Genomic DNA, 72,089 nt, shown 5'->3' with positions numbered 1-72,089 from the left:
TTAAGCAGGTGTCGATGTTTGCGTTCGACGACACCATTTTGTTGTGGTGTGTTAACGCAACTAGTTTGATGAATGATACCCTTGGGATTGTAAAATTGATCAAGTTTAAACTCGGGACCATTGTCACTACGAACCATTTTGACCTTGATATTAAATTGAGTTTCTACCATGTGAATGAATTGGGTGAGAAATCCCTGCGTTTCAGACTTGTGTTTCATCAAATAGACCCATGTGCACCTAGTATGGTCATCAACGATAGTTAAGAAATATTGTGCACCGGAAATTGACGCCACTTTATAACCACCCCAAATATCAACGTGTATTAATTCAAAACAAGACTTTGTGGTAATAGAACTTAATGGAAATGGTAATCTAGTTTGTTTGGCTAGTGGACAAACTAAGCATGCATCTGAATTGCATGGTTTATTATGAAGAAAAGGAAATAGCATGGAAGCTTTAGGTGATGGGTGTCCGAGGCGTCGGTGCCAAAGGTTATGAGGTGGGGTTGAAATGGCATTGCATGTTCCTTTCTTTGGTGGGTCGAGATAGTAGAGTCCCTCCCGTTCAATTCCCATCCCAATCATCCTCCCCGAGCGTAGGTCCTGTATAACACAAGATTGACTTAGAAAAATGGTGGCATATAATGAATCACAGGCAAGTTTGCTGATGGATATTAAGTTTAACATAAAAAATGGTACACACAAAACATTCTCGAGGATAAGATTGGGAGAAAAAATAACTTGTCCCGTATGGGTAACTTTAGCGAATGAACCATTTGGTAATTGAACGGTATGATTCTCAACTGGTCTCGAAGAAGCTAGTAATTCAGGGTTACAAACGATATGATCAGTGGCTCCGCTGTCCAAAATCCAAACATTTTGCTTCCCATTTCGTATGAATGAAAAAGCTTTACCTGAAAGTTCATGATTTGCAGAGTTGCCCACTTGGTTGATAGAGGATGATTTGTTCTTACTCAACATTTGAAGGATTTGCTTGCAGTCTTCCTGAGAAAAGGGAAAATTCTGCTGCATCTCATTTTTGCCATGCATGGTGGTTTTGTTTCCTCTGGAGAAGAAAGGTTGATCTTGTTGATTCTCACTGATCGCTTTTCGCTTGCGACAAAAATCGATGGAGTGGCCCTTGAATCCACAGAAAGTGCACTTGATATGAGCACGACAATTCTTTGTACTGTGATTCGTTCTGTTACATTTCTTACACCGCAGTCCATTATCATCAAACCCAATTTCTTTGCCTGTATTTACGGCAAATGCTGCGGCTTCTGATTGGATCGTGCTCTTTCCTGTAGAAACTTCAATTTGCCGCTCTTGACGAAGGACCAATGAATAGGCCTTGTTCACCGTGGGCAATGGTTCAAGTAGTAGAGTGTTGCTGCGAACTGTAGCATATGAGTCATTTAAACCCATTAGAAACTTCATGGTTTTCTGAGTTTCCATGTATGAAGCAACCCCGTTCTTTGTCTCGCATTGACAATGAGAGATAGAACATAACATGTCTCGTTCATCCCAAAGGCCCTTTAGCTTGGTAAAATATGTACTTACTGTCAGTGGCGAATCCAGGATTTTTGCCAAGGGTGTTCGAAATTAAAAATATTTAAAAAAATATATAATGGTTGAGTAAAGTTTACGGGGGTTCGGGGGCAGTGCCCCCGATTTTTTTTTAATACTATATACATGAAACAATAAAAATATGTAATAACTTCAAATTGAAAAAGATTATTTGCAAATTTTGGGATAATTTAGGAAATATTTAAACAGAAAATTGATGAAAATATTAAAGGAGCAGGAAATAAATTAAAGTTGTAAAGCAAAACAAGTATTTTATTAACGGATTTTGATTTTTTGAAATAAAAAAATACCCACATAGTTGGAAATTTAGAAAATAGTTAAGATGAAGAATTTTGGAATAATTAAGAAAATGTTTAGAGAGAAAAATTTGCGAAAATGATGAAGGAGGGATAAGAAAAATTAAAGTTGCAAAGAGCAAAATATATATTTCAGTAGAAAATTTTGAAAATGTAAAAAACAACTGAAATATTTATATGTAATAGGATAAAAGTCAATTTCGAAAGTCAAACTCTAGTTAAATCTGATTAATACAATTAAAAAGGCATAGGGAGGCAGCGCAGGGTGTCGAACTCGGCACCTCTACAAAATGGGGGAAGCACTCCACCAGTTCAACTACAGCATTACATTTATCATTTTTACATTTACAGTTATATAATATCTAAATATATAGGAATTTTTTTTTTTTTAAATCAAGGGTGTGCAGCTGCACACCCTTGCACCATACTAGATACGCCACTGCTTACTGTCATGGGACCTTGTATACAGTTATGTATCTCGTTTTCAATATGGAACAACTGTACGATGTTCACATGGGAAAACCTTTCTTGTAGATCGAGCCATATTTGACGAGCTTCTCTGCAATTAATGACGCTCGCTGAAATTTCCTTGGACATCGAGCCCAATAGCCAGGTCTTCACCAGATTGTTGCATCGATTCCACTGCTGCAATTCTTCGATTTTGTCATCGCTCGGCTTTTCGAACGTGCCATCGACAAGTGACAATTTGTTCTTGACTGCTAAGGCCATTGACATGGACTGAACCCATGTGTTGTAATTGTCCTCCCCTAGTGCTTGTGGTACAAGCACAGCACCAGGTTGATCCGAATGATGGAGCTAGAGTGGGTGATTTGGGTTCTCCCACTTTTGATGTGAATTCAGGCTTGTGGTGATTGCCTTATCACTTTCTTTCTCACCCATGGTTGCACAGGCTTTGAACTGTATACCTTTTTTTTTTTTTTTTTTTTTTTTTTAATGTTTATGGCTCTGGTACCAGAAAGAGATTATAGGATCGATGTAAGCATTTCTTATTATTGTATTGGCATAATGAAGCCTCAATATTTATACACAAAGCCACAGAATTACATCCCATAAATGATGCTATTGAGTAAGGGAATATACAGCTTAATAAGAAGGGCAAATTACCAAAACCCCCCTGAGGTAAGCCTAAATAACGAAAATCCCCCCATGTTCTCGTAATTACGAAAACCCCCTGAGGTATGCAGACGTCTTACAAATCGCTCTAACGGTGTTAAACTCGATAGAATCTTTTTGATTCTCCCGAATATTCCTCCGATAATACCAATTTTGCCCTTGTACACGAAATTACCCTTAGGGGGGTAATTGTAAGCATTTTATCCGGTGCAATGTTGATCGGATTAGGGCTCGAATCTCGAACATCTTTGCGCTGATTCTCGAGTTTGTGATTGAAAAGGTCGAAATTGGCCTTCTGCAGCAGCTCGATCTGCCTCTCCTTCAATTGCTTCAGCCTCCTCTTCGAAACCTCCATCTCCGTCAAACCCTCCAATGCTGCGTGCAAAGACGAGGTGGCGGAGACTAATTTCTCCATTTTCCGCAGCTTCTTGTCGGCGGTTCTCGAGCCGTATTCGAGTTTGCCGAAATCAATGACAGCATACCTAGAAATCAACACGCACATAATGAAATGGGCTGATACTCCAAACTTTATTTCGAATCAGATTCGCACCATCTCTTCACCTTTTAAACCCACTAATTATTATACTAAACAAACATATAATTAATTAATTAATTAATTAACTTATATATATATATATATATATATATATATATATATATATATATATATATATATATATATATATATATATATCCATATTGATATTATTAATTAACCTCACTTTTTCTTTTTTTCTTTTTTTTTTTTCTTTTTTCCGACTGATTAATAAAATTGCAGTAGCAGCAAAAACAGTGGCGGCAGAATCATTCATTCCCCCCCTACTGTTAAGTGTTAATGGCCTCCAAGACCGCCGTTATTGATGGTCTCCTCCGTCAACACTCATCTCACTCACTCACACCGCTAATCATACTCTGATTTTATTTTTTTTGAAGTCTGTGGTTTCACTGGTTTTCAGGGGTTCAGGGGAAGATGGGCAACTAGGGATTGGGAACAATGAAGAGAGAGAATGGGTCTGCACAATCACCGCCCTCCGCTCTGAAAACGTCCGTTCCGTCGTCGCCGGCAGCCGCAATTTCCTCTCCGAGAAAATCACATTTTCAGCTTTTTTATTTTATTTTCACATATTTAACAGAAGGATATAATAGACATTTCACGTTTTCGGTTAAAAAAATTCGGTCAACCGTTAGTCAAGGGGGATTTTCGTAATTACGAGAACGTGGGGGGGATTTTCGTTATTTAGGCTTACCTCAGGGGGTTTTGGTAATTTGCCCTAATAAGAAAGTAAATAATTAATTGTCTATCAATAATATTCTCTTAATCAAGGTAGAATATCTTCCTCAATCATCGTGCTTTATGATCAATCAGAGATTTCTTCCTTAACATTTTTTGTCAGGTTCTTGCGATTTCTTTTATAAGTTTTCCGAAATGCTTGAGGAAGGTAACTACAATCTTCCATTCGCAAGATAAGTTCTGGGTATATTTCTCTATTTTTTCTTGTGTATTTGTTCGTGTGTGTGTGTGTGTGTATATATATATATATATATATATATATTATGCAGCAAATCTGGTTATGTATTTTCTGGTTACGTGAATTTAATTTTCTTATGTATTTAGTTGATATGCTGATATGTATTTTAATCCTTTGTAATTGTCTGATGCTTTGTATTATGAAGATTTTTTTTTAAAGATCCCATAAACAATTCGTCCGTAGCAATTTTAATTTTTGGTGACTTCATTAACTTCTCTGTGAAAGTTGAGGAGTTAAATTTTGATACTGCATATTGCTTGTGTGTTTCAATTTTGTTTTTTACTTTTTGTTTTTTTGTATACATGAACGAAACCTGATTTTGTTTGGAGCATACATGAGAAAAACCTGATTTCTTAGGTGTTTCTCATTGCAAGTCTTCCAGTTTAGTTTCACCAATATTCGTCTCAAGGTTGGTAATTTGTTTTTTTTATTTTTCTGCTATGTTTATGCTAATTATTTGGTTCTTTGCTTGTGTGGGTGAAAATTTTGGTGAAATTCCGAAGCTTGTAATAAAAATGGCCAAATACACTATTATGTTTAAGCTTGTAACGAAGCCTTTCAACATTTCACTTGGTGGCTCCCAATGTGCGAATTGAGGTACAATTTGCTGTAATTCTTTGTTTATTCTTTTGGTTCATGGCTGTATACACTATTTCTTTCATAAAGAAATTGTTTTCTTTTGCATAGGTGTTAGTTTCTTCACCGAATTATGGCATTGTTGTTTGTAGATTATGGTTTATTTTTACTCTATTATTGTTAGCTGTTGTGCATGGAAATATATTCGTATGCAAGAATGCTGATTCAAGTAGATGAGGTAAATGTACGATTATGTTGTTCTTTTTTTTTTTTTTTTTGGTTTCTGGTAATTTACTGTATATACATAATTAACATTTGTAATGGATTATGTTGGTGATTATTTCGATTTTATAGTTAGATAGGTTATATGGGAGAACCTCAAGCCAATGAAAGAGATAAAACGCCATATTGTCAACCACTCCAAAGTCTTGCAATATTTGTGATCAAATTGTGTACTAATGAATTTGTCAAAGGGGATTTGCTTTTTTCATGAATGTTAAGTTATATATATATTTTCAACTTCAAACTTCAAAATTCAATCCAACTAGAACGAAAACAAAATTGCAACTGTTATTATTTATAAATTAGTTATTACTATATATGATCTGAGTTAGGTTGGCTACTACTTTATTATTCTACTTGACTATTTAAGTTTCTATGGATTCATAAATTGAGCTATATATTATGTCATGCAAATAATTAAACTAGAAATTTTAAATCTGGGAAAATCTTGTATAGTAATGAACCAAATATGTCACAAAAGCAGGGCATTATGTACCGTGCGTGGCGCGGTGAGCACCCCCTAGTATATATATATATATATATATATATATATATATATATATATATATATATATATATATATATATATATATATATATATATATATATATATATATATATATATATATACTACGCTGTATGTGTTCATGATTGCCATTAATCTCTAGGAAAATCCAACGTAAGTATTTAATTTAGGGTAAATTACAAACACCCCCCTGAGGTATGGTCAAATTACAAAAAAACCCCTCTTGTTTGGATAATTACATCTACCCCCCTCAACTATGATTTTTTCTTACCTTTATGGTGCCAAATTCAACATAGTCATCTAGATTCCGTGAAATGTGCTCTAGTTTGTACTCTTTGTGTAAAAAATACAGTTTCCGATGCACCACAAACTGATGTATACAAGCTAAAAATCACATATTATGGTCATCTTGCTTCATAATGTAGAGTTTGAATGGGATAAAACGGGTACAAAAGTGATAATACTCCATATAATCTCGAAGATTCGACTAAATTTGATGAGTTGAGGGGGTGGTTGTAATTATCCAAACAAGAGGGGTGTTTTTGTAATTTGGTCATACCTCAGGGGGGTGTTTGTAATTTACCCTTTAATTTATCTTCTTGTCCAAATTAGATTAACAAAAATCTGCAATTCTTGATAACACACGCAGTACTGCACACACAATGGCGGGAAACCTTACAATAACAACAACAAGGCCAATCTCCTCCTCGCTTGTGATTGGTAAGTCGTTAATCGCTAATTAATTAAATTAAATTAAACAACGATTAATAATTAATTATTGAAAGGGATTTATGTTGATGGTGCAGATTCAAAAGCTAAAGGGGAGTTAATGAAAGAGAATTGGCATATGCTGTATAACATGCTTTGGGAATTTTTGATCTCAATGCTAGTTATTTCGACTTCGGTGTATGGACTAATACTATTCAACAAACTATATGCTTATGTGCTTGCCCTCGGAACCGTGTTGGCCGCGATTAGTGTTATTCAGGGAGTCGGAAAAGCTTATTTTACGTACTTGCTACATATTGGACGTTTTGATATCTTGAGCGCATGGAGTCGGAACACACTCGTCAGCTTCTTATACGACACTGTCTATCGCGACGATATTCTCCAAACTAGACGACATCGCTCGTCTCACGGTAATTAATTCAATTTAACTATATCTACTAGTTATAACTCATCATGACTAGCTATATACCATTTACCATATTACTTAGGGTAAATTACAAACACCCCCCTGAGGTATGGTCAAATTACAAAAAACCCCCTCTTGTTTGGATAATTACATCTACCCCCCTCAACTATGATTTTTTCTTACCTTTATTATGGTGCCAAATTCAACATAGTCATCTAGATTCCGTGAAATGTGCTCTAGTTTGTACTCTTTGTGTAAAAAATACAGTTTCCGATGCACCACAAACTGATACATACAAGCTAAAAATCACATATTATGGTCATCTTGCTTCATAATGTAGAGTTTGAATGGGATAAAACGGGTACAAAAGTGATAATATTCCATATAATCTCGAAGATTCCACTAAATTTGATGAGTTGAGGGGGTGGTTGTAATTATCCAAACAAGAGGGGTGTTTTTGTAATTTGGTCATACCTCAGGGGGGTGTTTGTAATTTACCATATTACTTAATATATTCTTCATTCGTACACAGAAACCTCAACAGCAAATAGAGCAAACTCAGTGGTGATTAATATTGGTGAGTTAAACATGCATGCATGCATGCATGCACCAAGTACAGTACGTACACTACAATAATATGTATATATAAATTTGATGTTTTATGTGTACGTACTGCAGATTCAGATACAAAAAAAGAGTTGATGAACGAGTATTACATTTATATGGACATCCGGATTGTGGTTTTCATCGGGTCGATATTTCTCACTCGCTCTATGACTTTTCTCGTAAAAAAATTTAAAAAACCGGAGGTTCTTCCTATGGCTGTCGCTGCAATTGTTATGACCACGGTTTGTTTTATTCTCATCGTCGAAAAAGTTATTGTGATGGTTTTACTCCATAGTGGGTGCCAAAGCTGCGTGCGCGCGTGGAGTCGGAACATGTTAGTCAGGCTATTATTCGACCATATCGAAGCCAACGCCATTTTCGAACGTATTCAAGATAACGAAGCATCACTTGCAGTAATTACACCTCATCATGATAATCATCTTGAATTGGTGGTGTCCCAATAGTATTTACATTCACTCTAATTCAATTTAGTATTCTCATGGTCGTTGTGGCTTATATATATAATTAGGTGTTTTTCTTTTTTTTTTTTCTTTTTTTTTTCTTTTTTTTTTTTGCATTCGATCCGTTATCCCTACATGTTAGATTTTCTAATTGTCAAGAAAATATTCATCTTATATATATTATATATTAGCAAAAATTGTCATGTTATTCATTGAGACTACATATTTTTTATATATTAACTATAGATTTTTTGAATGTAGTTTTCGAATAAACCGGTGGAATCGGTCGAAATATAAAATTTGATCATAAATTGAAATCCAATGTTTGATTCAGTTTACAACACAAAAAATTCTGAAACGGAATCAGAATTCCAAAAGTTGGGATGAAAATTTTAATCATAAGAAAAATGAATTTAGTTTAGAGAATCCCGATCTATTCGTAATTATCAAAAATCCTCTGAGGTTTGTTTCCGTCTTACATCAATCCCTTATAGTGTCCTTTCACGGATTTTTTTTAGTTCAGGGAATAGGCATTGACACAATTGGGAAAACGTCCGGTTCTATTAAAAAGGCATATGAAATGAAATCCTAGTAAGGAGAAAACGTCTTTTCACTCTTACGTCGCACGACGATTTGAGATCAAGCAATAAGGTGTTACACTATGACCTCAGCTCGGTGTTCTAGGTGAGCTGACGCTTGTTTAACCTAAAACTCCATTAAATGAGGCACACTTAAATACTAATATTAACACTAACACTAATACTGATGGAAATACGAACCGATTTAATGAATTGAATTTTCTTCGTTTGTAGCGATCAATATTGAATATATATAAATAAACAAATAAATAAATAAATATATATATATATATATATATATATATATATATATATATATATATATATATATATATATATATATATATATATATATATATTTGTTTTTTTAAATAAATATAATAAACTAAATGAATGGGCTTTACAGCCCATAATATTAGCAAGCCCTTCTAGAATAATAATCCAATCAATATGGTCTTGAATTCCGAACAGCTGTGGCCCATATTAATTTTATTTTAAAAAAATAATAAATTAATTAAAAAAAGACACACTAGCTATTTGGGGGGGGAAAGTTTCGGTCTGGTGCACCGTAATGCACTGGAAAAAAACTCACAGCTGGACAATTAGTGTGCACTTATATACAGACATATATAGATACATACATACAGACAGAGAAGAAAAATAGAAGAACAGAGTGAAGAGGCCAAAGACATTATTTCATTATTGAACTCTGCTCCAATATTTTTGTTTATTTTTTTATATCATTATTTCCAAGCAATTCTTGTACTTGTTATTACTAATTTGTATATAGTTTGTTGTATACGTATCCGATTTATTTTGTCACGTCTATATTATTTATTTTATACTACGTATCGATCGATTTATATTGTGTGTAGATGTAATTATAATGGTTGGAAAAAGTTTATTTAATTTCTCATAATAGAAACGCGTAAATAAATTAGATGGAATGTAAGACTAAAACTCAATAAAGAGAAAAATAAGACTAAAATTCAATATAATAAAGAGAAAAATAAGACTAAAATTCAATATAATGAAGAGAAAAATAAAACTAAAATTCAACCAAGAGAAAAAACATAAACGAAATTGAAAAGTGAAAACGAAAAATAACGGTAGCATGCATAACAAAAGATGGTCGATCGTTGAGTTAATCCTAGCCGTCTTCTACCAAACAAGAAATGTTGATAATGACAGAAACCAAGACGCATACGGCGTAAATAAGCGGATAGTTGATAAAAAAATTCTTCAATTTCCAACCGTTGAGCGCCTTCAGCAAGTGGAACGAGCTACTAGCCATGTGCAGCACAGAGAAGCCAACCGTCATAGCATAACCAATCCACGCCATCATCGGGTTATTGTCAACTCGATAACGACACAAAACCAAACACAATGAGATAATTGATGTGAACGGCGACACCCACAACAAACTTGTTCGATGCTTCGGCCCACCTACTCCCATTATCAGTGAGATCTCCACACCCATTGTCACACATGCCACAATCACCTGATTCATATAAATAATAAATAATTTTTTTTTGTACAAAATTATTGAATATAAATATATATTGATGGAATATTTTTTTTTAATTTTTTCTTATATAAGTAATTACCTGCAGCAAACTAAATAAGAAGATGGCTCGTCCTCCAACTTGTGCGTCGGCAACCATATGTGGACGCTCCCAACCAGCTTCTTCATCTCTCTCTCCCGATATCTCTTCGATCTTTTCTTCGATATTCGATCGTTTCTACTTTTTTTCGAGTACGTATTTAATTTTATATTTGATGATAGTAATTCAATGTATATATAGACCAATTTGATTATTTATTTTTAGATATTATTTTGTATCTTAGGCAGCATGACCAATATTTTTGGAATGAGAACCAACATCTTGAGTAGTAGATTGTGCTTTTGATTTTTTGTTTCCTTTTGGGCATAGATTCTATTTCCAACAACCACAATAATTTATATTTAGTACGTAGTTTCTTAATTTTATGCATGCATGCATGCCATGGCAATTAATTTTTTTGGAAAAACCCCCCAAATATTCTTTTGTTATACGGAAAGGTACAACACATATTTCACTATTTGATATAAACGCATACTCGCATTTCCCTTCTTTTATAATTCCAAAATTGTTCTTTCCACTACACCCATCCCCGTTTTTACTTTTTTTTTTTGTATTAAATTGGAATTAACCATCAAACACTTGATTTACTATATATGTTGCTTACAAAAGAAGAGAAGGTTCTCTAAAAAAAAAAAGAGTAGATTACAGTTTTTGGATTGTATAAATTTTGTCTGAGATGAATATTTAAGATTTTCCACTTACTTAGTGATTTATTTAACGACACGGACCGGTGCAAGACACACGACACATTACGACAAATGACATGCAATTAACTTGTCTCAAAATAACAAACAGCTAAACAATTGTAACAAAAAATAAATAAATAATTTTTTTAATTAAACGGCTAAATCCTTTTACCAGTAATATGTATTGTGAATTGTGATTCACATTAACATTAATATTGTAATATATATATATATATATATATATATATATATATATATATATATATATATATATTAAATGTTAGAGATAATTCTCATTGCATTAATTGTAAAATATTATCTCTTGATTGGATTTAATTTGTGTTTACTTATAATAGGGTAAACAACATAAAACCCCCCTATGTTAAAGAAAACCTGCGCCAAAATTCTCTGTATATTTTTCTTTTGCGTGAAATCTCCTTGCGTTTCATTTTACTTTGCACGAAATCCCCTTTTCCGTTAAAAGTTAACACCGTTAACTATAGAGGGGATTTTAAGCAAGTTTTTTATAACATAGGGGTATTTAGTGCATAATTTATACAATACAAGGGGATTTCATGCAACATTAATTTATTCATTTAGAATTTTCACATTATTTTCTTAAATTAAGTCGAACACATTTATTCAGTTACAATGTTAAAAATATAAATTTAATATGTGTGGTAAGTATTTTCAAAAAAATCAATTTTTATATGATATAATTTATTAATATATTTAAGAATTTTGATTTTATAAAATTTATAATTATTTTGCTAGAATTATCATCTATTTTTATATTTTATTATGGATTAATTATATGCCAAAATAACTTATATAATTTGAGAACTCGTTCCATCTTCCATCTCGAATATTACATTTTTTATTTTTCATATTTTAAATTAATATATGTATTTGACTTAATTTAAGAAAATAATTTGAATTTTAAATAATAAATTAATTTTGCGTAGAACCCCCTTGTGTTGCAAAACCATGCACCAAATCCCCCTATGTTATAAAAAACTTGCATAAAATCCTCTATAGTTAACGGTGTTAACTTTTAACGGAGAAGGGGATTTCGTGCAAAGTAAAATGAAACACAAGGGAGTTTCACGCAAGAAAAAAACACAAGGGGATTTGGCACAGATTTTCCTTAACACAGAGGGTTTTAAGCTGTTTACCCCTTATAATAGGATATTGTATACCAGATTTTCTCTAATTAATTGCTATTTAAACCCTGTATAATACACTCCAAAATGTTTATTTTATTTTAGTCACGCCAAAGATATGGCAATAAAATATATATTCTCATTTTATTTTTGTCAAAAAACTATGAGTGTGCTTACGTGCAAATTTCCAAATTATTTAATTACCGTGGGTTTGAAAAATTCTAGTACTAAATTTACTCTCAGGTTAAGTTTAATATTTTATATTTGATTTTAATAAATCGTAGTACCAAATATTGTTTTGTTCACACCATTTTATGATTTAATCCCTCAAATAAGTACTTATCACTTTGATGATTAATGTGCCGTCGAGAAACCCTAATATATTCTTTATGGTGAGAGAGAGATAGTGATGGAGTGGCTTGAAGAGGCGTAGTTATCTTCGGTGAGCAATTGCGATATCAGGATCCGTCAGACGGATGAAGATAGTAAGGGCTCGACGGATCGTCGATGAGTGAACGAGACCGAAATAGAAATGGAAAAAATATGTTTTCTAACGGAAAAAATATCGTCAGACGGATGAAGATAGTAAGGGCTCAGACGGATGTGTATTTTTTTTTCTCATTTTTTTTTGAGTAAATTCAAGTTTATTACAAAGGGAAGTAGGGGGTGAGGGGGACTCGAACCCTATACATTGCCCTAGTGGTAAAATATGTTTTCTAATAAAATGTTACATGTATATGAATAAGTATAAAATGCGTTTTCTAATAAAACGTTATATTTATTAATATAGCTAATAGAATCAATTTATTTTGTCTCTAAATGTAATAATAATGGTCCAAAAGAATTTGTTTAATTTCTCACAATAAGCCTAAATTAATTAATTAATTAGATGGAATGTAACTAAAATTCCATAAAGTAAAAAACATAAACCAAATTGAAGAGTACAAAAACTAGTGTGCCATACGAACAAGGGAAAAAACACAATGCAAGTACCACACCGGCCACCACGGAAAGGAAAACTAAGAACGGATGCGAGTTAATTGGATCCAATCGGGTAGATCATCGACGAAGAGGTTCCAAATGACAGAAAGAAAGAGCCACACAGCAAAACAAAGCGAAAGATCGATAAAAACATTCCCAAATTTCCAACCGATGATCACCTTGATCAAAACAAAGGTGTTGCTTGCTATTTGCATCAAAGAGCAGCAAATCGGTACAAACTCACCCATTACCGTCCACTTGTCATAATTAGCTCTTTCTTCCACCGTCTTCTTCATGATGATGTCACGACGATACGCGTACTTCATGTACACCAAAAAAGCCTAGATAATTGATGTCAGCAGCGCCACCCACAAGAAACTAGTTCGAAGATTTTGCATACAGTAATATCTTACGGATGTTTTAATATTTACAAGACAAGTAAATATATAATTTATTATTTAATATTAATTAGAGGCAGATAAAAAAGTTAAGTACATCGATGGTCAAAATTAAGTTATAGGTTAAAAAGAATTAAATAGTTGGTGAAATTGAGATGAAAATAGCTGGGTGGGTGGGTTGTAAGTTGTGACCATGGTGAGTCTATTTTGTTTGATGAAGTGAGGCAAATGGTTAATGGGGGTAGTGATTTTATTTTAGCAAGTAAAAATATGCACTAATGCTATTTATATTTTGGAATGATCGGAGGTTCAAAACTTTTATTATTAATTCCAATTTAGACATAATTTTTTTGGAAAAAATTGGAAAGCAGAATTTTGGAAGTCGGAACAAAATAATTCACTTCCAAAGTGTTCGGATTGAAATCGTCGGGAATTTGATTGCCACCCCTACTCACATATCCATGAGTAGATAAGTCCCTATCTAAGATGCATAATTTTTAAATACTAGAGTACTTTCAATTTATGCAAGAGGTTTGTTTCAAGATAAATACTTATTTGAAGGATTAAATTAGTGGTGAACAAATGGTCCACCCGGCTCGGCCGCGGCCCATTGAAGATGGTCCGGCCCACCTGACCTTTCACGGGCCCGCCCGTCCCGGCTCAGGGAGCGACACCATGAGCCCAGGCCGGCCCCTTAGCTCATTTCATTCTATGTTGACGGGCCCGACGAGCTCGATCAAGGCATAATAATTAAAAAAAAATCATATAATTAAATAAAATGAGTTTAGAAATTTTAAAATTATTTTCAAACTATTATATAAGAAAGATACATATTTATTAATGTATTTTTTGATATTTTATTAAAAGAAAATTAAAATAAAGAAACTCATAAAAATAGAAAAATTATTTGGGCTAATGTCGGGCCAAGGGCTAGCCCAATTTGGAGTAAAACTGAGCCTCAGCCCGTGAAACCTAATTGACTTATTAATGAACATCTTTAGAATTATTATAAATAAGTATAGATGGTATGGATGAGAAGTAGAAAACTTTTTAATCCTTTGAAGTGTTTGAAAAAAACACAAATAATTAACTTATTCAGGAATTAAAAATACAATTGACCAATAGGGAGGGACCCAGGTGGAATGGATCGCTTTCACGAGGATAAATCAGTAAATATTGATACATGATCGATTCCATAATATTCGAGGCTTGTCAATTTTGATAAGATGACATCATAATTGAGGTTGCAGATGAGGGTGACAACGAAGATGACATCATAACTCATGAGGTTGCAGATGAAAATGGTGATCAGGAATATATATATATATATATATATATATATATATATATATATATATATATATATATATATATAACTTTTTGGTGCACGTGTATTATCTACTTATTTTCCAGAAAAATATACAATAATACTTTTGGATGAAAAATTCAAACTATGGAACAAATATGGCATGCATGGGGAAGGTGTAGTAGACGCAGTCGGTACTAATTAATTAATACGGCATGCATACATAATTAATTACAAACACCTATTTTCTTCATTTTAATTTGTGTATATATTGTAAGACCAAAACTAGTTGACTATAGTCATATTCAACTATAGTCATATTCGGCGTAGATACGTGTGCCCGGTGTTGTTTGCAGATACGTGTGCTTTTCTAATGAGCCCTGAGGTTGTTACCAGCTACTACATTAGGGTATTTAAGTAGGGTATTTAATTAGGGCTCTTATATGTTAGTATTGTTAGGGCTTTCTCATTTCACTCAGCTTTATGTGCAAATGTTAGAGCGACATCCATATTCTCCCACGTCCTCCTTTTTATTCTCCATATCCGCTGGAGAAACCTCCTTAACCACCGCCCCCCACCACCCTTGCTCCACTGTCGCCGCCGCCGCCTTCTCCATCCTGAATGCACTGAACTCCTCCATAACCAAATCTAACTTTCTCAGCAAACCATTCAGATTAAAGTGCATAAATATAAGAGTTTAATAAGCAGACAACCATAAATGAAACAAACGAGGAAAATAGCTTCAATATTTTTTTTCTTTGAATGCAAAAGAAAACGATGAAAAGACCACACAAAGGGCTATAGGAATAAAGCAGATCCTCATTTATGGGTAAATTTATATCTCAATCGGAAAGAATGTGAGATAAATGAAAATGAGATTAGGGATTTGAAATTAAGGGTATTTTTGGAATTATAAAAATAGGATTTTAGTATAATATTAGATAAGGGGGTTTTCTCTAATTATTTTTAGAAGAGGGTGTTTTCTTAACTACATTTTCTAGATAATGGGGTCTTGCTAATGATCCCTAAAAATCATGCATCTTAGATAGGGACTTATCTACTCATGGATATGTGAGTAGGGGTGGCAATCAAATTCCAGACGATTTCAATCCGAACACGTTGGAAGTGAATTATTTTGTTCCTACTTCCAAAATTCTGTTTTCCGATTTTTTACAAAAAAAACTATATCTAAATTGAAATTAATTATAAAAGTTTTGAACCTCCAATCATTCCAAAATATAAATAGCATTAGTGCATATTTTTACTTACTAAAATAAAATCACTACCCCATTAACCAGTTGACTCACTTCATCAAACAAAATAGACTCACCATGGTCACAACTTACAACCCACCCAGCTCCGAGTTGAACCGATAATTTTTTATTTTTTTTATTGACAAAAAAAAAATATTTGAAGGAAAGAAAGGTAAACTGAAAAGGCTTGAGTTTAGATATAATTTTTTTGTTTAATTACAAAAAAGCATCAGAAGTTCAATTTTAGTTATATATTAAATTATAATAAAATTGCAAAATAATAATTTGATTTTATGGAACTTGAAACGTGGGAAAGAGAAGAACAAACTCTAGATATTACATATTATCCTGGATTATTAGTTTTACCAACTCCATTGTTGTTTGATTTAGAGAGAGAAAGAGAGAGAGAGAGAGAGAGAGAGAGAGAGAGAGAGAGAGAGAGAGAGAGAGAGAGAGAGAGAGAGAGAGAGAGAGAGAGCAATGGTTGATGGAGAAGATGAGGCCCAATAGAAGTATTCGATGGGCCCAAAAAATAATTAGAAAAAAGAAGGATAGAAAGGAAAAAGGGGGATGGGTGTAGTGGAGAGAACAACTTTGGAATTATAAAAGACGGGAAAGGTGAGTATGCGTTTATATCAAATAGTAAAATAAGTGTTGTACCTTTCAAAAAAAAAAAATTGCCATGCCATGCATGCATGCATGCGTAAAATTAAGAAACTACGTACTAAATATAATTCACGTAGAATAATTGTGGTTGTTGGAAATAGAATCTATGCCAAAAAGGAACAAAAAATCGAAAACAGAATCTACTACTCAAGTTGATGGTTCTCATTCCAAAAATATTGGTCATGCTGCCTAAGATACAAAATAATACCTAAAAATAGATAATCAAAATTGGTCTATATATATACACTGAGTTACTATCATCAATCAAATTAAATACGTACTCGAAAAAAAATAGAAAATATCAAAAAAAATGAGGAGAAAAGATCGAAGAGATGGCAGGAGAGGGAGATGAAGAAACTGGTTAGGAGCGTCCACAGATGGTTGCGGAAGCACAAGTTGGAGGACGAGCCATCTGCTTACTTAGTTTGCTGCAGGTAATTACGTTTATAAAAAAAATTAAAAAAAATATTCCATCAATATATATATATATATATATATATATATATATATATATATATATATATATATATATATATATATATATATATATATATATATATATTTATATTCATAATTTTGTACAAAAAAAATTATTTATTATTTATATGAATCAGGTGATTGTGGTATGTGTGACAATGAGTTTGGAGATCACACTGATAATGGGAGTAGGTGGGCCGAAGCATCGAACAAGTTTGTTGTGGGTGGCGCCATTCACATCGATTATATCGGTGTGTTTGGTTTTGTGTCGATATCGTGTTGACAATAACCCGATGATGACGTGGTTTGTTTATGCTATGACGGTTGGCTTCTCTGTCCTGCACATAGGAAGCAGCATGTTCCACTTGCTGAAGGCGCTCAACGGTTGGAAATTGAATTTTTTTTTAATCAACTATCCGCTTATTTACGCCGTATGCATCTTGGTGTCTGTCATTATCAGCCTCTCTTATTTGGTAGAAACCGGCTAGGATTAACTCATTAGGCGTGCTACCGCTAGTTTTCGTTTTCAGTACTTTTCAATGTTGTTTATGTTTTTCTCCTGATTGAATTTTAGAATTTTAGTCTTATTTTTTCTCTTGATTGAATTTTAGTCTTATTTTTCTCTTGATTGAATGTTAGTCTTACATTCCATCTAATTAATTTAGGCTTTCTATTATGAGAAATTAAATAAACTTTAGATGGTTGTTGTCGTCCACCCACCTGATTTAATATATATATTTATTTTGCCGGGAGTTAGATGCTACGTCTCGTTATATATATATACACCGGGTGCCTATTTTGCTTGTCGAGAGTTTTCATTATTGCAATATTATTATAAAAATAATTAAAATTATGTGATGTTAAGTGAGGACTAGCTTTGTATAAAAAAAAGGCTGGGAATGAAAGTTTAATTAGCCCACTTGAAGAAATTAAGTGAACATTAATTACAGCCTCACGTTTCTCTTTCTAACAAATTGAATGGAACACAAGGTTGGTTATTAGGTCTTATTTTGAGATTAATTTTTTTCTTTTTTTATAAAAAAATTGTGGAAAAATGTTAACAAAAATCGATGCAAAATCAATTAGCTGCACAAATATAATTGAATACACCTGGAATTGTGGTGGTTGGAAATTAATAAATAATTAAGATGACGGCAAAAAATGAAGTGGTGAGATCAAAGCAAAATCTTCAACATCATCAGTTCATATTCTGATTCCAAATATTAATTGGTCATACTCATACGTATAAGTTTAAAATATAATTAAAAAGTAAAAACAAATAAACAAATTAAATATTGGTCTATATATATTAATTGCATTACTAAAACATCAGACCAGACAAAGAAAAACCCTAAGAGAGAGAGAGAGAGAGTGTAAAAATTAGTCTTTTTTTATAAATTAATTAAGGGTTTTGCTATTTGCAGCGGGACTTTTACTGAAATTGGCTTATTTGCAGCGGTACCTTTTTCATTGAATTTTTTTTTTCAATTTATCTCTCCTATTCCAAACACTCTCTAGAAATTCGAATTTCGTAAAAAAATTTGAATCTCCCGTTTTCTGGAGCACGGAAACTCGAAGAAATTTCAAGTTTCCGTGCTCTGCAGAACGGGAGATTCAAACGGCTTGAATCCTCCGTTCTGCAGAGCACGGGAACTTCGAATTTTCTTCGAGTTTCCGTGCTCCAAAAAACGGGAGATTCAAAATTTCGTGCTCCAGAAAACGGGACCTTCAAACTGATTTTTTGAATTTTTATTTTCGAAAAAAAAAATAAAAAAAAAATATGAATCACCCGTGCTGTAGAACACGGGAACTTGAATAATCTCCATGTTCCCGTGCTCTGCAGAACGGAGGACTCAAAAAATATGAGGTTCCCGTTCTGCAGAACACGGGAACTTGAAGCCGTGTTCTGCAGAACGGGAACTTAAAGTTTTAATATATTTTTTTTTCTTAATATTTTTTTTCTAAAAATCGAATTTTGTAATTATTTGAGAAATATGATAACACATATTCGGAATATTGTAATCGTTTGTACATCATCGTCAATTTTTTTGTCAAAATCACCATCATCACCCTACCAAATTATTAAAATTAATACTACAAAAAAAAAAAAAAAAAAAAAAAAAAAATTTAATGCCCAAGTTCCCGTGCTGTACAGCACGGGTAAGTCCAATTTTATTCTTTTTTTTGGATACTTTTCGTGCTACACAGCACGATTACACCAACTTTTAGTTTTTTTTTTTTTTTTATTCTTTTTACCATATAAAAGTTATCCGGATTACCCATCGAAGAAGCTGTTGTTCGTTTTTTAATTTGTCGAACGAGCTTCAAATTTTAATTTTTCGACTTTTTTTAGTTGAGAGAGTTTCGGTTTTTTTAGAAAGTTAGAAAATTGACAAATGAGAACTACCGCTGCAAATAAGCCAATTTCAGTAAAAGTCCCGCTACAATTAGCATTTCAGTTAATTAATGGGGATTACTAATAAGTAATAACTATTGGATAAAGCTACTTGGCCATAATCTGGCCAGCCAGAAAATGACAAATATGTAATATTGGAAAAACTTACAAAGTTGAATTACTAATCTACCCTGAATTGTAATACCCTGACTTTTATATTTGAATGTGTTCTCACCAAACAATTACAAATGCCCAGCACGCCTTACGAGGATAGTTATTGCAATCCATCATTTCTCTCTCTCATTTTTTTTATTCTCTCTCCACAAATTAGGTAGATAAAATAGACTAGTAATTCATTTGTTGGAGCTAAAAATAATGCGATAAAAACATTTACTTAAGATTGAATTACTGAATTTTAAAAATACGTTAATTATTATTTTTATTTAATTTCACTTAATTTTATGGTCTATGATATCTGTAAGAATGAAATAATTTTTTGAATACATTTTCACAAAATGGATATTTTATGATAATTTATAAATAATTAAAAAATAAAATTATTATGCTATTATGATAAAAATAAATTATACTATTATTGTGTAAAATTTATTTATATGCTCTTTACATTTCTATTTTATTTCTATTCCTATTTATATTTCTATTTCTCATTACATTTCTATTTTATTAGTATAATATAAATAACTCTTCAAAATTAAATCAAATAAATAAATTATAACATAAAATACTATAGTGTGTCACTACAAATCAATAACAGAAATAATTTATAACATTAATTTACACAAAAAAACTATATAATATAAACTCAATTTACTTTTTACTCAATAGTAATCCAATATGGTATGATGTATTTTATTGTATAGTACATAATTTGACATATATATATATATATATATATATATATATATATATATATATATATATATATATAAATATGTAATCAAAATATATTTTTTTAAGTATAATCTATATAGACTCGAATAATTTTACATGTAGATTATATAGATCGATATAAGGGTAACCCCAATACAATTTTAGTAACAAAAACAAATCTTTACTAATCTACTATTTTTTTTCTTTCGCATTATTTGTTATTTCATTTTCTTTGTTAATGGCATGTTTGAAATTATTATTTGTTTTTTTTCTCTACTAATTTTCTTTTCTACTTTTTTTTCGAGTACGTATTTAATATGATTGATGATAGTAATTCAGTGTATATATAGACCAATTTTGATTATCTATTTTTAGGTATTGTTTTGTATCTTAGGCAGCATGACCAATATTTTTGGAATGAAAACCATCAACTTGAGTAGTAGATTCTGCTTTCGATTTTTTTTTTCCTTTTTGGCGTAGATTCTATTTCCAACAACCACAAATATTATTCTACGTGAATTATATTTGAATTATGCTTCGTAAAAGACACTTCTTTGGCTCGTGCGTGATAAACAACTGTCTCTACGTAGCTGGTGGAGAATGTGAAGGCATACAGAGAACAGCTATGGTCCCGTTTATCGGAGTTGTTTATGACGGCAAGTGGTTCTTGAAAGGGGTCGGTGCACATAGGGAGGTTTTGAGCGAAGCTTATACACCGGAGAGTAATTTGTGGAGTCCGATTAACGATGGTATGGTTCCTGGATGGAGAAATCCGAGTATTTCTATGAACGGAAAGCTTTACGCGTTGGATTGTAGGGATGGGTGTAAACTGCGTGTTTATGACGAAAAAACGGATTCTTGGAGTAGGTTCATTGATAGTAAGATTCATATCAGAAATTCGCGGGCTCTTGAGGCAGCTGCGCTTGTGCCGATTAACGGGAAGCTCTGTATTATTCGGAATAATATGAGTATTAGTATGGTGGATGTTTCGGATACGGATAAACGGGCGGAGGGCAGTTCGGGAATTTGGGAAAATATTGCAATCAAGGGGCATTTTAGGATTTTGTTAACGAATTTGTGGTCGAGTATTGCGGGGAGAAGCGGGTTGAAGAGTCACATTGTGCACTGTCAGGTACTTCAAGCATGAAATAGAAGTCGAAATTAATAATAATAATAATAATAATAATAATAATAATAATAATAATAATAATAATAATAATAATAATAATAATAATAATAATAATAATAATAATAATAATAATAATAATAATAATAATAATAATAATAATAATAATAAAAGAAGAAGAAGAAGAAGAAGAAGAAGAAGAAGAAGAAGAAGAAGAAGAAGAAGAAGAAGAAGAAGAAGAAGAAGAAGAAGAAGAAGAAGAAGAAGAAGAAGAAGAAGAAGAAGAAGAAGAAGAAGAAGAAGAAGAAGAAGAAGAAGAAGAAGAAGAAGAAGAAGAAGAAGAAGAAGAAGAAGAAGAAGAAGAAGAAGAAGAAGAAGAAGAAGAAGAAGAAGAAGAAGAAGAAGAAGAAGAAGAAGAAGAAGAAGAAGAAGAAGAAGAAGAAGAAGAAGAAGAAGAAGAAGAAGAAGAAGAAGAAGAAGAAGAAGAAGAAGAAGAAGAAGAAGAAGAAGAAGAAGAAGAAGAAGAAGAAGAAGAAGAAGAAGAAGAAGAAGAAGAAGAAGAAGAAGAAGAAGAAGAAGAAGAAGAAGAAGAAGAAGAAGAAGAAGAAGAAGAAGAAGAAGAAGAAGAAGAAGAAGAAGAAGAAGAAGAAGAAGAAGAAGAAGAAGAAGAAGAAGAAGAAGAAGAAGAAGAAGAAGAAGAAGAAGAAGAAGAAGAAGAAGAAGAAGAAGAAGAAGAAGAAGAAGAAGAAGAAGAAGAAGAAGAAGAAGAAGAAGAAGAAGAAGAAGAAGAAGAAGAAGAAGAAGAAGAAGAAGAAGAAGAAGAAGAAGAAGAAGAAGAAGAAGAAGAAGAAGAAGAAGAAGAAGAAGAAGAAGAAGAAGAAGAAGAAGAAGAAGAAGAAGAAGAAGAAGAAGAAGAAGAAGAAGAAGAAGAAGAAGAAGAAGAAGAAGAAGAAGAAGAAGAAGAAGAAGAAGAAGAAGAAGAAGAAGAAGAAGAAGAAGAAGAAGAAGAAGAAGAAGAAGAAGAAGAAGAAGAAGAAGAAGAAGAAGAAGAAGAAGAAGAAGAAGAAGAAGAAGAAGAAGAAGAAGAAGAAGAAGAAGAAGAAGGTTGTTATGAATTTAGGAAATAGGACTTTTGAGGAAAGACCATATATTGTTTACATTGATGAAAAAAGAGATAGCAGATTATGACTTCTCGGACTTGCTGTAAATTCTTTTGTTGTATTTTCGTCTTTAGGTTGTCTGTTTTCTTCGATCGTGTTTCTTTTTTGTGAATATCGGTACTTGTTCCGACATATTTTGCGCTCGATTTTAATTCTGCTGTTTTTTGAAATTCTTTGTTGTGCCATTGTCTTCTCTCTGTCTTTATGCAGCTACGGTTTGAATTCTGCTCCATTGTTTTTTTTTATATACATTACATTATTTCTATTAATTTCAGCAATTCTTCAGTACTTGTTATTATCTGTATAGTTTATTTTATATTTATCAATTTATAATGCTATCTGTAGATGTAATTATAATGGTTGGAGAAAGTTTGTTTAATTTCTCATAATAAGCCTAAATTAATTACATGGAATGTAACTAAAATTCCATAAAGAAAAGGAAAAAAAAATAAAAAAAAAAATGAATAGTACCATTCCATACGAACACGGAAAAAAAAACAATCATGATGATATCACGACGACGTGCGTATTTCCAGTACACTAAAAACACCGAGATTGCTGATCGATGTCAGTGCCGCCATCATCCACACGAAACTTGTTCGAAGATTTGGCGCACCTACTCCCTTTTACCCGTACCGAACCAACATCAAACATGCCACAATCACTTGATTGATATCACAGCCAAAAATAAAAAATATTACGAAAATGTATATTGAATATATTGATGAAAGTATTATACAACAAGACATGATTCTAAATTGACGGTCTCTCCTTTGACTTTGGCTCAACCAATACTTAAAATTGGGCCTCCTAAATCTGGCCCAATAATTACCCTTCAATAATTAGACAATTCGTGAGTCTGTGAGAGAGAGAGAGAGAGAGAGAGAGAGAGAGAGAGAGAGAGAGAGAGAGAGAGAGAGAGAGAGAGAGAGAGAGAGAGAGAGAGAGAGAGAGAGAGAGAGATTGTGCGTTGTGGTGGGCTCTGGGGTGGCAAAAGTTGGAGGACGGGCCATCTTCTTTCTTGGTTTGCAGCAGGTAATCTTCTTTTTTTCTTTTTCTTCATTTTTCATCAATAATAATAATATTCAATCTAATTTTTGCAGGTGATGGTGGCATGTTTGGCGTTGTTTCTGGAGTACTCGGCCGAGCTCGAGCTCCGAACAAGTGTCATGGCGGTGGCGGCGCCGCTGGCATCAGCAGTCTCGGTGTATCTGATGTACCGAAAGTACACGTGTCATCGTGACATAATCCCGACGAAGGCCGTGAGTAAAAAGAGCTCGTTACGAGAAGTGTGGTTGTTCTCCGGTGAGATTCTGCCATTGTTCTTCGTGTTTTTGAAGAACTCCGGCTAATAAGAGAAAATTCAATCAAGAGAAAATTCAATCAAGAATTTTAGTCTAATATATAACGTAACAGTGGGTGCTACGGCTAATAAGCACCCGTATATATATAATGAGATGTAGCATCTAACTTGCAGCAAAGTAACTATATTAAATCAAGGGATAGATTCTTTCCTAGACTTGATCCAATTGGGTAGATCCTCGAAGATGAGGTAGAAAGTGATTGAAATCAACAAGAAGAAAGCATAACTAGCTGGAAATATGTCAAAAGTATTCCCAAATTTCCAACCTTTGAAGAACTTCAATAACCGGAAGATGCTGCTTCCTATTTGCACTAGACAGAAGATAACCGGAAAAACCTCGCCCAATACCGACCACTTCTCATACTCACGTCTTACTTCCACCCCCATCTTCATGAGCATGCCACGACGACACGCGTATTTCCAGTACACCAGATACACCGAGATAGCTGATGTCAGAGGCGCCATCACCATCAAACTTACTCGAACCTTCCTTGCATGATCTACTACTCCATTTACCAGTACCAACTCCATAGCCGATGTCAAACATGCCACAAAAACCTGACCATTGGTGTATCAAAGTAAATAAATAAAAAATAAAAAAATTATGAAAATATTGATTAAAAAATAAATTAATAATTACTTGCACCAAACTGCGTAAGACGATGGGTCGTCCTCCAACTTGTTGTACGGCAACCCTCCGTGGACAACAACGCCGACCAGCTTCTTCATCTCCCTCTCCCGCCATCTTTTTTTTTTTTTTTTTTTTCCGTTTTGTCTGATCGAGTATTTGATGTGACGTTTGATTTACTAATGCAATATATATATATATATATATAGATAATCAAGTTTTTTTTTTATTATTTTCTTTTTCTTAAATCTTACGCATGACAAATATTGGTATGAGAATATATATCATGAACTGAAGATGAAGATTTTGCTTTGATTTAATTCGTTTCCTTTTTGGCATGGCTGGGTTTCTAAATCTCGCATGTGGTTGCTTTTACGCATGACTAATTAAATTAAATGATTTTCATGCAATTAATTAATTAATTACGCATGGTGTTAATACATATTATATCCATTGTAATGGGACTGCTCCAATATTTTTGTTTAATTTCTTAAGTACTTGTTATTATTTGTATATAGTTTATTTTATACGTATGGATTTATTTTGTCACGTCTATATTATTTATTTTATATACGTATCGATCGATTTATATTGTGTGTAGACGTAATTATAATGGTTGGAGAAAGTTTATTTAATTTCTCATAATACAAAGACCTAAATTAATTAGATGGAATGTAAGACTAAAATTCAATGAAGAGAAAAATAAGACTAAAATTCAATCAAGAGAAAAACATAAACGAAATTGAAAAGTGAAAACAAAAAATAACGGTAGCACGCACGCATAACAACGCATATATATATATATATATATATATATATATATATATATATATATATATATATATATATATATATATATATATATATATATATATATATATATATATATATATATATATATATATATATATATATGGTTAATGCTTATTTTTTTATATTTTAAGCTTATACGTATGAGTATGACCAATTTTTTGAATCAGAATATATATGAACTGAAGTTGAAGATTTTGCTTTGATCTCACTTCATTTTTGGCAGGCATCTTAATTATTTATTAATTCCCAACCACCACAATTTCAGGTGTATTCAATTATATTTGTGCAGGTAAATTGATTTTGCATCGATTTTTGTTAACATTTTCCACATGAGCATATATATGTATTTTTTTAAATTAAATCTCCTAACCTTTTTTTATCTCAGCTCTAGTATTTTTTATATCATTATTTCCACGCAATTCTTGTATTTCTGTCATATCTATATAGTTTATTAAATACGTATGTGTGTGTAGATGTAATTATAATGGTTGGGAAAAGTTTATTTAATTTCTCATGATACATAGAAAGGCGTAAATAAATTAGATGGAATGTAAGACTAAAATTCAATCGAGAGAAAAATAAGACCAAAATTCAATCAAGAGAAAAATAAAAGACAAAAATTCAATCAAGCGAAAAAATATGAAACTAAAATTCAATCAAGAGAAAAACATAAACGAAATTGGAAAGTACTGAAAACGAAAAAATAACGGTAGCACGCATAACAACATGCAGATGGCCGATCGTTGAGTTAATAATCCTAGCCGCATTCTACCAAACAAGAAAGGTTGATAATGACAGAAATCAAGACGCATACGGCATAAATAAGCGGATAGTTGATTAAAAAATTCTTCAATTTCCAACCGTTGAGCGCATTCAGCAAGTGGAACGTGCTGCTTACTATGTGCAGCACAGAGAAGCCAACCGTCATAGCATAACCAAACCACGTCATCATCGGGTTATTGTCAACTCGATAACGACACAAAACCAAACACACCGAGATAGTTGATGTGAACGGCGCCACCCACAACAAACTTGTTCGATGCTTTGCCCCACCTACTCCCATTACCAATAAGATCTCCACACCCATTGTCACACATGCCACAATCACCTGATGATTCATATAAATAATAAATAATTTTTTTTTACAAAATTATTGAATATAAATATATATCGATGGAATTTTTTTTTTTTTTGATAAGTAATTACCTGCAACAAACTAAGTAAGAACATGGCTCGTCCTCCGAATTGTGCTCCGGCAACCATCTGTGGACGCTTCCAACCAGCTTCTTCATCTCCCTCTCCCGCCGTCTCTTCAACCATCTGTGGACGCTCTTCTTCATCTCCCTCTCCCGCCATCTCTTCAACCATATGTGGACGCTCCCATCCCGCCATTTCAACCATATGTGGACGCTCCCAACCCGCTTCTTCGTTCTATTCAACCATATGTGGACGCTCCCATCCCGCCATTTCAACCATATGTGGACCTCTCTTCGATCTTTACTCCTTTTTTCTTCGATATTTTCTACTTTATTTCGAGTACGTATTTAATTTGATATTTGATGATAGTAATTCAGTTTATATATAGACCAATTTTGATTATCTATTTTTAGGTATTATTTTGTATCTTAAGCAGCATGACCAATATTTTTGTAATGAGAACCATCAACTTGAGTAGTAGATTCTGATTTCGATTTTTTGTTTCCTTTTTGGCATAGATTCTATTTCCAACAACCACAAATAGTTCTACGTGAAATATATTTGGTACGTAGTTTCTTAATTTTAAGCATGCGTGCATGGCATGGCAATTAATTTTTTTTGGAAAGGTATGTACAACACATATTTCACTATTTTATATGGTAAGAATTGATATTATTATCATGCATAAATTAGAATTGTTTTTTGGAAAATTAAATATGAGAAATTAAATACGTACCAAAAGGAAATATATGCGCCAATATATATATATATATATATATATATATATATATATATATATATATATATATATATATATATATATATATATATATATATATATATATATATATATATATATATATATATATATATATATACTACGCTGTATGTGTTCATGATTGCCATTAATCTCTAGGAAAATCCAATAATTTTTCTTCTTGTCCATATTAGATTAACAAAAATCTGCAATTCTTGATAACACACGCAGTACTGCACACACAATGGCGGGAAACCTAATAACAACAACAAGGCCAATCTCCTCCTCGCTTGTGATTGGTAAGTCGTTCATCGCTAATTAATTAAATTAAATTAAACAACGATTAATAATTAATTATTGAAAGGGATTTATGTTGATGGTGCAGATTCAAAAGCTAAAGGGGAGTTAATGAAAGAGAATTGGCATATGCTGTATAACATGCTTTGGGAATTTTTGATCTCAATGCTAGTTATTTCGACTTCGGTGTATGGACTAATATTATTCAACAAACTATATGCTTATGTGCTTGCCCTCGGAACCGTGTTGGCCGCGATTAGTGTTATTCAGGGAGTCGGAAAAGCTTATTTTACGTATTTGCTACATATTGGACGTTTTGATATCTTGAGCGCATGGAGTCGGAACACACTCGTCAGCTTATTATACGACACTGTCTATCGCGACGATATTCTCCAAACTAGACGACATCGCTCGTCTCACGGTAATTAATTCAATTTAACTATATCTACTAGTTATAACTCATCATGACTAGCTATATACCATTTACCATATTACTTAATATATTCTTCATTCGTACACAGATGCCTCAACAGCAAATAGAGCAAACTCAGTGGTGATTAATATTGGTGAGTTAAACATGCATGCATGGATGCACCAAGTACAGTACGTACACTACAATAATATGTATATATAAATTTGATGTTTTATGTGTACGTACTGCAGATTCAGATACAAAGAAACAGTTGATGAACGAGTATTACATTTATATGGACATCCGGATTGTGGTTTTCATCGGGTCGATATTTCTCGCTCTCTCTATGACTTTTCTCGTAAAAAAATTTAAAAAACCGGAGGTTCTTCCTATGGCTGTCGCTGCAGTTGTTATGGCCACGGTTTGTTTTATTCAGATCGTCGAAAAAGTTATTGTGATGGTTTTACTCCATAGCGCGTGTGGAGTCGGAACATGTTAGTCAGGTTATTATTCGACCATATCGAAGCCAACGCCATTTTCGAACGTATTCAAGATAACGAAGCATCATCACTTGCAGTAATTACACCTCATCATGATAATCATCTTGAATTGGTGGTGTCCCAATAGTATTTACATGCACTCTAATTCAATTTAGTATTCTCATGATCGTTGTGGCTTATATATATAATTAGGTGTTTTTTTACATTCGATCCTTTATCCCTACATGTTAGATTTTCTAATTGTCAAGAAAATATTCATCTTATATATATTATATATTAGCAAAAATTGTCATGTTATTCATTGAGACTACATATTTTTTTATATATTAAATATAGATTTTTTGAATGCAGTTTTCGAATAAACCGGTGGAATCGGTCGAAATTTAAAATTTGATCATAAATTGAATTCCAATGTTTGATTCAGTTTACAAAACAAAAAATTCTGAAACGGAATCAGAATTCCAAAAGTTGGGATGAAAATTTTAATCATATGAAAAATGAATTTAGTTTAGAGAATCCCGATCTATTCGGTAATTATCAAAAATCTTCTGAGGTTTGTTTTCGTCTTACACCAACCCCTTATAGTATCTTTTCACGGATTTTTCTTTTAATTCAGGGAATAGGCATTGACACAATTGGGAAAACATCCGGTTCTGTTAAAAAGGCATATGAAATGAAATCCTAGTAAGGAGAAAACGTCTTTTCACTCTTACGTCGCACGACGATTTGAGATCAAGCAATAAGGTGTTACACTATGACCTCAGGTCGGTGTTCTAGGTGAGCTGATGTTTGTTTAACCTAAAACTCCATTAAATGAGGCACACTTAAATACTAATATTAACATTATTACTGATGGAAATACGAACCGATTTAATGAATTGCATTTTCCTCATTTGTGGCGATCAATATTGAATATATATATATATATATATATATATTTGTTTTTTTGAATAAATATAATAAAATAAATGAATGGGGCACCCCATAATATTAGCAAGCCCTTCTAGAATAATAATCCAATGAATATAGTCCTCAATTCCGAATAGCTGTGGCCCATTATTAATTTTATTTTACAAAAATAATAAAGTAATTGAAAAAAGACACACTAGCTATTTGGGGGGGAAAGTTTCGGTCTGGTGCACCGTAATGCACTGGAAAAAAACTCACAGCTGGACAATTAGCGTGCACTTATATACAGACATATATAGATACATACATACAGACAGAGAAGAAAAATAGAAGAACAGAGTGAAGAGGCCAAAGACATTATTTCATTATTGAACTCTGCTCCAATATTTTTGTTTATTTTTTTATATCATTATTTCCAAGCAATTATTGTACTTGTTATTATTAATTTGTATATAGTTTGTTGTATAGGTATCCGATTTATTTTGTCACGTCTATATTATTTATTTTATACTACGTATCGATCGATTTATATTGTGTGTAGATGTAATTATAATGGTTGGAAAAAGTTTATTTAATTTCTCATAATAGAAACGCGTAAATAAATTAGATGGGAATGTAAGACTAAAATTTAATCGAGAGAAAAATAAGACTAAAATTCAATATAATGAAGAGAAAAATAAGACTAAAATTCAATATAATGAAGAGAAAAATACAACTAAAATTCAACCAAGAGAAAAAACATAAACGAAATTGAAAAGTGAAAACGAAAAATAACGGTAGCATGCATAACAAAAGATGGCCGATCGTTGAGTTAATCCTAGCCACCTTCTACCAAACAAGAAAGGTTGATAATGACAGAAACCAAGACGCATACGGCGTAAATAAGCGGATAGTTGATTAAAAAATTCTTCAATTTCCAACCGTTGAGCGCCTTCAACAAGTGGAACGAGCTGCTAGCCATGTGCAGCACGGAGAAGCCAACCGTCATAGCATAACCAATCCACGTCATCATCGGGTTATTGTCAACTCAATAACGACACAAAACCAAACACAATGAGATAATTGATGTGAACGGTGACACCCACAACAAACTTGTTCGATGCTTCGGCCCACCTACTCCCATTATCAGTGAGATCTCCACACCCATTGTCACACATGCCACAATCACCTGATTCATATAAATAATAAATAATTTTTTTTTGTACAAAATTATTGATTATAAATATATATTGATGGAATATTTTTTTTAATTTTTTTGTATATAAGTAATTACCTGCAGCAAACTAAGTAAGAAGATGGCTCGTCCTCCAACTTGTGCTTCGGCAACCATCTGTGGACGCTCCCAACCAGCTTCTTCATCTCCCTCTCCCGACATCTCTTCGATCTTTTCTCCTCCTTTTTTTTCGATCGTTTCTACTTTTTTTCGAGTAAATGGACTTTTTGTCGCTCTCATTTATTACGAGAGGAGATTATGTGAGAAGAGAGGATACAAGCCATATCTTTATGACGATGTGAGGTTTCCACCTCGGCAAGAGATCGTTACGAGTCGAGGCGATTAAGTGTTAACACCACCAGGTTTATCGGAGCTCATATTTCTAACTTAAAATGGGGCTCTCTCCTAGCTCGCATCTCCACCTCGAACACGAATCTATGAAAGCTCGAACCTCTTCTAATATCCTTGCGAGATGTTGCTTGAATTTATGTCCGACGTATAGTTATACATGTGTGGGGTAAGGGACAATGAGTCAGATAAACAAATGTGAAAAACCCTTGAGTTCGGTTAAATTTGATTTTCGAAGAATACGAGTCGTTAAAAGGGGTTGATCATTTAGCAACACTGAGGCGCTTTGTGCAAGATAAGCAACGTCGAGGCACTTTGTGCGAAATAAATAACACTGAGGCGCTTTAAGAGAAAAAATGAGGCGGTCAAATTGCGCAAAAATGAGGCGTTAAATCGCACAAAATGAGTCGTTAAATCGCAAAAAATGAGTCGTTAAATCGAGCAAATGAGTTGTTTATTCGAGAAAAGAATGAGGCATTAATCGCCAAAAATGAGGCGTTAAATCGCGCAAAATGAGTCGTTAAATCGAGTAAATGAGTTGTTTAATCGAGAAAAAATGAGGCGGTCAAATCATGCAAAAATGAGGCGTTAAATCGCGCAAAATGAGTCGTTAAATCACAAAAAATGAGTCGTTAAATCGAGCAAGTGAGTCGTTTAAATCGAGAAAAGAATGAGGCGTTAATCGCCAAAAATGAGGCGTTAAATCGCGCAAAATGAGTCGTTAAATCGAGCAAATGAGTCGTTAATCGAGCAAAAATGAGGCGTTAAATCGCACGAAAATGAGGCGTTAAATTGCACAAGAACGAGGCGTTAAACACGCAAATGAGTTGTTAATTCGAGCAAAAATGAGTTGTTAAAATGGGCAAAAATAACTTATCAAATCAAACAGGTAAATTGCTAGAGCCATTCAAGCAACATGGCGAGATAAGCGCACAAGTCATACAATCAGAGAAAAAACGATGTAACGCAAAACGACAACACGTGAATAATACTCCTAGTCTAATCACGCCTTTTAGACTTCGGAGTAGGGGAGAGTAGTTGATACGGACCAAATGTCTTCATGGGGTTTCCTAATCATTTATTGGGCCTTGGATTGAGTTTTCACTTGTATTAGGCCCAAAATCATATCAGACCCAAGAAGAGGAGTTATGGCAAGTTTGCTTATTTCTTGCCCATCAAGTATCCTCACATATAAATAGGGAGTTACTCTCAACCTTTCACTTCTATGCTTTCTCTTACATATCACAATCGATTATCTCTGAATAAAAACTGACTTGATCGTCGGAGCTTCTACGCCGGGAAACCCCTCCGGGCGTTGCAGGTACCCCTCCGGCGGTATCCCGACAAGCTATCATCCAAAATATCTTCCAAGGATCACACGTCATCATGTCCACCATTTTGGAGCAAATCAAAATGTAAGCCAAAAATCCCATTAAAAAAAACATCATGAACCAAATCGAACAGTACATAATCCCAGATTCAACACAGTTCGAACAAGGAGAACTATATATATATTTAAAAAAAAAAGATAGAATAATATAATATAATATAATATAATATAATATAATATAATATAATATAATATAATATAATATAATATAATATAATATAATATAATATAATATAATATAATATAATATAATATAATAATATGAAATTAGTTAGAAGAGTTCAAATTAAAATTTAAGCATGGTCAAGTGCCGAGGGCCTAGGTTGCTTAAGAGTTGAACAGTGAGATAAAACAAAAGCAAGGTAGAGCATAAGCTGCGCAAGTGGAAATGAAATTTCCAACCGTTGTGCACCTTCAGTGTGTGAAATGTGCAACGGCAGATCGAATCTCGCCCGAAAACCGTAGATAATACACCTGCACCAAATTCGAACCAGACCAGTAGTATATATTTATATATGGTTAATGGTATACTTTTTTATGTCTTAAACTTATACATGGTGTTAATATATATTATATCCATTATTATGGGATTTGATTAAAAAAACGACTCAGATTTATAAAATTCTTAATGCCATTCTCTTATCTTCCAAGTGATCAATGTTTCTGCAGCTCTAGTATTGTTTATTTTTGTTTATTTTTTTATATCACTATTTCCAAGCAATTCTTGTACTTGTTATTATTAATTTGTATATAGTTTATTTTATACGTATCGATTTATTCTGTCAAGTCTATATAGTTTATTATATACGTATTGATCGATTTATATTGTGCGTAGATGTAATTATAATGGTTGGGAAAAGTTTATTTAATTTCGCATAATAGAAAGGCGTAAATAAATTAGATGGAATGTCAGACTAAAATTCAATCAAGAGAAAAATAAGACTAAAATTCAATATAATGAAGAGAAAAATAAGACTAAAATTCAATCAAGACAAAAATAAAACTAAAATTCAACCAAGAGAAAAAACATAAACGAAATTGAAAAGTGAAAACGAAAAATAACGGCAGCACGCATAACAAAAGATGGCCGATCGTCGAGTTAATCCTGGCCGCCTTCTACCAAACAAGAAATGTTGATAATGACAGAAACCAAGACGCATACGGCGTAAATAAGCGGATAGTTAATTAAAAAAAAATTCAATTTCCAACCGTTAAGCGCCTTCAGCAAGTGGAACGTGCTGCTTCCTATGTGCAGCATAGAGAAGCCAACCGTCATAGCATAACCAAACCACGTCATCATCGGGTTGTTGTCAACTCGATAACGACACAAAACCAAACACACCGATATAAATGATGTAAACGGCGCCACCCACAACAAACTCGTTCGATGCTTCGGCCCACCTACTCCCATTACCAGTAAGATCTCCACACCCATTGTCACACATGCCGCAATCACCTGATTCATATAAATAATAAATAAAAAATTTTTACAAAATTATTGAATATAAATATATATTGATGGAATATTTTTTTTTTCTTTGATAAGTAATTACCTGCAGCAAACTAAGTAAGAAGATGGCTCGTCCTCCAGCTTGTGCTTCGGCAACCATCTGTGGACGCTCCCAACCAGCTTCTTCATCTCCCTCTCCCGCCATCTCTTCGATCTTTTCTCCTCCTTTTTTTTCGATCTTTTCTACTTTTTTTCGAGTACGTATTTAATTTGATATTTGATGATAGTAATTCAGTACATATATATAGACCAATTTTGATTATCTATTTTTAGGTATTAATTTGTATCTTAGGTAGCATGACCATATTTTTTGAATCAACTTGAATAGTAGATTCTCCTTTTGATTTTTTGTTTCTTTTTTGGCATAGATTCTATTTCTAACAACCACAAATAGTTCTACGTGAATTATATTTGGTACGTAGTTTCTTAATTTTAAGCATGCGTGCATGGCATGGCAATTAATTTTTTTTGGAAAGGTATGTACAACACAAATTTACTACGCCGAATATGACTATAGTTGAATATGACTATAGTCAACTAGTTTTGGTCTTACAATATATACACAAATTAAAATGAATAAAATAGGTGTTGTAATTAATTATGTATGCCGTATTAATTAGTACCGACTACGTCTACTACATGCACCTTCCCCATGCATGCCATATTTGTTCTATAGTTTGAATTTTTCATGCAAAAGTATTATTGTATATTTTTCTGGAAAATAAGTAGATAATACACATGCACGAAAAATTAGTATATAGTACATATATATAAGCGTCGAAGCCCTCTATTTTACTCTCCATTTCCGTTTTTTCCTTTTTCTTTCTGCCAACTTCCATGTAAAACGACGCCGTTCGGTGAAGCTCCACCAATCAGGTGGCTTTCTTAATTTACTTTCCATTTAATTTTACTATGCACGATTGCAATCGGCCATCTTCGGTGGGCCCAGATGTTTTTTTATTCTTTTACAAGCCTATAATGCAAATATGTGGGCCCGGCTCTCTTTTTTTCTTTCTTTTTCCTCCTGCTTCTACAGCTGTGTTCTCCTCTCCCTTTTCCGATGCGAATGCTGACCACCGCTCCGCCCCTCTTCTTCTCTCAGAGCCTTTTTCGTCTTTCATTTCGATTTCCTCTGCCGTCCAATTCTCACAGCCATGGGAGCGGGAGGCCTGCAATCGTTGACTCCCGCCCACTTCCACTCCCGCCGCCGCCTCGTCCGCCGCCCTGGTCGCCGCCCACCGCCTCTTCCGCCAGCGTCGCTTCCCACCGCATCTTTCCTCCACCTGCTCCGCCGCGCCTCCTCCTCCGCTTCCAGAAATTCCGTCGACCATCTCAAGAATTCCCAGCTACCCCCTCCCCCCTCCCCCTAACAGCTACTTTCCTCCAAAATAAGAAGCAAATTATTCATAATTTTCTGTCCATCTTTTCTTTTCTTTAATCGGGAAGACGAAATCCAGACTTTTAAGTCTCTTTCGGGCCTAAATTGTCGGGGCAGTTCGATGAAGGGAGAATCGAAGAGTTCATTCATGCAAGGGTATGTGAAAAATCAGATGCTTGTTTTTTTTTTTTTTTTCTTTTTTTTTGTTTTCCAATAAATGATTTTTTTTTTTAGTTGGAGGATTAGATTTTTCGATAAGTGGGAATTGCCGTGTTGATTTGATAATCGTGATTATGTTCTTGTTTGTTGATTTAGAAAGGGTAGAGAATTTGACCAAAATCATGAGTTGAATATGATTTTTGACTTGTTCATGCATATGTGAAAATCGGAGAATTTGATTTTTCTTGTTCGTGATTTTTTTTTTTTTTTTTTTTTTTTGGGCTTGCTTTTTCAATAAGGATAGTGTGATTTAGAGTAGAGCCCTTCAAATTTTAGTTGGAGAGTCAAATTTTTCGATTAGTAGGAGTTGCCTTGTGGATCTGAAATTCACCGAAACTAAACCGAAATCAAAACCCGAAATCCGAAAAGCAAAACCTCGAAAATCCGAAACCTGAAATCAGAAAACCAAAACTCGAAAACCCATTTTTTTGCTCTGAAATTCAAGCTTATTTTCTTGTTTTGTTGTTTATGAGCTATACATATATTTTTTCATATATAATTGCAGTTAACTGGAACAACAGCTGGAGGTTGTTCTTTTGAATATAATTTATGACTTAATTGGGATTTAAGCAATTTATTTTTCTTTTGAATATGATTTTTTGACTTATTAGCATTTAAAGCAAATTTAGTATTCTATCATGGTTGTTCATACCATTAATGTTTTTAGCTTGAAAGTAATCCGAAATTGCTTGAGGTCATCGTAAAAAGATTGCGTTTTTTTTCGTCGCGTTTTCTTGACTGTTACGCAATATTCTTGAAAATTATGAATAATTTGCTTCTTATTATTGATTTAAATTCCCAACATGCAATGTTTGCTCACTTAGGTAGTTCTTCTGTGTATGCTTTGTACTGATATAAATTTTATTTACATTGCAAAACAGGTGTTTTGATTAGGCTAACATAGACTTACATCTGAAAATTTTAATGCAGTTTGGGACGAGGTATTCACGTAATGCAGTTTGATATGCTCAAACTCGGTTGGGGTCGTGTTTCTTCGATATGAACTGAGCCCTCTGATCAATGTTTTAGTTATGGGTTTTAATTTTCTATCGTAGATATGTGGAGACATTATTTTGTTCTGCTTTGCTGAAAATGATTAACTCATTATTTGGATCAATCATAATCCAACCATGAACAGCAGTTTAAAAACTTGCAAGCCCCAACTTACATTGCCCTCAAAGTTATCCGTACATAATGGGCAAACTGCCACCCCCCTAGTATATATATATATATATATATATATATATATATATATATATATATATATATATATATGGTTAATGCTTACTTTTTTATGTTTTAAACTTATACGTATGAGTATGACCAATATTTGGAATCAGAATATGAACTGAAGTTGAAGATTTTGCTTTGATCTCACTTCATTTTTGGTGCAGGTAAATTGATTATTTATTCAATTCCAACCACCACAATTCCAGGTGTATTCAATTATATTTGTGCAGGTAAATTGATTTTGCATCGATTTTTGTTAACATTTTCTACATGAGCATATATATGTATTTTTTTAAATTAAATCTCCTAACCTTTTTTTTTATCTCAGCTCTAGTATTGTTTGAACTCTACTCCATTATTTTTGTTTAATTTTTTATATCATTATTTTCACGCAATTCTTGTCTTTCTGTCATGTCTATATAGTTTATTAAATACGTATATGTGTGTAGATGTAATTATAATGGTTGGGAAAAGTTTATTTAATTTCTCATAATACATAGAAAGGCGTAAATAAATTAGATGGAATGTAAGACTAAAATTCAATCGAGAGAAAAATAAGACAAAAATTCAATCAAGAGAAAAATAAAAGACTAAAATTCAATCAAGAGAAAAAATATGAAACTAAAATTCAATCAAGAGAAAAACATAAACGAAATTGGAAAGTACTGAAAACGAAAAAATAACGGTAGCACGCATAAAAACATGCAGATGGCCGATCGTTGAGTTAATAATCCTAGCCGCGTTCTACCAAACAAGAAAGGTTGATAATGACAGAAACCAAGACGCATACGGCGTAAATAAGCGGATAGTTGATTAAAAAATTCTTCAATTTCCAACCGTTAAGCGCCTTCAGCAAGTGGAACGTGCTGCTTCCTATGTGCAGCATAGAGAAGCCAACCGTCATAGCATAACCAAACCACGTCATCATCGGGTTATTGTCAACTCGATAACGACACAAAACCAAACACACCGAGATAGTTGATGTGAACGGCGCCACCCATAACAAACTTGTTCGATGCTTTGCCCCACCTACTCCCATTACCAATAAGATCTCCACACCCATTGTCACCCATGCCACAATCACCTGATGATTCATATAAATAATGAATAAAAAAATTTTACAAAATTATTGAATATAAATATATATCGATGGATTTTTTTTTTTTTGATAAGTAATTACCTGCAACAAACTAAGTAAGAACATGGCTCGTCCTCCGACTTGTGCTCCGGCAACCATCTGTGGACGCTCCCAACCAGCTTCTTCATCTCCCTCTCCCGCCATCTCTTCAACCATCTGTGGACGCTCTTCTTCATCTCCCTCTCCCGCCATCTCTTCAACCATATGTGGACGCTCCCATCTCGCCATTTCAACCATATGTGGACGCTCCCAACCCGCCATTTCAACCATATATGGACGCTCCCAACCCGCTTCTTCGTTCTCTTCAACCATATGTGGACGCTCGTCTCCCTCTCCCGCCATCTTTTCGATCTTTACTCCTTTTTTCTTCGATATTTTCTACTTTATTTCGAGTACGTATTTAATTTGATATTTGATGATAGTAATTCAGTGTATATATAGACCAATTTTGATTATGTATTTTTAGGTATTATTTTGTATCTTAAGCAGCATGACCAATATTTTTGGAATGAGAACCATCAACTTGAGTAGTAGATTCTGATTTCGATTTTTTGTTTCCTTTTTGGCATAGATTCTATTTCCAACAACCACAAATAATTCTACGTGAATTATATTTGGTACGTAGTTTCTTAATTTTAAGCATACATGCATGTCATGGCAATTAATTTTTTTTGGAAAGGTACAACACATATTTCACTATTTTATATGGTAAGAATTGATATTATTATCATGCATAAATTAGAATTGTTTTTTGGAAAATTAAATATGAAAAATTAAATACGTACCAAAAGGAAAAATATGTGCCTATATATATATATATATATATATATATATATATATATATATATATATATATATATATATATATATATATATTACAAACCTATAAAGATGTAGTGCTCTGATGAATAGTGTCCATGTAATTACTTTTGATTTTTTTTTCACACAAAAGAGCCCTAAACGACGCCGTTTTTATTGAATATTTCCAGCCCAAACCTTTGCCGTAATTTACTTTCGATTTAAATTTATTGCTGTATTTATGGTCGGACCAAAATTAGTGGGGCCCTTCTATTTTTCGTGTTCTTTAATATCATCACCACTCGCACTCACGCGCTATACCCTTCAAATTTCACTTAATTTTTCTTGTGCTTTTTTTTTTTCAGTTTTCACACGAAACGACGCCGTTTTATATGAAACGAATAAAGGGGAAACTACAGATAAATCCCTAATCCAAAACTCAACACACAGATCAGTCCCTAGGTAGTTTCCCCAAGCAATTCAGTCCCTATTCACGCGTCTGACATGCAGTTCAGTCCCTAATGTGAATTTTATATATTTTATTATATTCTCTCTCTTCTTTTTCACTCTCACCCTTTTCTCTCTCTTCTTTTTCTCTCTCTTCATCTTCTCTTTCTTTCTTCTCTTTCTTCTCTGTTTCTACTGCTCTCTTTCTTCTCTATTTCTTCTCTCTTTCTCTCCTCTGGTTTCCTCTTTTTCCGACGAAAAAATCACTGTAAAACCCACCCACCCCACAATGGTTTCGAATCCCGGAAGGTTATTTTACTGTTGCCCACACCATGGCTACTCCCATTGGTGTGAACCATTTGAAGTTGGGCAAACTTTTTCCAACTCAAATCGTGAAGAAAATGAAGCTACAAGTGCGTCGATGAACCAAGTCCATCAAGAAAGTGAAATGAAGAATTGCAATTCTGAAGGTGGAGTAGTTCATAGTTTGATAGTGTTGAATCTAGTAATATTTGCAGTCTACATGCTATGTAAAACCTATGTACTGTTGTTTAATTAGTGAACATAAGAGTACAATGTATAAGCTGGTAAAGTTCGGGTTATTCGTGAATATAGTACGCTTTGTCCACCAAATAAGTACAATGTATAAGCTGGTAAAGTTCGGGTTATTCGTGAATATAGTACGCTTTGTCCACCAAATAAGTACAATGTATAAGCTGGTAAAGTTCGGGTTATTCGTGAATATAGTACGCTTTGTTCACCAAATAAGTACAATGTATAAGCTGGTAAAGCTTGGGTTATTCGTGAATATAGTACGCTTTGTTCATCAACTAAGTACAATGAATACACATGTGAAGTACAAGGGATTCGTGACTATAGTACGATTTGTTCACTGATAAAGTATATGTTTGCCATTTATATAGTATTGTTACAGTCTATATATTATTGTCGGGCCAATGCATCCATATGATCGCATTTTAAGACACAACTCTTCAGTTTAAGACTATTAAGAATGAATGGAGACAATGTGGGAGTTGATCAATATCGATTATGGTAACAATTGAAGAAAATATTAGTTTTACACTTGAGCATTGTAGACTTGTATGAATATATTGTATAGTATATGAGTATCATGTATGAAATTCAACATATTTATGGGATCTTGTATTCCAAACGCAACAATAATTCTCACCTACCTTAAAATAACCATCTAAAACATAATTTATGCATCTCCAGTACTTATTGATCATTAAAGCGTCAATGAAATTTGTACAATTCAATTCATCAAAAAATATGGTACGCTTTGTTCATCAAGTAAGTACAATGAATACACTTGTGAAGTACAAGTGATTCGTGACTATAGTACGATTTGTTCACTGATAAAGTATATGTTTGCCATTCATATAGTATTGTTACACTCTATTTATTATTGTCGGGCCAATGCATCCATATGATCGTATTTTAAGACACAACTCTTCATTTTAAGACTATTAAGAATGAATGGAGACAATGTGGGAGTTGATCAATATCGATTATGGTAACAATTGAAGAAAATATTAGTTTTACACTTGAGCATTGTAGACTTGTATGAATATATTGTATAGTATATGAGTATCATGTATGAAATTCAACATATTTATGGGATCTTGTATTCCAAACGCAACAATAATTCTCACCTACCTTAAAATAACCATCTAAAACATAATATATGCATCTCCCGTACTTATTGATCATTAAAGCGTCAATGAAATTGGTACAATTCAATTCATCAAAAAATATGGTACGCTTTGTTCATCAAGTAAGTACAATGAATACACTTGTGAAGTACAAGTGATTCGTGACTATAGTACGATTTGTTCACTGATAAAGTATATGTTTGCCATTCATATAGTATTGTTACACTCTATTTATTATTGTCGGGCCAATGCATCCATATGATCGCATTTTAAGACACAACTCTTCATTTTAAGACTATTAAGAATGAATGGAGACAATGTGGGAGTTGATCAATATCGATTATGGTAACAATTGAAGAAAATATTAGTTTTACACTTGAGCATTGTAGACTTGTATGAATATATTGTATAGTATATGAGTATCATGTATGAAATTCAACATATTTATGGGATCTTGTATTCCAAACGCAACAATAATTCTCACCTACCTTAAAATAACCATCGAAAACATAATTTATGCATCTCCCGTACTTATTGATCATTAAAGCGTCAATGAAATTGGTACAATTCAATTCATCAAAAAATATGGTACGCTTTGATCATTGACTGCAATCTTCTTTTACATCAATTCCTGCAATTACATACACATAAAACTACAATTATAACAAATACAACGTACTATAAAGTTCCACATGTCAATACCATCCAAAGTTACTCGTAATACCATTCAAAGGCACTAGTAATACTATTATGGCATAAGACTTATACTACAGGACCATCAAACATTATACTTCTAGTATCATATGTCAATACCATCCAAAGTCACTAGTAATACCATTCAAAGGCACTAGTAATACTATTATGGCATATGACTTATACTACAGAAGCATCAAACATTATACTTCTAGTACCATATGTCAATACCATCTAAATGCTTTCGGGACAGTACTTCGAGTACCCTGTGTCAATACCATCTAAATGCATTATTAATACCATTACTGTCCATGACACATACTATAGAACCAGTACGAAAAATACAATAAGCCTCTTTCCCATATCCTATATGAAACCCTTGTTAAACCCTTTGGGGACATGCTAATGTCACCGAAGAATAATACCCATGAGGAAACTGTTACAAAATCATGAAATTCGACAACAAATAAATGATATTTGCAAACCCAAACAACAGAAAAACAGATATTGGAACCGATTTAATGATTAGGGAAAACACCGAATAAAGTCGAGGCATAATACCCATGAGAGGATATGTTCAAAATCATGCAATTCTACAACAAATAAACCTTTTTGCAAGCTTAAGCAACACCCAAATGGGTCTGTTTCCAAGAAAATGAAAGAAAAAAGAAATCAAACCTTGTTGTTTACCCTGCTTCACCATTGTCGAGAAATGGGTTTGTTTATTTTTATTTTTCCTTTCGTTGTATAATTTTTCTGCGTTTTGTTGATTCTTCGTGCTTCGTTGTTTCTTCCTTCTTTGAAATGTAACGGGCAAAGAGCGTGTAACACAAACGGCGCGTTGGAGGTTGGAAATAAGTTATGTAAAATTAGTATAAAGTAAAGGGTATTTTAGTATTTGCACATTTTATTAGGGACTGAACTGCATGTTAGGCGCGTGAGTAGGGACTGAATTGCTTGGGGAAACTATCTAGGGACTGATCTGTGTGTTGAGTTTTGGATTAGGGATTTATCTGTAGTTTCCCCACGAATAAATCAGCATAAATTCCCTTGCCTTTTCACTTTCACCGGCCGCCCATAATTTCTGCTTTCCTGCAGCTTTTCTATCATGTCATCTCACGCGGCTTTTCAATCATGTCATCTCACTATTGACGTTTGTGCAAGAGGCTAATATTTTTTTTTCTCCCCATTTCACTTCGTTCTTGCTGCCTCTTTCTTGTTCATCTGTTTTTTCTCCCCATTTCACTTTTCTCTCTAGAAAATGTAAAACTGGATTTTATTGTTGTTATTATTTTTCTCACTTTTTGTAAATACTTGGTTTCTGCTAGAGCTGCCTTTGTTTTTGTTTTATTTTAGGTCCAAATTTTATGCCTTTGGTTTCGATTTTCCATTTTGACCGCCTTCGTTTTTTTGCAGGTTATTGGTGATGATCTTCAAAATGCTAATGGAAGATTTTCCCGGAAAGTTAGCTTTCTCTTTCTTTGATTACATATATGTATGTTTATTTTTTTTGTGACTGATCTCAGTTTTTTCTTTTGGTTTCGTATGAATCCGGTTTGGTGCCTTTGTTTCGATTTTCTCTTCATCCAATTTGTTTTCGTACCTTTGTTTTTGTCAGGTTCCTGCCATCCTTTATAATAATTTTCGGAAATGCTAGAGAAAGCAATTTTCTTTTCGCAAGATGAGTTATAGGTATATTTCTCTCTTTTTTCTTGTTTCTTAATGTATTTGTGCGTATATGTATCTGTATATATATTATGCAACGAATTTGGTTTTGTATATTCTGGTTAAGTGAATTTAATTTGCTTATGTATTTAGTTAATATGCTGATGTGTAGTTTAATCCTTTGTGATTATCTGATGCCTTGGTATTATGAAGAGAGTATATTTTTTTAAAGATCATTTAAACAATTCTTCCGTATCAATTTTAATCTTTGGTATACTTCATTAACTTCTTTGTGAAAGTTGAAGAGTTATATTTCAATACTATTGCTTGTGTGTTTGAATTTTATTTTTTATTATTTATTTTTCAGCATACGTGGACAAAACATGATTTTGTTTTGGAGTATACATGAACAAAACTTTATCTTGTTTTGATAGCCTTCTCTGAGAAAGGGTGTACTTAGATTTCCTAGGTGTTTGTTCCCATTGCAGGTCTTCCACTTTATTTTCACCAATGTTTGTGTCATCTCAAGGTTAATAATTTGTTTTTCTTCTACTGTGTTTATATTAATTATTTGGTTTGTGTGGGTGGAAATTTTGTTGAAATTGCGTAGCTCTTGTCACATAAATGGCTACATCTGCACATAGTACAAAAAGAATGAACTATTTAACGGAGTCTTTCAACATTTCACTTGATGGATCCCAATGCACGAATCTTATGTGTTTCGTGCACTTCTTTTTCCATTAGTCTTGTTTAGCTATTCATTTTAGTGTGATATTTGTGTATATCTTCATAATTTTTGTTCCTTATTTTTTTCTTGCACTTCTTTCTTGATTAATCTTGTTTAGCTATTCATTTTGGTGAGATATTTGTGTTTTGTAGTTTGAGTCATAGAATTTTGTGTTTTTCTTTCTTGAGTATCGGATGTTTTGTTTTTCATGTCCATTCTTTTTTTGTGTATTAATGGATGGAAACGCTTTGAGTGCAGGTATGTATGCTCTTATGGTAGGATGTTCGGCTGATGAGTTCTTCCTTCCGCCTCCGTCAACCCTCTCACTATGTCTCCTGCCTCCCGTCCAAATCAGGTAAAACACGTATAATGAAAGGTTGTAGTGGTGTTTCTAGGTATCACCCCTGTATTTGGATCTCAGTTGTTATGGAATAATTTTTTTTTTTGTGGTGCTATGAGTATTTTAATTTTTTTTTCGTGTTGTTTTACTCTTCTTTTTTTACCTGCATGTATAAATATCCGCTTCCGAATCCTTGACTAAATTATTTCTCAAAATTCACGTTCGAAACAGTTGTTATATGGTTAACTTTTTTTGGTTTTTTTTTACAAGGGTCTTCAAACTTGGTTTTGCAGAAGTTTCAATCAGCTCAAGCACATTCACAAGTATGTCAGTGATCTGTATCTGCTCAAAACCCAATTAGATAGAAATATGTGTTTTTGCTTCATTAGCTCATTTTGCCTTCTGTTAGACTTTTGCTGCTGATATGCTTGGAAATGCTAATAGAGACCACTTCGTGCTTACTCGGGCATGATGACCTATGCGTATATTTCACTCCCTTTTTATTGATACTATCTGTTATATGTATATATTTGGATATGTAATGCTATCTGAAATATGTAGCTTGAGTTCCTATGTAGCTGAGTTAGTTTGGTTGCTGATGTGCATGTCTTTGACAACATATTGGTGGAACTCTTTAGAAGTTAGATTAAAATGCTGAATTTTTAATTTATCTTGTAGTAATATGTTTCTTATTCTTTTATAAATCATTTTGCCATTGGCAATTGTACTTGTATTAGTCAGTAATGTTTCTTTCTTTACACTTGTTATATGGAGTCATGTAATGTGATCTATATTGGGCATTAAGTACCGCGTGTGACGCGGTGTGATTCCCCTAGTATATATATATAAAAGTATATATATATGTACATCGCCCCCTTCTTTCGCCCCCAAATTCTTTTCCTTTTCCATTTGGCCCGTTTATACACCAAACGACGTCGTTCGCTTTCCATCTTCCAATCCGCTGCCTTCAATTTTTTCTTTTCCCTTTATTTTCTCACTTTAAATCTTCCTGCTTCACCTGCTTCTTTTTTTTTCCTTTTCGATTTTTTTTCTTCTCACCTCAGTTTCTCTCAAAAGTCAAAAGCTCCTGCGCGGAAAATCTCTCCCCTATTTTTCCCGTTCTCCGATATTTGTCATCGTTATTCCAAAACGTTTTTGCTCGCTCGCACTTAGTAACCCTTTCTCCAGTTTCCTCTCAATTTCTACAAAAAATTGTCCGAACCCCAGCCCAAAGACCCGGTTCCCCAAGCTGAAGACCCGACGGCACGCCCCACCGGGAAACCCACTGGTGACCCGACGTCCCGACCCGCTTTTGAACTCGGGCGCCTTCATGATCTCGACCGGAACGACTACGGGGCAGAGTCCCCGGAGAACCAGGAGGAAGAAGACAACACAGAGAATGTGAACTTCGAATCGGGTGTGGTTATTGCACCGGGTAGGTTTTATTTTCTCTTCACACACCGTTTTAATTTCTTGTTAGGGTATGATTCATCCGCGTGTTTTCAGCTGTTTCTTCTGTGGATTTTTTTTTTTTTTTTTTTCTTTTTGTTGCATGTGGTGGATTTTGTGTTCATTGCTTGCTTTTGTGTAGCAATGTTGATTATGGCATATGAACGAATTTAAGAAGTTTTTTATTTTCTTTGCGTGTAGTCGAGTCGGGGCTACGAGACTGATACTACGACGAACTGATATTCCTGAGCTGAATGTATATTATTGATCCCTGAGTTATTGGTTTTTTGATATGCATTGTAGAACACTAGAGTTAGACTTGCTGGGGTGGCGCCCGATTAGAACCTTTCGATTTTCAACTTTGTGTAAGGGATGTGTGAAATATATGAGGTCAAGTGTTAAAGGAGTTCGATCATAAAGACGAAATTTTTTCGACTTCAGCTTGCCGATTTTGTGTACGTATTGACTTTGACAGGTAGCATATTGTGGCACGAGTAACGTGCGCACGATTCGTGTCGTTAAATCTGTCAAGTTTGGATTGGATACGGCTTTACCGGGAAAGACACAGATCCCCGATTAGAATGTACTTTATAAACAACCAAGAGGACTTTTTGGACTTTTCACCAGCCGCACCCGATAATGACCGAGATCATGGTTAATTACTCCACGCGAATTTAGTCTTGAAACGAAACCTACTGTTGATTAGTCAAACTCATTTCAGGTTGTAAATTGACGTATGCTAAAGAATATTGAACCCTAGCCTTTTGTGATGGTAAATATTTCAATCTGTGAGTAGTTTCTTTATGCTTTCTATAGATCCAAATGATTGGTCGATGCCTTGGTAAAAAAAAAAAATCACACTTCTTAGTATCTTATGAAACGATTAAATTGTTGCTTTTTTTTTTTTTTTTTCTTGGGACTGTACTTTGATTTGGTAGTGGTAAGAATTCTCGTGATCATTGTTGGCATCGTATAATTCTTTTTTATATTTCCTGAGACATGCCCACACATGCTTGTATCGGTTTCTATTTAGTTACAGCTGTTAATTTTTATTATTTTTTGTGATTTATCATTTCATTTTTCTGGTTGACGTGTGGGGTGTTGGACAAGGATAACTCAGATGGAAGAACGTGTCTTTATCGTATAATTACATATATAACTCAGATGGAAATAGTTTCTGAGTTGAAGGCCCTTGAGTACTTGTTTGTTCAATAAAATTGTGTGGATTTTTCTACTTCGTTGTGTGTTGTGTTGGTGTTGAACTGCCTTAGTAGACTTTTTAATATTGTGGGGATTTTTCTACTTCATTGTGTGGATTTTTCTACTTTTTAACCATAATGTGTTAAAAAAATATTTGCATATCGAGAGTTTAGTTGTCTCTTTACCCATGAACTGAAATACAAGAGGAGAAAGGGGAGGGCGGCGCACCACATCAAATCATCAACAATGCCGCCGAGGAGTTTCACACATCCATTACGGGATTTTTATCTTATGTTTTGTCTTTGTTGCTATTAAATAGTAATTTTCGTCCTTTTAAATCTTTACGAGCCATGAGAGATAGAAATTTATAACTTACGAAAAAATTGACCAAGCACCGCGCCTTGCGCGGTGTTCCATCACTAGTATATATATATATATATATATATATATATATATATATATATATATATATATATATATATATATATATATATATATATATATATATATACTACGCTGTATGTGTTCATGATTGTCATTAATCTCTAGGAAAATCCAATAATTTTTCTTCTTGTCCAAATTAGATTAACAAAAATCTGCAATTCTTGATAACACACGCAGTACTGCACACACAATGGCGGGAAACCTTACAATAACAACAACAAGGCCAATCTCCTCCTCGCTTGTGATTGGTAAGTCGTTAATCGCTAATTAATTAAATTAAATTAAACAACGATTAATAATTAATTATTGAAAGGGATTTATGTTGATGGTGCAGATTCAAAAGCTAAAGGGGAGTTAATGAAAGAGAATTGGCATATGCTGTATAACATGCTTTGGGAATTTTTGATCTCAATGCTAGTTATTTCGACTTCGGTGTATGGACTAATATTATTCAACAAACTATATGCTTATGTGCTTGCCCTCGGAACCGTGTTGGCCGCGATTAGTGTTATTCAGGGAGTCGGAAAAGCTTATTTTACGTATTTGCTACATATTGGACGTTTTGATATCTTGAGCGCATGGAGTCGGAACACACTCGTCAGCTTATTATACGGCACTGTCTATCGCGACGATATTCTCCAAACTAGACGACATCGCTCGTCTCACGGTAATTAATTCAATTTAACTATATCTACTAGTTATAACTCATGACTAGCTATATACCATTTACCATTACTTAATATATTCTTCATTCGTACACAGAAACCTCATCAACAGCAAATAGAGCAAACTCAGTGGTCATTAGGGCCTGTTTGGTTGAATTAAGCATTGAACACTGAATGCTGAATATATTGCTGAATCGTTAAGAGCAGTGTCTGAATACTGAATGCTGAATGTTTAAGCTTGTTTGATAACATTAACGTTATTGTATCTAAATAATGTAATTTTACTATATAAACCCTCATAATTATTGAACATATATTTATAAACCCTCATAATTATTGAACATATATTTATTTACTATAATTATAAATTATTAAATTAAAAAGAGATAAAAAAAAAAAAATAACTATGTAACTTTTAATTATATATTATATTTATTTACACATAAATAAAAGTTGTAAATTCAAATCCTATAATGTTGACAAATATAAATAAATAAAATTTTCAACATAATTTAAAAGATTTAACAAAAATTGCACAAGAAAAAAAAGGAAACAAATTAAATTCCACAATACCAATTGTGGAAGGAAATATATATATATATATATATATATATATATATATATAATATATATATATATATATATATATATATATATATATATATATATATATATATACATATATATATATATATATATATATATATATATATATATATATATATATATATATATATATATGTGTGTGTGTGTGTGTGTGTGTGTGTGGTTGGGGGTGGATTATATTTCATTATAATAATAATTTAACGAAAAATTAGATTTACATTAATTGTTTTGTTAAATGGGCTTTTTGAAACATCTGACACCCATTTATTGCCTTTAATAGTTTGGCGTAAGACATTGTGAAGAAAATAAAAGAAAGGTTATATTTGTCCCAAGTGGATTCAGAGCAATCTCTTACCGAATAAGTGATTAATTTTAGGCCGAATCAATAAGAAGTAGATGGCTTTATTCAGACATACTTACCAAACAAGCTTAATGGGATATTGCTGACCGAATAAGTATACATGTCCATTAAGAGGCTATCAAACATGCATGCACCAAGTACAGTACGTACACTACAATAATATGTATATATAAATTTGATGTTTTATGTGTACGTACTGCAGATTCAGATACAAAGAAAGAGTTGATGAACGAGTATTACATTTATATGGACATCCGGATTGTGGTTTTCATCGGGTCGATATTTCTCGCTCGTTCTATGACTTTTCTCGTAAAAAAATTTAAAAAACCGGAGGTTCTTCCTATGGCTGTCGCTGCAGTTGTTATGGCCACGGTTTGTTTTATTCTGATCGTCGAAAAAGTTATTGTGATGGTTTTACTCCATAGTGGGTGCCAAAGCTGCGTGCGCGCGTGGAGTCGGAACATGTTGGTCAGGTTATTATTCGACCATATCGAAGCCAACGCCATTTTCGAATGTATTCAAGATAACGAAGCATCACTTGCAGTAATACTATTGGTGGTGTCCCAATAGTATTTACATTCACTCTTATTCAATTTAGTATTCTCATGGTCGTTGTGGCTTATATATATATAATTAGGTGTTTTTTCTTTTCTTTTTTTTCTTTTTTTTTTTTTTTTTTTTTTTTTTGCATTCGATCCTTTATCCCTACATGTTAGATTTTCTAATTGTCAAGAAAATATTCATCTTATATATATTATATATTAGCAAAAATTGTCATGTTATTCATTGAGACTACATATTTTTTTATATATTAAATATAGATTTTTTGAATGTAGTTTTCGAATAAACCGGTGGAATCGGTCGAAATTTAAAATTTGATCATAAATTGAAATCCAATGTTTGATTCAGTTACAACACAAAAAATTCTGAAACGGAATCAGAATTCCAAAAGTTGGGATGAAAATTTTAATCATATGAAAAATGAATTTAGTTTAGAGAATCCCGATCTATTCAGTAATTATCAAAAATCTTCTGAGGTTTGTTTTCGTCTTACACCAACCCCTTATAGTGTCTTTTCACGGATTTTTCTTTTAGTTCAGGGAATAGGCATTGACACAATTGGGAAAACATCCGGTTCTATTAAAAAGGCATATGAAATGAAATCCTAGTAAGGAGAAAAACGTCTTTTCACTCTTACGTCGCACGACGATTTGAGATCAAGCAATAAGGTGTTACACTATGACCTCAGGTCGGTGTTCTAGGTGGGCTGACGCTTGTTTAACCTAAAATTCCATTAAATGAGGCACACTTAAATACTAATATTAACACTAATACTGATGGAAATACGAACCGATTTAATGAATTGCATTTTCCTCGTTTGTGGCGATCAATATTGAATATATATAAATAAATAAATAAATAAATATATAAATAAATATATATATATATATATATATATATATATATATATATATATATATATATATATATATATATATATATATATATATATATATATATATATATATATATATATATATATATATATATATATATATATATATATATTTGTTTTTTCTGAATAAATATAATAAACTAAATGAATGGGCTTTACACCCCATAATATTAGCAAGCCCTTCTAGAATAATAATCCAATGAATATAGTCCTCAATTCCGAACAGCTGTGGCCCATTATTAATTTTATTTTACAAAAATTATAAATTAATTGAAAAAAGACACACTAGCTATTTGGGGGGGAAAGTTTCGGTCTGGTGCACCGTAATGCACTGGAAAAAAACTCACAGCTGGACAATTAGCGTGCACTTATATACATACATATATAGATACATACAGACAGACAGAGAAGAAAAATAGAAGAACAGAGTGAAGAGGCCAAAGACATTATTTCATTATTGAACTCTGCTCCAATATTTTTGTTTATTTTTTCTATATCATTATTTCCAAGCAATTCTTGTACTTGTTATTATTAATTTGTATATAGTTTGTTGTATACGTATCTGATTTATTTTGTCACGTCTATATTATTTATTTTATACTACGTATCGATCGATTTATATTGTGTGTAGATGTAATTATAATGGTTGGAAAAAGTTTTTTTAATTTCTCATAATAGAAACGCGTAAATAAATTAGATGGGAATGTAAGACTAAAATTTAATTGAGAGAAAAATAAGACTAAAATTCAATATAATGAAGAGAAAAATAAGACTAAAATTCAATATAATGAAGAGAAAAATAAAACTAAAATTCAACCAAGAGAAAAAACATAAACGAAATTGAAAAGTGAAAACGAAAAATAACGGTAGCATGCATAACAAAAGATGGCCGATCGTTGAGTTAATCCTAGCCACCTTCTACCAAACAAGAAAGGTTGACAATGACAGAAACCAAGACGCATACGGCGTAAATAAGCGGATAGTTGATTAAAAAATTCTTCAATTTCCAACCGTTGAGCGCCTTCAGCAAGTGGAACGAGCTGCTAGCCATGTGCAGCACGGAGAAGCCAACCGTTATAGCATAACCAATCCACGTCATCATCGGGTTATTGTCAACTCGATAACGACACAAAACCAAACACAACGAGATAATTGATGTGAACGGCGACACCCACAACAAACTTGTTCGATGCTTCGGCCCACCTACTCCCATTATCAGTGAGATCTCCACACCCATTGTCACACATGCCACAATCACCTGATTCATATAAATAATAAATAATTTTTTTTTGTACAAAATTATTGAATATAAATATATATTGATGGAATATTTTTTTTAATTTTTTTTATATAAGTAATTACCTGCAGCAAACTAAGTAAGAAGATGGCTCGTCCTCCAACTTGTGCGTCGGCAACCATATGTGGACGCTCCCAACCAGCTTCTTCATCTCTCTCTCCCGACATCTCTTCGATCTTTTCTTCGATATTCGATCGTTTCTACTTTTTTTCGAGTACGTATTTAATTTGATATTTGATGATAGTAATTCAATGTATATATAGACCAATTTTGATTATTTATTTTTAGGTATTATTTTGTATCTTAGGCAGCATGACCAATATTTTTGGAATGAGAACCATCAACTTGAGTAGTAGATTCTGCTTTCGATTTTTGTTTCCTTTTTGGCATAGATTCTATTTCCAACAACCACAATAATTAATATTTGGTATGTAATTTCTTAATTTTATGCATGCATGGCATGGCAATTATTTTTTTTGGAAAAACCCCCCAAATCTTCTTTTGTTATACGGAAAGGTACAACACATATTTCACTATTTGATATAAACGCATACTCGCATTTCCCTTCCTTTATAATTCCAAAATTGTTCTTTCCACTACACCCATCCCCGTTTTTCCTTTTTTTTATTTGTATTAAATGGGAATTAACCATTAAACACTTGATTTACTATATATGTTGCTTACAAAAGAAGAGTAGGTTCTCTAAAAAAAAAAAAGAACAGTAGGTTACAGTTTTTGGATTGTATAAGTTTTGCCTGAGATGAATATTTAAGATTTTCCAGTTACTTCATGATTTATTTAACGACACGGACCGGTGCAAGACACACGACACATTACGACAAATGACATGCAATTAACTTGTCTCAAAATAACAAACAACTAAACAATTGTAACAAAAAATAAATAAATAAAAATTTTAATTAAACGGCTAAATCCTTTTACCAGTAATATGTATTGTGAATTGTGATTCACATTAACATTAATATTGTAATATATATATATATATATATATATATATATATATATATATATATATATATATATATATATATATATATATATATATATATATATATATATATATATATTAAATGTTAGAGATAATTCTCATTGCATTAATTGTAAAATATTATCTCTTGATTGGATTTAATTTGTGTTTACTTATAATAGGGTAAACAACATAAAACCCCCCTATGTTAAGGAAAACCTGCGCCAAAATTCTTTGTATATTTTTTTTTGCGTGAAATCCCCTTGCGTTTCATTTTACTGTGCACGAAATCCCCTTTTCCGTTAAAAGTTAACGCCGTTAACTATAGAGGGGATTTTAAGCAAGTTTTTATAACATAGGGGTATATATATATAGTTTTAGCCATTTTCCACTATATATTTTACCATTTTCAGTCAATTTTATGTTGAAAATTTTGGTATTTATATTTTTTTCTTCAAAAACATCTAATTGCTTACATTTTTTTTTCTAAATAAAACCTTTTATTTTTGTCATTTTGAGTTTCTTTATTTATTTTTTCTTAAATGTCTTCCGTTAATTCAAACATCCTAAGATTACAAACATCTTTACAATCCTATTATTGTTGAGAATTTGAACTACCGGAAGGCATTTAAGAAAAAAAATGAAGAAATTCAAAATGACAAAAATAAAAAATTTTTATTCAGAAAATTAAACAAAAAGTCTAAGTAATTAAATGTTTTGAAGGAAAAAATAAAAAAATAAAAATTTTTCAAGTAAAATTGACCGAAAATGTTAAAAAATATAGTGAAAAATGGCTCAAACAAACCCTTATATTTATAGGTTTAGCAGGGGTATTTTCGTCAAAATTTGGAAAAAATGTAATAGCAGGGGGGTTTTTGTATTTATGTGTAGTACAGAGGGGTAAATGATACAAACTCCATAGTACAGGTGTGTTTTTGTATTTAACCCTTATATTATTTCTATTAATTTCAGGAATTCTTCAGTACTTGTTATTATCTGTATAGTGTATTTATACGTATCAATTTATAATGCTATCTGTAGATCTAATCATATATATAATATTACCAAGAAAGTTTATTTAGACAATGTTTTGAAGCGTTTCGGAACTTATTTTGATTACATTTTTAGGGGAAGAATTGAGAATGAAAGTAATATTTGTTTATATTTTGGAAGGAGACAAAATACACTGTAGGAGTCAAATCATGTTTAAATGTGTTAAAGAAAAGTATTTTAAAAGAAAAAAAAATTAAAAATAAAGTGATGTTTATCTGTTTTTTAGTGAAGATATATATTTTACTATAGCAGTCACATCACGTCTGAAAGAGAGAGAAATTTTTGAAATTAATGTTGGTCTAATTTATTTAGGGTAGTTATTGGGCCAGATTTAGGAGGCCCAATAGAAGTATTCGATGGGCCCAAAAAATAATTTAAAAAAAAAAGGAAAAAGGAAAAACGGGGATGGGTGTACTTGTAGAGGAAAGAACAACTTCGGAATTATAAAAGAAAGGAAAGGCGAGTATGCGTTTATATCAAATAGTGAAATATGTGTTGTACCTTTCCGTATAACAAAAGAAGATTTGGGGGGTTTTTCCAAAAATATTAATTTGCATGCCATGCATGCATGCGTAAAATTAAGAAACTAGGTACCAAATATAATTCATGTAGAACTACTGTGGTTGTTGGAAATAGAATCCAAGGTTCTAAAAGGCGGTTATCGAGTACGTGGCGGTTAGGGATCGCCACACGATAAATCGGTGCGGCGGTGATTTATCGGAGATAAATCGGAAATATATCAGTTTTTAAATTTAGTGTAATATATTTCTAAATATTATTTGTAAATACTCAAAATATATATAAACAAATATTTAAACATAATTATATCCTATCATTCATATGTTATTATATAATTCTAATTACTCAATAAATAACAAAAATTTAAAAATAATAAGATCATAATATAATAAAAGATTCTTACGAAATACAAATACTACGCAAGTCTTTCGCATCAACAATTAATATAAATACAACAAAGCATAAATTGCTGGATAGTACTTGGTTTGGTTTTGGAAGTTGAAAGAATTGGAGAAAAACAAAAAATCAAAACATATTTTCATTTTAATTTAAATTTAAAAAAAAAAACAAAAACAAAAACAAAACCGATTTGTTGACCGATATATCGGTTTGACCCGCCAAAAAACCGCCGCAAACCGCCTCGCCGTAAAAAACCGATATTCCAAACCGCCTCAATAAAATCGTAAAGGTTTATAACCGATACCGATATGGCGGCCGATATATCGACCGCCACGACCGCTATTTAGAACACTGATAGAATCTATGCCAAAAAGGAAACAAAAAATCGAAAACAGAATCTACTACTCAAGTTGATGGTTCTCATTCCAAAAATATTGGTCATGCTGCCTAAGATACAAAATAATACCTAAAAACAGATAATCAAAATTGGTCTATATATATACACTGAGTTACTATCATCAATCAAATTAAATACGTACTCGAAAAAAAATAGAAAATATCAAAAAAAAAAGAGGAGAAAAAATCGAAGAGATGGCAGGAGAGGGAGATGAAGAAACTGGTTGGGAGCGTCCACAGATGGTTGCGGAAGCACAAGTTGGAGGACGAGCCATCTGCTTACTTAGTTTGCTGCAAGTAATTACTTATATAAAAAAAATTAAAAAAAATATTCCATCAATATATATATATATATATATATATATATATATATATATATATATATATATATATTTATATTCAATAATTTTGTACAAAAAAAATTATTTATTATTTATATGAATCAGGTGATTGTGGTATGTGTGACAATGGGTGTAGAGATCGCATTGATAATGGGAGTAGGTGGACCGAAGCATCGAACAAGTTTGTTGTGGGTGGCGCCATTCACATCGATTATATCGGTGTGTTGGTTTTGTGTCGATATCGTGTTGACAATAACCCGATGATGACGTGGTTTGTTTATGCTATGACGGTTGGCTTCTCTGTCCTGCACATAGGAAGCAACATGTTCCACTTGCTGAAGGCGCTCAACGGTTGGAAATTGAAATTTTTTTTAATCAACTATCCGCTTATTTACGACGTATGCATCTTGGTGTATGTCATTATCACCCTCTCTTATTTGGTAGAAACCGGCTAGGATTAACTCATTAGGCGTGCTACCGCTAGTTTTCGTTTTCAGTACTTTTCAATGTCGTTTATGTTTTTCTCCTGATTGAATTTTAGAATTTTAGTCTTATTTTTCTCTTCATTATATTGAATTTTAGTCTTATTTTTCTCTTGATTGAATTTTAGTCTTACATTCCATCTAATTAATTTAGGCTTTCTATTATGAGAAATTAAATAAACTTTAGATGGTTGTTGTCGTCCACCCACCTGATTAAATATATATATTTATTTTGCCGGGAGTTAGATGCTACGTCTCGTTATATATATATACACCGGGTGCCTATTTTGCTTGTCGAGAGTTTTCATTATTGCAATATTATTATAAAAATAATTAAAATTAGGTGATGTTAAGTGAGGACTAGCTTTGTATAAAAAAAAAGACTGGGAATGAAAGTTTAATTAGCCCACTTGAATAAATTAACGGAACATTAATTACAGCCTCACGTTTCTCTTTCTAACAAATTGAATGGAACACAAGGTTGGTTATTAGGTCTTATTTTGAGATTTAATTTATTTATTTTTATTTTTTCAAAAAATTGTGGAAAATGTTAACAAAAATCGTTGCAAAATCAATTAGCTGCACAAATATAATTGAATACACCTGGAATTGTGGTGGTTGGGAATTAATAAATAATTAAGATGACTGCCAAAAATAAAGTGGTGAGATCAAAGCAAAATCTTCAACATCATCAGTTCCATATTCTGATTCCAAATATTAATTGGTCTGATTCCAAATATTAATTGGTCATACTCATACGTATAAATTTAAAATATAATTAAAAAGTAAAAACAAATAAACAAATTAAATTGCATTACTAAAACATCAGACCATACAAAGAAAAACCCTAAGAGAGAGAGAGACAGAGAGAGAGAGAGTGTGTAAAAATTAGTCTTTTTTTTATAAATTAATTAAGGGTTTTGTTATTTGCAGCGGGACGTTTACTGAAATTGGTTTATTTGCAGCGGTACCTTTTTCATTTAATTTTTTTTTTCAATTTCTCTCTCCTATTCCAAACACTCTCTAGAAATTCGAATTTCGTAAAAAAATTTGAATCTCCCGTTTTCTGGAGCACGGAAACTCGAAGAAATTTCAAGTTTCCGTGCTCTGCAGAACGGGAGATTCAAACGGCTTGAATCCTCCGTTCTGCAGAGCACGGGAACTTCGAATTTTCTTCGAGTTTCCGTGCTCCAGAAAACGGGAGATTCAAAATTTCGTGCTCCAGAAAACGGGACCTTCAAACTGATTTTTTGAATTTTTATTTTCGAAAAAAAAAAAAAAAAAAATGAATCACCCGTGCTGTAGAACACGGGAACTTGAATAATCTCCATGTTCCCGTGCTCTGCAGAAAGGAGGACTCAAAAAATATGAGGTTCCCGTTCTGCAGAACACGGGAACATGAAGCCGTGTTCTGCAGAACGAGAACTTAAAGTTTTAATATATTTTCTTTTCTTAATATTTTGTTTCTAAAAATCGAATTTTGTAATTATTTGAGAAATATGATAACACATATTCGGAATATTGTAATCGTTTGTACATCATCGTCATTTTTTTTGTCAAAATCACCATCATCACCCTACCAAATTATTAAAATTAATAATACAAAGGAAAAAAGTAAAAAAAAAAAGAAAAAAAAAAAAATTTGATGCCCAAGTTCCCGTGCTGTACAGCACGGGTAAGTCCAATTTTATTCTTTTTTTTGGATACTTTTCGTGCTACACAGCACGATTACACCAACTTTTAGTTTTTTTTTTTTTTTTTTTTTTTTATTCTTTTTACCATATAAAAGTTATCCGGATTACCCATCGAAGAAGTTGTTGTTCGTTTTTTAATTTGTCGAACGAGCTTCAAATTTTAAGTTTTCGACCTTTTTTAGTTGAGAGAGTTTCGGTTTTTTTAGAAAGTTAGAAAATTGACAAATGAGAACTACCGCTACAAATAAGCCAATTTCAGTAAAAGTCCCGCTACAATTAGCATTTCAGTTAATTAATGGGGATTACTAATAAGTAATAACTATTGGATAAAACTACTTGGCCAGAATCTGGCCAGCCAGAAAATGGCAAATATGTAATATTGGAAAAACTTACAAAGTTAAATTACTAATCTACCCTGAATTGTAATACCTGACTTTTATATTTGAATTTGTTCTCACCAAACAATTACAAATGCCCAACACGCCTTACGAGGATAGTTATTGCAATCCATCATTTCTCTCTCTCATCTTTTTTTATTCTCTCTCCATAAATTAGGTAGATAAAATAGACTAGTAATTCATTTGTTGCAGCTAAAAATAGTGTGATAAAAACATTTACTTAAGATTGAATTACTGAATTTTAAAAATACGTTAATTATTATTTTTATTTAATTTCACTTAATTTTATGGTCTATGATATCTGTAAGAATGAAATAATTTTTTGAATACATTTTCACAAAATGGATATTTTATGATAATTTATAAATAATTAAAAAATAAAATTATTATACTATTATGATAAAAATAAATTATACTATTATTGTGTAAAATTTATTTATATGCTCTTTACATTTCTATTTTATTTCTATTCCTATTTATATTTCTATTTCTCATTACATTTCTATTTTATTAGTATAATATAAATAACTCTTCAAAATTAAATCAAATAAATAAATTATAATATAAAATACTATAGTGTGTCACTACAAATCAATAACAGAAATAATTTATAACATTAATTTACACAAAAAAACTATATAATATAAACTCAATTTACTTTTTACTCAATAGTAATCCAATATGGTATGATGTATTTTATTGTATAGTACATAATTTGACATATACATAAATATGTAATCAAAATATATTTTTTTAAGTATAATCTATATAGACTCGAATAATTTTACATGTACATTATGTAGATCGATATAAGGGTAACCCCAATACAATTTTAGTAACAAAAACAAATCTTTACTAATCTACTATTTTTTTTTTTCTTTCGCATTATTTGTTATTTCATTTTCTTTGTTAATGGCATGTTTGAAATTATTATTTGTTTTTTTTCTCTACTAATTTTCTAAACATTTTTTCTTTCCTTATTTCAATGGAACGATAAATTTCACTAACAAATTTTATTATAATAATGTAATATATTTCTTATCATAACTGTTATTATGGTTTATTAAATTAATTATTTTTTCACTTTTCAAATCATATCTCGTGCATGACAAGCTTCCCTATCTAATATTATTTTTTTTGTTTTAATTTTTGATACATTTCTAATTAATTTCATAAATTCTTCACTACTGTTATTATTTGTATAATTTGTTTCATACATTTCAATTTATTCTGTTAGATCTTATTATATACATTTCATATTTTAATTTTGAATTCAGAATTATATATTTCAATACAAAAAAATGTTTAATTTCTGAAAATGTCCGTTTAATTAATTTCTATGCCCCATAAATCATGATTGATCTACTACGCGTCACGCCGAAATGAAATGAAATGTGAGACATGCCAAATACACTAAAATAAAATCCCATTAAGATAAAATGAAACGAAAATTACACTAGTACCTCAAACAGGGAAACATAATCCCAGATTCAACACAGTTGGAACAAAGATAGAATAATATAATATAATATAATAATATGAAATTAGTTAGAAGAGTGGTTCAAATTAAAATTTAAGCATGGTCAAGTGCCCAGGGCTAGGTTCAATAAAATATGCAAGGTAGCATCCCCAAATTTCCAACCCTTGTGCACCTTCACTGTGTGAAATGCCCGAAAACGTCCATGTTTCGTAGCGACTTCTTTCTCTCACCTCCTTCGTCGCGATGATCTCACGACGGCACACGTACTTAAGGTGCATCAGGTACACCGACACCACGGATGACAGTGGCGCCGCCACCGCCGCCATGAAGCTTGTTCGGAGCTCGACTAGTTTTGGTCTTACAATATATACACAAATTAAAATGAAGAAAATAGCTGTTGGTAATTAATTATTTATGGTGTTAATATATATTATATCCATTAATTATTATGGGATTTGATTAAAAAAACGAAATTCTTCGCACTCAGATTTATAAAATTCTTAGTGCCATTCTCTTATCTTCCAAGTATTGTTTGAACTCTGCTCCAATATTTTTGTTTAATTTTTTATATCATTATTTCCAAACAATTCTTGTACTTGTTATTATTATAAATTTGTATATAGTTTATTTTATACGTATCGATTTATTCTGTCATGTCTATATAGTTTATTATATACGTATCGATCGATTTATATTGTGTGTAGATGTAATTATAATGGTTGGAAAAAGTTTATTTAATTTCTCATAATATATAGAAAGGCGTAAATAAATTAGATGGAATGTAAGACTAAAATTCAATCGAGAGAAAAATAAGACTAAAATTCAATCAAGAGAAAAACATAAAAGAAATTGAAAAGTGAAAACGAAAAATAACGGTAGCTAGCACGCATAACAACAGATGGGCGATCGTTGAGTTAATCCTAGCCGGCTTCTACCAAACAAGAGAGGTTGATAATGACAGAAACTAAGATGCATACGGCGTAAATAAGCGGATAGTTGATTAGAAAATTCTTCAATTTCCAGCCGTTGAGCGTATTAAGCAAGTGGAACGTGCTGCTTACTATGTGCAGCACAGAGAAGCCAACCGTCATAGCATAACCAAACCACGTCATCATCGGGTTATTGTCAACTCGATAACAACACAAAACCAAACACACCGAGATAATTGATGTAAACGGCACCTCCCACAACAAACTTACTCGATGCTTCGGCCCACCTAAAATATTACGAAAATGTATATTGAATATATTGATGAAAGTATTATACAACAAGACATGATTCTAAATTGACGGTCTCTCCTTTGACTTTGGGCTCAGCCAATACTTAAAATTGGGCCTCCTAAATCTGGCCCAATAATTACCCTTCAATAATTAGACAATTCGTGAGTCTGTGTGTGTAGTGTGTGTGTGTGAGAGAGAGAGAGAGAGAGAGAGAGAGAGAGAGAGAGAGAGAGAGAGAGAGAGAGGAGAGAGAGAGAGAGAGAGAGAGAGAGAGAGAGAGAGAGAGAGAGAGAGAGAGAGAGAGAGAGAGAGAGAGAGAGAGAGATTGTGCGTTGTGGTGGTGCACAGAGGGCTCTGGGGTGGCAAAAGTTGGAGGACGGGCCATCTTCTTTCTTGGTTTGCAGCAGGTAATCTTATTTTTTTCTTTTTCTTCATTTTTCATCAATAATAATAATATTCAATCTAATTTCCAATCTTTGAAGAACTTCAATAACCGGAAGATGTTGCTTCCTATTTGCACTAGACAGAAGATAACCGGAAAAACCTCGCCCAATACCGACCACTTCTCATACTCACGTCTTACTTCCACCCCCATCTTCATGAGCATGCCACGACGACACGCGTATTTCCAGTACACCAGATACACCGAGATAGCTGATGTCAGCGGCGCCATCACCATCAAACTTACTCGAACCTTCCTTGCATGATCTACTACTCCATTTACCAGTACCAACTCCATAGCCGATGTCAAACATGCCACAAACACCTGACCATTGGTGTATCAAAGTAAATAAATAAAAAATAAAAAAAATATGAAAATATTGATTAAAAAATAAATTAATAATTACTTGCACCAAACTGCGTAAGACGATGGGTCGTCCTCCAACTTGTTGTACGGCAACCCTCCGTGGACAACAACGCCGACCAGCTTCTTCATCTCCCTCTCCCGCCATCTCTTTTTTTTCTTTTTTCCGTTTTGTCTGATCGAGTATTTGATGACGTTTGATTTACTAATGCAATATATATATATATATATATATATATATATATATATATATATATATATATATATATATATATATATATATATATATATATATATATATATATATATATATATATATATATATATATATATATATATATATATATATATATAGATAATCAAGTTTTTTTTTATTATTTTTTTTTTCTTAAATCTTACGCATGACAAATATTGATATGAGAATATATATCATGAACTGAAGATGAAGATTTTGCTTTGATTTAATTCGTTTCCTTTTTGGCATGGCTGGGTTTCTAAATCTCGTATGTGGTAGCTTTTACGCATGACTAATTAAATTAAATGATTTTCCTGCAATTAATTAATTAATTACGCATGGTGTTAATACATATTATATCCATTGTAATGGGACTGCTCCAATATTTTTGTTTAATTTCTTAAGTACTTGTTATTATTTGTATATAGTTTATTTTATACGTATGGATTTATTTTGTCACGTCTATATTATTTATTTTATATACGTATCGATCGATTTATATATTGTGTGTAGACGTAATTATAATGGTTGGAGAAAGTTTATTTAATTTCTCATAATACAAAGACCTAAATTAATTAGATGGAATGTAAGACTAAAATTCAATGAAGAGAAAAATAAGACTAAAATTCAATCAAAAGAAAAACATAAACGAAATTGAAAAGTGAAAACAAAAAATAACGGTAGCACGCACGCATAACAACGCATATATATATATATATATATATATATATATATATATATATATATATATATATATATATATATATATATGGTTAATGCTTACTTTTTTATATTTTAAACTTATACGTATGAGTATGACCAATTTTTTGAATCAGAATATATATGAACTGAAGTTGAAGATTTTGCTTTGATCTCACTTTATTTTTGGCAGGCATCTTAATTATTTATTAATTCCCAACCACCACAATTCCAGGTGTATTCAATTATATTTGTGCAGGTAAATTGATTTTGCATCGATTTTTGTTAACATTTTCCACATGAGCATATATATGTATTTTTTTTTAAATTAAATCTCCTAACCTTTTTTTATCTCAGCTCTAGTATTGTTTGAACTCTGCTCCATTATTTTTGTTTAATTTTTTATATCATTATTTCCACGCAATTCTTGTATTTCTGTCATGTCTATATAGTTTATTAAATACGTATCTGTGTGTAGATGTAATTATAATGGTTGGGAAAATTTTATTTAATTTCTCATAATACATAGAAAGGCGTAAATAAATTAGATGGAATGTAAGACTAAAATTCAATCGAGAGAAAAATAAGACCAAAATTCAATCAAGAGAAAAATAAAAGACAAAAATTCAATCAAGAGAAAAAATATGAAACTAAAATTCAATCAAGAGAAAAACATAAACGAAATTGGAAAGTACTGAAAACGAAAAAATAACGGTAGCACGCATAACAACGTGCAGATGGCCGATCGTTGAGTTAATAATCCTAGCCGCGTTCTACCAAACAAGAAAGGTTGATAATGACAGAAATCAATACGCATACGGCGTAAATAAGCGGATAGTTGATTAAAAAATTCTTCAATTTCCAACCGTTGAGCGCGTTCAGCAAGTGGAACGTGCTGCTTACTATGTGCAGCACAGAGAAGCCAACCGTCATAACATAACCAAACCACGTCATCATCGGGTTATTGTCAACTCGATAACGACACAAAACCAAACACACCGAGATAGTTGATGTGAACGGCGCCACCCACAACAAACTTGTTCGATGCTTTGCCCCACCTACTCCCATTACCAATAAGATCTCCACACCCATTGTCACACATGCCACAATCACCTGATGATTCATATAAATAATAAATATTTTTTTTTTACAAAATTATTGAATATAAATATATATCGATGGAATTTTTTTTTTTTTGATAAGTAATTACCTGCAACAAACTAAGTAAGAACATGGCTCGTCCTCCGACTTGTGCTCCGACAACCATCTGTGGACGCTCCCAACCAGCTTCTTCATCTCCCTCTCCCGCCATCTCTTCAACCATCTGTGGACGCTCTTCTTCATCTCCCTCTCCCGCCATCTCTTCAACCATATGTGGACGCTCCCATCCCGCCATTTCAACCATATGTGGACGCTCCCAACCCGCTTCTTCGTTCTCTTCAACCATATGTGGACGCTCCCATCCCGCCATTTCAACCATATGTGGACGCTCCCAACCCGCCATTTCAACCATATGTGGACGCTCGTCTCCCTCTCCCGCCATCTCTTCGATCTTTACTCCTTTTTTCTTCGATATTTTCTACTTTATTTCGAGTACGTATTTAATTTGATATTTGATGATAGTAATTCAGTGTATATATAGACCAATTTTGATTATCTATTTTTAGGTATTATTTTGTATCTTAAGTAGCATGACCAATATTTTTGGAATGAGAACCATCAACTTGAGTAGTAGATTCTGATTTCGATTTTTTGTTTCCTTTTTGGCATAGATTCTATTTCCGACAACCACAAATAATTCTACGTGAATTATATTTGGTACGTAGTTTCTTAATTTTAAGCATGCATGCATGGCATGGCAATTAATTTTTTTTGGAAAGGTATGTACAACACATATTTCACTATTTTATATGGGAAGAATTGATATTATTATCATGCATAAATTAGAATTGTTTTTTGGAAAATTAAATATGAGAAATTAAATACGTACCAAAAGGAAATATATGCGCCAATATATATATATATATATATATATATATATATATATATATATATATATATATATATATATATATATATATATATATATATATATATATATATATATATATATATATATATATAACGCTGTATGTGTTCATGATTGCCATTAATCTCTAGGAAAATCCAAATTAGATTAACAAAAATCTGCAATTCTTGATAACACACGCAGTACTGCACACACAATGGCGGGAAACCTAATAACAACAACAAGGCCAATCTCCTCCTCGCTTGTGATTGGTAAGTCGTTAATCGCTAATTAATTAAATTAAATTAAACAACGATTAATAATTAATTATTGAAAGGGATTTATGTTGATGGTGCAGATTCAAAAGCTAAAGGGGAGCTAATGAAAGAGAATTGGCATATGCTGTATAACATGCTTTGGGAATTTTTGATCTCAATGCTAATTGTTTCGACTTCGGTGTATGGACTAATATTATTCAACAAACTATATGCTTATGTGCTTGCCCTCGGAACCGTGTTGGCCGCGATTAGTGTTATTCAGGGAGTCGGAAAAGCTTATTTTACGTATCTGCTACATATTGGACGTTTTGATATCTTGTGCGCATGGAGTCGGAACACACTCGTCAGCTTATTATACGGCACTGTCTATCGCGACGATATTCTCCAAACTAGACGACATCGCTCATCTCACGGTAATTAATTCAATTTAACTATATATATCTACTAGTTATAACTCATCATGACTAGCTATATACCATTTACCATATTACTTAATATATTCTTCATTCGTACACAGATACCTCAACAGCAAATAGAGCAAACTCAGTGGTGATTAATATTGGTGAGTTAAACATGCATGCATGCATGCATGCACCAAGTACAGTACGTACACTACAATAATATGTATATATAAATTTGATGTTTTATGTGTACGTACTGCAGATTCAGATACAAAAAAAGAGTTGATGAACGAGTATTACATGTATATGGACATTCGGATTGTGGTTTTCATCGGGTCGATATTTCTCGCTCTCTCTATGACTTTTCTCGTAAAAAAATTTAAAAAACCGGAGGTTTTTCCTATGGTTGTCGCTGCAGTTGTTATGGCCACGGTTTGTTTTATTCTGATCGTCGAAAAAGTTATTGTGATGGTTTTACTCCATCGTGGGTGCCAAAGCTGCGTGCGCGCGTGGAGTCGGAACATGTTAGTCAGGTTATTATTTGACCATATCGAAGCCAACGCCATTTTCGAACGTATTCAAGGTAACGAAGCATCACCAGCAGCGGTAGTTACACCTCATCATCATGATAATCATCTTGAATTGGTGGTGTCCCAATAGTATTTACATCTTATCTTCCTCGTCTTACAGTCACTCTAATTCAATTTAGTATTCTCATGGTGGTTGTGGCTTATATATAATTAGGTGTATTTTTTTACTTACTTATTGGTGCATTTTGTAATAGGTGTCTTGGTCTCTGTCTTGGTAACATGTTATTGATTCCAAGAAAACATATCGAATCATTTTTACTTACTTCTTGGTGCTGAATCATTTACTTGTCGGTTTGCATCAATTTCAGTGCTGTGCTTCGTTGATATGATCGTCGAAGAAGGGCTGTTTGCTATTTCTTTAGCTTTATAGGCATATTATAAGTTAAAATCGGGAATAATGTCACTGCATTTGCCTAATTTCTTGGTCATTATTATAATTATTGTATGGTTGAATCATGAACACGATGAATGTTGAGTTGATAATCTTTTGTTCCGTATTATCTATCACCTTAGAATTCCAATTCCACTAATTAGTAATTACCCCGTTTCCAATTTTGCCCTTATTACTCCTATCTTATCTCAATCATTAATTTTAAAAAATAATGGAAACAATTAATGGAATGAGAATTAGTGGCAAGGGTATTTTTGTCATGTTTAGTGTTTTTTGTCTTTCTAATATATGTGCATATTTATTAACTTTCTTAATATGTGTGCCAAAATTTAGTGATTGAAACGGAGGGAGTATCGTACTTCAGCTGGTAATGTACCAATTCATGTATAAATGCAATAGTGTACAAGGATGTAATACATTTGGCAGTGTAGAATGGCTCCACAATGATGCTAGACGAACTGCCGTGGGCTTAGATTTGGACAGCGAGGCACTAAATTGGTGCCTCGAGAACAAACTCAACAGGATCGGTGCTGACGTGGACTCGAGAATATTCCTTTTCCACGGAAATTATGTCTTGCAGCCCCTCGAATCGAAATTGGTTGGTTCCAACCTCGACGAAATCACGACGAAATCAACCGGATTTAGCTCGGTTCACTTTTGGATTTGTAATATGCCAGACAGTGAAGATATCCGGTGCATGGATGGATTCTCTGTCGGACGAGATATTAAGTACGAAGAGGCTGTAAGCTTTCAACAGCAAGACTCTTGGAATGCATGCGTACGTCACTACTCTTGACACCACAATTCAGGTGTATTCAATTTTGTGCAGCTAATTGATTTTGCACCGATTTAATTTTGTTAACATTTTCCACAAGTTTTAGAAAAAAAAAAATTTTAATCTCAAAATAAGACCTAATAACCAACCTTTTGTTCCATTCAATTTGTTAGAAAGAGAAATGTGAGGCTGTAATTAATGTTCCGTTAATTTATTCAAGTGGGCTAATTAAACTTTCATTCCCAGCCTTTTTTTTTATACAAAGCTAGTCCTCACTTAACATCACCTAATATTAATTATTTTTATAATAATATTGCAATAATGAAAACTCTCGACAAGCAAAATAGGCACCCGGTGTATGTATTTATAACGAGACGTGTCATCTAACTCCCCGCAAAATAAGTATATATATTAAATCAGGTGGGTGGACGACAACACCCATCTAAAGTTTATTTAATTTCTCATAATAGAAAGGCCTAAATTAATTAGATGGAATGTAAGTAAATTCAATCAAGAGAAAAATAAGACTAAAATTCAATGAAGAGAAAAAATAAGACTAAAATTCTAAAATTCAATCAAGAGAAAAATAAGACTAAAATTCAATGAAGAGAAAAAATAAGACTAAAATTCTAAAATTCAATCAGGAGAAAAACATAAACGACATTGAAAAGTACTGAAAACGAAAACTAGCGGTAGCACGCCTAATGAGTTAATCCTAGCCGGTTTCTACCAAATAAGAGAGGCTAATAATGACAGAAACCAAGATGCATACGGCGTAAATAAGCGGATAGTTGATTAAAAAAAATTTCAATTTCCAACCGTTGAGCGCCTTCAGCAAGTGGAACGAGCTGCTAGCCATGTGCAGCACAGAGAAGCCAACCGTCATAGCATAACCAATCCACGTCATCATCGGGTTATTGCCAACTCGATAACGACACAAAACCAAACACAACGAGATAATTGATGTGAACGGCGACACCCACAACAAACTTGTTCGATGCTTCGGCCCACCTACTCCCATTATCAGTGAGATCTCTACACCCATTGTCACACATGCCACAATCACCTGATGATTCATATAAATAATAAATAATTTTTTTTTGTACAAAATTATTGAATATAAATATATATTGATGGAATATTTTTTTTAATTCTTTTTTATATAAGTAATTACCTGCAGCAAACTAAGTAAGAAGATGGCTCGTCCTCCAACTTGTGCGTCGGCAACCATATGTGGACGCTCCCAACCAGCTTCTTCATCTCTCTCTCCCGACATCTCTTCGATCTTTTCTTCGATATTCGATCGTTTCTACTTTTTTTCGAGTACGTATTTAATTTGATATTTGATGATAGTAATTCAATGTATATATAGACCAATTTTGATTATTTATTTTTAGGTATTATTTTGTATCTTAGGCAGCATGGCCAATATTTTTGGAATGAGAACCATCGTCTTGAGTAGTAGATTGTGCTTTTGATTTTTTGTTTCCTTTTTGGCATAGATTCTATTTCCAACAACCACAATAATTAATATTTGGTATGTAATTTCTTAATTTTATGCATGCATGGCATGGCAATTAATTTTTTTGGAAAAACCCCCCAAATCTTCTTTTGTTATACGAAAAGGTACAACACATATTTCACTATTTGATATAAACGCATACTCGCATTTCCCTTCTTTTATAATTCCAAAATTGTTCTTTCCACTACACCCATCCCCGTTTTTCATTTTTTTTTTTGTATTAAATGGGAATTAACCATTAAACACTTGATTTTCTATATATGTTGCTTACAAAAGAAGAGTAGGTTCTCTAAAAAAAAAAAGAATAGGTTACAGTTTTTGGATTGTATAAGTTTTGCCTGAGATGAATATTTAAGATTTTCCACTTACTTCGTGATTTATTTAACGACACGGACACATTACGACAAATGACATGCAATTAACAAACAGCTAAACAATTGTATCAAAAAATAAATAAATAAAATTTTTAATTAAACGGCTAAATCCTTTTACCAGTAATATGTATTGTGAATTGTGATTCACATTAACATTAATATTGTAATATATATATATATATATATATATATATATATATATATATATATATAGTAAATGTTAGAGATAATTCTCATTGCATTAATTGTAAAATATTATCTCTTGATTGGATTTAATTTGTGTTTACTTATAATAGGGTAAACAACATAAAACCCCCCTATGTTAAGGAAAACCTGCGCCAAAATTCTCTGTATATTTTTTTTTGCGTGAAATCCCCTTGCGTTTCATTTTACTGTGCACAAAATCCCCTTTTCCGTTAAAAGTTAACGCCGTTAACTATAGTGGGGATTTTAAGCAAGTTTTTTATAACATAGGGGTATATATATATAGTTTTAGCCATTTTCCACTATATATTTTACCATTTTCAGTCAATTTTACGTTGAAAATTTTGGTATTTATATTTTTTTCTTCAAAAACATCTAATTGCTTACATTTTTTTTCTAAATAAAACCTTTTATTTTTGTCATTTTGAGTTTCTTTATTTATTTTTTCTTAAATGTCTTCCGTTAGTTCAAACATCCTAAGATTACAAACATCTTTACAATCCTATTATTGTTGAGAATTTGAACTACCGGAAGGCATTTAAGAAAAAAATGAAGAAATTCAAAATGACAAAAATAAAAGGTTTTTATTCAGAAAATTAAACAAAAAATCTAAGTAATTAAATGTTTTGAAGGAAAAAATAAAAAAATAAAAATTTTTTCAAGTAAAATTGACCGAAAATGTTAAAAAATATAGTGAAAAATGGCTCAAACAAACCCTTATATTTATAGGTTTAGCAGGGGTATTTTCGTCAAAATTTGGAAAAAATGTAATAGCAGGGGGGTTTTTGTATTTATGTGTAGTACAGAGGGGTAAATGATACAAACTCCATAGTACAGGGGTGTTTTTGTATTTAACCCTTATATTATTTCTATTAATTTCAGGAATTCTTCAGTACTTGTTATTATCTGTATAGTGTATTTATACGTATCAATTTATAATGCTATCTGTAGATCTAATCATATATATAATATTACCAAGAAAGTTTATTTAGACAATGTTTTGAAGCGTTTTGGAACTTATTTTGATTACATTTTTAGGAAATATGTTTTGGGGGAAGAATTGAGAATGAAAGTAATATTTGTTTATATTTTGGAAGGAGACAAAATACACTGTAGGAGTCAAATCATGTTTAAATGTGTTAAAGAAAAGTATTTTAAAAGAAATTTTTTTTTTAAAAATAAAGTGATGTTTATCTGTTTTTTAGTGAAGATATATATTTTACTATAGCAGTCACATCACGTTTGAAAAAGAGATAAATTTTTGAAATTGTTTTGAGAAAAAGATTTGAGAAGTGTAACAAATTAAATTTTGTTTTGGTAAAACATTGAAAACAAAATAGAAATGGTTCCAAACATAGCCTATGTAGTCTTTTTGTCGACACGAAAAATAATTAATGTTGGTCTAATTTATTTAGGGTAGTTATTGGGCCAGATTTAGGAGGCCCAATAGAAGTATTCGATGGGCCCAAAAAATAATTTAAAAAAAAAAGGAAAAAGGAAAAACGGGGATGGGTGTACTTGTAGAGGAAAGAACAATTTCGGAATTATAAAAGAAAGGAAAGGCGAGTATGCGTTTATATCAAATAGTGAAATATGTGTTGTACATTTCCGTATAACAAAAGAAGATTTGGGGGGTTTTTCCAAAAATATTAATTGGCATGCCATGCATGCATGCGTAAAATTAAGAAACTAGGTACCAAATATAATTCATGTAGAACTATTGTGGTTGTTGGAAATAGAATCTATGCCAAAAAGGAAACAAAAAATCGAAAACAGAATCTACTACTCAAGTTGATGGTTCTCAATCCAAAAATATTGGTCATGCTGCCTAAGATACAAAATAATACCTAAAAATAGATAATCAAAATTGGTCTATATATATACACTGAGTTACTATCATCAATCAAATTAAATACGTACTCGAAAAAAAATAGAAAATATCAAAAAAAAGGAGGAGAAAAAATCGAAGAGATGACAGGAGAGGGAGATGAAGAAACTGGTTGGGAGCGTCCACAGATGGTTGCGGAAGCACAAGTTGGAGGACGAGCCATCTGCTTACTTAGTTTGCTGCAAGTAATTACTTATATAAAAAAAATTAAAAAAAATATTCCATCAATATATATATATATATATATATATATATATATATATATATATATATATATATATATATATATATATATATATATTTATATTTATATGCAATAATTTTGTAAAAAAAAATTATTTATTATTTATATGAATCAGGTGATTGTGGTATGTGTGACAATGGGTGTAGAGATCGCACTGATAATGGGAGTAGGTGGACCAAAGCATCGAACAAGTTTGTTGTGGGTGGCGCCATTCACATCGATTATATCGGTGTGTTTGGTTTTGTGTCGATATCGTGTTGACAATAACCCGATGATGACGTGGTTTGTTTATGCTATGACGGTTGGCTTCTCTGTCCTGCACATAGGAAGCAGCATGTTCCACTTGCTGAAGGCGCTCAACGGTTGGAAATTGAAATATTTTTTAATCAACTATCCGCTTATTTACGCCGTATGCATCTTGGTGTCTGTCATTATCAGCCTCTCTTATTTGGTAGAAACCGGCTAGGATTAACTCATTAGGCGTGCTACCGCTAGTTTTCGTTTTCAGTACTTTTCAATGTCGTTTATGTTTTTCTCCTGATTGAATTTTAGAATTTTAGTCTTATTTTTTCTCTTGATTGAATTTTAGTCTTATTTTTCTCTTGATTGAATTTTAGTCTTACATTCCATCTAATTAATTTAGGCTTTCTATTATGAGAAATTAAATAAACTTTAGATGGTTGTTGTCGTCCACCCACCTGATTTAATATATATATTTATTTTGCCGGGAGTTAGATGCTACG

The 72,089-nt window shown here is 32.4% G+C and overlaps 2 protein-coding genes, 4 long non-coding RNA genes and 2 pseudogenes across 29 annotated transcripts in view; 7 read left to right on the top strand and 1 right to left on the bottom strand.

The window, feature by feature from the left end:
- LOC148771258 (uncharacterized) overlaps positions 1-5,600 on the top strand; it is a 10,263-nt gene extending 4,663 nt beyond the window's left edge. The window contains exons 5-7 of the long non-coding RNA XR_016030913.1: positions 4,411-4,491; positions 4,903-5,359; positions 5,476-5,600. This is a non-coding gene — a long non-coding RNA (uncharacterized LOC148771258). The remainder of the gene's footprint in view (positions 1-4,410; positions 4,492-4,902; positions 5,360-5,475) is intronic.
- LOC148771259 (uncharacterized) lies at positions 565-2,812 on the bottom strand (annotated as a pseudogene).
- Positions 5,601-7,015: 1,415 nt separating the features above from the next.
- LOC148771257 (uncharacterized) lies at positions 7,016-7,891 on the top strand. Its single transcript, XR_016031055.1, has 3 exons — positions 7,016-7,068; positions 7,597-7,641; positions 7,743-7,891. It is a non-coding gene; the product is annotated as an uncharacterized LOC148771257 (long non-coding RNA).
- A 13,191-nt stretch (positions 7,892-21,082) lies between these two features.
- Positions 21,083-21,754, top strand: LOC148771256 (F-box/kelch-repeat protein At1g55270 pseudogene; annotated as a pseudogene).
- A 6,024-nt stretch (positions 21,755-27,778) lies between these two features.
- LOC148771255 (uncharacterized) lies at positions 27,779-29,488 on the top strand. The gene is made up of 5 exons (XM_088817562.1): positions 27,779-27,893; positions 27,980-28,312; positions 28,413-28,457; positions 28,555-28,763; positions 29,420-29,488. The coding sequence occupies exons 1-5, from the start codon at positions 27,839-27,841 to the stop codon at positions 29,486-29,488; spliced, it is 711 nt and encodes a 236-aa protein (XP_088673688.1). The 5' UTR covers positions 27,779-27,838.
- A 5,509-nt stretch (positions 29,489-34,997) lies between these two features.
- On the top strand, positions 34,998-36,905 carry LOC148771254 (uncharacterized). The gene is made up of 2 exons (XR_016030914.1): positions 34,998-35,707; positions 36,701-36,905. It is a non-coding gene; the product is annotated as an uncharacterized LOC148771254 (long non-coding RNA).
- Positions 36,906-37,079: 174 nt separating this feature from the next.
- LOC105977453 (uncharacterized) lies at positions 37,080-45,244 on the top strand. 22 transcript variants are annotated; one of them, XR_016030908.1, is made up of 5 exons: positions 37,080-37,230; positions 43,169-43,216; positions 43,371-43,444; positions 44,403-44,499; positions 44,755-45,244. It is a non-coding gene; the product is annotated as an uncharacterized LOC105977453 (long non-coding RNA). The 22 variants fall into 22 exon arrangements; XR_016030899.1 differs by having other exon boundaries at positions 37,083-37,230; positions 43,169-43,247; XR_016030898.1 differs by lacking the exon at positions 37,080-37,230 and adding an exon at positions 39,012-39,141 and having other exon boundaries at positions 43,169-43,247.
- Positions 45,245-45,384: 140 nt separating this feature from the next.
- LOC105972566 (uncharacterized) lies at positions 45,385-66,228 on the top strand. 3 transcript variants are annotated; one of them, XM_088817006.1, is made up of 5 exons: positions 45,385-45,919; positions 47,755-47,825; positions 47,912-48,244; positions 65,475-65,519; positions 65,621-66,228. In XM_088817006.1, exons 2-5 carry the CDS (start codon positions 47,768-47,770, stop codon positions 66,016-66,018), a joined length of 834 nt encoding a protein of 277 aa, XP_088673132.1. In that variant the 5' UTR covers positions 45,385-45,919; positions 47,755-47,767; the 3' UTR covers positions 66,019-66,228. The 3 variants fall into 3 exon arrangements, 2 of the variants coding, with proteins under 2 accessions (XP_088673132.1, XP_088673134.1); XR_016030891.1 differs by lacking the exons at positions 65,475-65,519; positions 65,621-66,228 and adding an exon at positions 48,340-48,570; XM_088817008.1 differs by lacking the exons at positions 65,475-65,519; positions 65,621-66,228 and adding an exon at positions 49,412-49,984.
- The last annotated feature ends 5,861 nt before the right edge of the window (positions 66,229-72,089 follow it).

The sequence above is a fragment of the Erythranthe guttata genome, chromosome 4 (genome assembly GCF_056151865.1).
Source record: "Erythranthe guttata isolate IM_541 chromosome 4, IM_541, whole genome shotgun sequence".
Classification (NCBI taxonomy): Eukaryota; Viridiplantae; Streptophyta; class Magnoliopsida; order Lamiales; family Phrymaceae; genus Erythranthe; species Erythranthe guttata.
This window is presented reverse-complemented; position numbering and strand designations above follow the sequence as displayed.

Bases quoted from the DNA above. Each gene is read 5' to 3' on its own strand.
- LOC148771255 (XM_088817562.1), top strand. From the start codon at position 27,839: ATGGCGGGAAACCTAATAACAACAACAAGGCCAATCTCCTCCTCGCTT. The intron at 27,894-27,979 runs GTAAGTCGTTCA...TTGATGGTGCAG, and splicing joins CTCCTCCTCGCTTGTGATTG to ATTCAAAAGCTAAAGGGGAG. The intron at 28,313-28,412 runs GTAATTAATTCA...ATTCGTACACAG, and splicing joins ACGACATCGCTCGTCTCACG to ATGCCTCAACAGCAAATAGA.
- LOC105972566 (XM_088817006.1), top strand. From the start codon at position 47,768: ATGGCGGGAAACCTTACAATAACAACAACAAGGCCAATCTCCTCCTCG. The intron at 47,826-47,911 runs GTAAGTCGTTAA...TTGATGGTGCAG, and splicing joins CTCCTCCTCGCTTGTGATTG to ATTCAAAAGCTAAAGGGGAG. The intron at 48,245-65,474 runs GTAATTAATTCA...ATTCGTACACAG, and splicing joins ACGACATCGCTCGTCTCACG to ATACCTCAACAGCAAATAGA.